This window comes from Argopecten irradians, chromosome 13, assembly GCF_041381155.1.
Source record: "Argopecten irradians isolate NY chromosome 13, Ai_NY, whole genome shotgun sequence".
Lineage (NCBI taxonomy): Eukaryota > Metazoa > Mollusca > Bivalvia > Pectinida > Pectinidae > Argopecten > Argopecten irradians.
Genome location: NC_091146.1, coordinates 22,310,219 through 22,382,307, shown reverse-complemented (window position 1 = coordinate 22,382,307; position 72,089 = coordinate 22,310,219). Strand labels below are relative to the sequence as shown.

The window sequence follows — 72,089 nt, the reverse complement described above, 5'->3', positions numbered from 1 at the left end:
GACTTTAATGCTAAATAAATATTTACCTAAAAGTGGTCTAGGTGAATAAATTATTATATATTCTAACATGTCATTTTCTGTGATCATAGATCATTTGCACGTGATTGATATTAGTTTTTTACCTTTGCTGCAGACATGACACAAAAGCCAAAGAGTTCATTTCGATTCTCCAAAATATGTAAGGATAATGAGATAAAAGTGCATTTTACAATCAAAATAAGAATGTTTATTGATAATGATACCGAGATAAACCTTATAGTGATTGAATAACATTGATGCGGATTTGTCAGTCTTAGAAATCAATAGGCGGAGTATTGCTACGGGACACAACTCCGAATTTCCCATTGCATACATGCGTTTGTCGGAAGGAGGCTCCAGATTTGTGTTTCCTTGGAATGTTTTTTTCTTGTGTTAGGTGATTAATTGTCATATTCAAGACCGTTTTCATTGTTTGCAAAATTGAAGGAGTGTAACCGGAGCTGTTTGTGAAATTCCAGGCCGCGACTAACCAAGTGTATAGCTAAATTGTACCAGACTGCCTGTCTAAGGATACCACAGGATAGGAGTTGTAGCCATTTTTTAAGTAAGTGCTTATTTTTTTTCTGAATCTTCTCTACAAACGATTGCTTTGTAAGCTGTAGCTCTGGATCATACCAGAACAAAATCCTCTCCAATTAGCATACCATTTATCACTTTATTGCATGCTTTGAACTGACTGTCTGTCACTATATCATGTCCCTACCCAAGTCCTGTAAAAAGCCGATTTTACTCCTGCCCCGTAGGATATTTTAAGTTTGTTTGTATGCAATTACTCTGCATGTTGGTTTTTTTTCAGGCTACTTTCCCCTCTCTTGTACATTCTCTTTGGTCGGGCTACGCAATAAAATTTCACATAATTTTTGAAGCCAGAGCTTCCGGAGAAATACCACCGAAATCTACCGAGCAGCCGAAGACTTCCAGTGCCAATCTACAAATACAAAAAAAAAACGTTTGTGTAATGATGGAACAATTCGTATGATTGCTTAATTTTAAAATCCAACTTGTCGATTTATTTTATTAGTGTGACGATTTGTTTGTGAATCGGTGCACACGTTTTAGGTAGGGCATTAGAATTGTACCTGCTGCCCCTATTGCATGATAGTAAAAGGCGACTAAATTTAGGATCTTATCTTTTCTCTTCTTCCTAACTGACTTTATCTTTCCTAATGCCTCCCTTGGCACCGCCTCACTTTTGGCCTTGAGTTGAGCGTTCGCCCCTGTGAGGAAGGCTCTGGGTTCTGTCCCCTGGCCGAGATACACCAAAGTCTTTAAAAGTGTTAGTTTCTACTCCTGCTTAGCGCTCAGCATACAGGGAGTGGGACGACTGGTTGGCCCGTTGTCAGTATAATGTGACCGGGTGGGGTGTGTTTGCTTGGTGTCTTCGGCGGCATGCTTCAGTGATATAGCACTATAAAAAAGGGTAACAGTTCCACTATACAAGAAGACACTACATGAATATACCGCAGTCTCCCAAAACACGCACCTCGCACAACATACACGCAACACACCGCATACATGGGAGGCCGTCCTTACATGACCATAGCTGTTAATAGGACGTTAATTAATCAAACAAACAAACACTGGGGATTAAACGTCATGACGCCTTTGTTAAGCTGCTGTAACAGTACATACAATCTTTCAACATTTGTTATATTTTAATTTTACCTTGGAATAATCGAATTGTCCAAACAGTATTTCTCTTTATCGAAGTACTTTGCATCCTCAAACTTCTGCATTCTACGTCAGTCACTGTTTTGAATCTTTTTTGTTGATTGTTTGTTGTGACTGTTTCAGCTGCGCCTGCGGGTATTTCAGGTGAAAACAAACCATCCATGTCTGATTACTTCAGTGCTCTTTCAATATCCTGGATTTCAGATTCAGAAAGTTCTGATGCAGCTATTAAGTTGCCAACATAATTTTCATCATCTTGGCTGACATGGAAATAACCGTAATCGGAGACGGCTTCTTCGTCAGATGTTGACATGTTTTTGTTCACAATTGCGTCTGGTGTAAACAAAGAACGCTGTGTACGTCGGGCGCGTGATTTTTTTTTTCCATTTTTTTTTTAAATTAAAATAAATGCTTATTGACACTCACTTCACTTTTACAGTTACTATTATGATATTTAAAATTATTTTACACTAGTTTTTATTTCTTTGGTCTATCTTCAGTAAATTCTAACACTAACGTGAACCCATTGTTTTCGTGACATCTTGAACTCTGATTGTGGTATTAATACCCATAGCCTAACTGCCAATGTTAATATTGGAAAATAACACACATTGGGCTTAGTAGCAACATGTAGACACTGTACAGTGGCAATGTAAATATCCATCTGTAGTGGCTAGGGATTTATAGATATGCCAGGCGTAAAACGTATAATGTGTGTAGTATGCCTAGCTAGGGAGGCTGCACGGTAATAAATCACATCTGTTTATAGCTAGATGGCGTCATTAAAAGTGTAACATGTATAAAGAAGGAGTAATGCATTGTATACAAAAATTTGTGACATTAGTAATTGATTTGAGTATATATCGGAATAATCCGCTTAAAATTATACCCAGCAAACATTCATCTGATGTATTCCGCGATTATTTCCATTGCCGTTAAGTCTATATCTTTTTTTCTCAGATTAAGATTTCTTCAGATTTCGTTATTACGCTCTGACACACTTACGTGTATAACAAGGTCAAATCAGTGTATTACATTTTGACATGACGGAACACAATCAACATAGCATTAGTATAATACAATCAACACAACATAAGTATAATACAGAATTTAATGGTCTTCACTGATCTAATTATTAAAAATAAATTTCTCTAATTTCTCAATAAACCTGCTAAGTTGCAAAAGAATACGTGCGTTACACAGTGAGTTTAGACCTTTCATTTTTGTTAGATTAGGGTTCGTAAAATAATATTTTGGTATATGTATTTGCCTAATTTGATGAACTGATATGTGAGTTTGTTTGAATTATTAACGTCCTATTAACAGCTATGGTCATGTAAGGACGGCCTCCCATGTAAGCAGCGTGTTGCGTGTATGTTGTGTGAGGTGCATGTTTTGGGAGACTGTGATATGTGAGTACAATTAAATAAGTATATATGTATATATAAGTAAAGGTAATTAATTAAGTCCCGACAGAATCCTAGGCAACAGAAGAGTACACGAGTTTACATTCCGCACACGGGTGACGATAAAGATATTCGTCTTAACAATGTGTTCATTGAATTTGATCGAAGTTAATGTGCTTTTTGAGTAAACATTTCTGTATATGAAAGCTTAAGGCTCGATTAAAGGCCGGTCACCACTTCTGCGTAAATACACAAAGGACTATACAAAGGACTATACCTCACCACTTCTACGTAAATACACAAAGGACTATACGTATACGTCAGCACTTTACGGTCTACTGAGCAGAGGGCAATACCCTTTAAAAGCGGAAACAGGTCGAGTTGGTTTTGCATTTGTATTCACCATTACATCTATATAGACCCATTCGACAACATGTGTAATTCAAAGCTTACCATGTTTATGCGATATATTTTGATTTAAGTTATATAATCAAATAAAATTCAAATAACAATATAGATCTTAACATTATTATTAAATACATTAGCATATTACAGATAAATCAGTGGTTGTCGAAATGGTATTTCAATGTTGTGATACGATGTACACAATGGATTTAATATAACAATGCTAAACAAATGACGAGACTTTAGTTCGGCTGAAAACTATCCGCTAACTATGTCATCCACACGATGTGATTTTGAGTGAATTTTGTCAAATTAATTTAAATCAATAACCAGGAAAATGTGCAATGTTTCGTGTCTAAGTCAACTCGACCTAACTGTTCATGTTTTTAGTAGAATTTATTGCACTTCGACTCAAATCCATTCAATTAAGTCACTGACGTGGAATGGTGTGCTTTAACGACCTTTGTCTATGATTAACTCCTGTTATTTGAAGAAAAAACAACCGCGCCCTGTTAAAAGAATTGGACCTGTGGAACGTTAAGCCACGCCATAGTGAGCTGTACATCTGCTTATTTAAACTTAAAATGTGTTCATTTTTACAATTAATTTAATTTTTCATATTTTTTAATAACAGCTGTAAGGTGATTTTCATTTAGCCTTTGTAAAGCTAATATGTGGTCATGGCACTATATATTTCTTTGTTATCGACGTGACATACGTGGCAAGGAGAGGGGAGGGGAGGTTGGGAACACGGGTTTAAAATTAAAACATGTTTCTACGATATTTAATTTTTTATTGGATATGTGAATCGAGATTGATAATTTTGTACAACCACAAAAGTTCCATAACCTCCTGAACAGTTTAAACGTGCCTTCAAAAATGAAAGGAAAACGTAGGACACGTATTTTGGCGACTTCTCAGCCGTAAGGTTGCTGACGTCTTGATATATTCAATACGGTCAAAGCTATCAAGGTTCAGTTTGATCAGAAACATATATACATACAGATTGGAAACTCTTTCGTTATCTTTGTTGACAGGCAGCAGGACCTCCGATTTTAATATAGACATTTTCCCTTGGCTAACTATTTTTAAGTGTATTCCTTTAAACATATTATTTTGCATCATGGTTTGATGTAACCAGTTTTCCCGACTGATGTTATTTAATATGATTTTTGAAAGCATGAAAAACAACAATTTGCCTGTTTTTTTCGAAAGCAGACAGAAACCTGAAGTACATTTTGCTTTATTAATATTTAAATTAAAACATTTTTCATCCATATGAGCAGCATGTACGATGTTACCGGTGCCATCATAATTTTGATGGTACTCTCCGGTGCCATTATAGATATAAGGGTACTCCCCGGTGCCATCATAATTATAATGGTACTACCAAGCATATTACATATTAAAATGGTACCTTATATCTCATTGAAACAAAAAAAAATAATTACAAAGTTTCACGAAAGTTTTATAAATGTTTTAAAATAACTGTAAAATTTCAGAAAAGTTGAAGAAAAAAAAATTACAAAGTTTCACGATTGTTTTACAAACTTATAAAATATTTATATAGATTTAGAAAAAAAGTTAAGGAAAAGAAAGTTTAAGAAACAAACAAAAAATTACAAAGTTTAAAGCCGCATGATCCGTATCTTTCAGGGTCCGTAAAACAAACAATGACAAGATATGGTGTAATAGCCCTAAAAAGTTATGAACTTTCCCCAAATTACAAGTCTAGAAAGTTAAGAGGTCCAAAGATATAAATATACAAAATTTTATTTCAGACTTATGCGCGGTCCGACAGAAAGTCAAAAGTTAACGCCTCCAAAGCTTAGAAATGCTACTTGGCGCATGTCCGGAAATAAAAGTTGTTTACCGCAATGGAGCGAGCTTTGCAGTGAAAGCTCGCCGGCTTAGAATCAAACTGCTGATTTGAAGTGAATAACGAAATTATCTAAACTAAGAAATGTTGTGAATTGCTGCGAATATTACATGGAAACGAATTCGAGCTATGACAACAACTGTGATTTGTGAATGATCTACCAAAACCACATAAACTGACTTCTCTTCGTCTCTATAAGGTGAGTGGGGCCCCGAAGGGGTAACAGTTATTAGCTCACCTGGCCCGAAGGGCCGGTGAGCTTATGTCATGGCGCGGCGTCCGTCGTCCGTCGTCCGTCCGTCCGTCCGTCCGTCCGTCAACATTTCCTATAAATCGCTACTTGTCCTAGAGTTCTGCATGGATTGTAACCAAATTTGGCCACAAACATCCTTGGGGGAGGGGGAACAGAACTTGTATAAATTTTGGCTCTGACCCCCCAGGGCAGAAGGGACGGGGCCCAATAGGGAAATAAAGGTAAATCCTTTAAATCGCTACTTGTCCTAGAGTTTGGCATGGATTGTAACCAAAATCAGCCACATACATCCTTGGGGGAAGGGGAACAGAACTTGTATAAATTTTGGCTCTGATCCCCCAGGGGCAGGAGGGGCGGGGCCCAATAGGGGAAATAGAGGTAAATCCTTTAAATCGCTACTAGTCATAGAGTTCTGCATGGATTGGAACCAAATTTGGCCACAAACATCCTTTGGGGAGGGGGAACAGAACTTGTATAAATTTTGGCTCTGACCCCCCAGGGGCAGGAGGGGCGGGGCCCAATAGGGGAAATAGAGGTAAATCCTTTAAATCGCTACTTGTCCTAGAGTTTGGCATGGATTGTAACCAAAATCAGCCACAAACATCCTTGGGGGAAGGGGAACAGAACTTGTATAAATTTTGGCTCTGATCCCCCAGGGGCAGGAGGGGCGGGGCCCAATAGGGGAAATAGAGGTAAATCCTTTAAATCGCTACTAGTCATAGAGTTCTGCATGGATTGGAACCAAATTTGGCCACAAACATCCTTGGGGGAGGGGGAACAGAACTTGTATAAATTTTGGCTCTGGCCCCCCGGGGGCAGGAGGGGCGGGGCCCAATAGGGGAAATAGAGGTAAATCCTTTAAATCGCTACTTGTCATAGAGTTCTGAATGAAATGTAACCAAATTTGGCCACAAACATCCTTGGGGGAAGGGGAACAGAACTTGTATAAATTTTGGCTCTGATCCCCCAGGGGCAGGAGGGGCGGGGCCCAATAGGGGAAGTAGAGGTAAATCCTTTAAATCGCTACTTGTCCTAGAGTTTGGCATGGAATGTAACCAAAATCAGACACAAACACCTTTGGGGAAGGGGAACAGTACTTGTATAAATTTTGGCTCTGATCACCCAGGGGCAGGAGGGGCGGGGCCCAATAGGGGAAATAGAGGTAAATCCTTTAAATCGCTACTAGTCATAGAGTTGTGAATGGAATGTACCAAAATTTGGCCACAAACATCCTTGGGGGAAGGGGAATAGAACTTGTATAAAATTTTGCTTGGCCCCCCAGGGGCTGGAGGGGCGGAGCCTAATAGGGGCAAATAGAGGTAAATCCTTTAAATCGCTACTAGTCACAGAGTTTCCGCATGGAATGTAACCAAATTTGGCCAGAAAATATCCTTGGGAGAATAAGAATCTGAGTTTGTATATATTTTGGCTCTGGTCCCGGGGGGGCAGGAGGGGCGGGGCCCAATAGGGGAAATAGAGGTAAATTCATTAAATCGCTACTAGTCATAGAGTTCTGTATGGATTGTAACCAAATTTAGGCCACCATACATCCTTGGAGCGAAGGGAAACAGAAACTTGTATAAATTATTGGCTCTGACCACCTGGGGGGCAGGAGGGGCCTGGGCCTAATAGGGGATTTATAGAGCGTTAATATTAAAATTGCCGTCAGAAAAGAAACAATGAACCTGTATTCAGAACATTACTTGGCATTACAAACCAGGTGAGCGATACAGGCCCTCTGGGCCTCTTGTATTCTATAAGTGTTTGGTCGCTTTTTGGAATTGGTACCATGCATAGTAAAATAGAGATTAGAAATCAGGAAAAGTGTTGATAAATTGGGGAACATATAACAGATTTAATCTTGGATTACAACAGAAGCATTAATAGAGTACGTATTATACGCGTTTACTTAATTTAAAAAGATGATCGCATTCTTCAGTGTTATACATGTACGATGTATACATGTAGCTACTGTTACAGGCTTACAGCGTCAGGAGTGTTATCTTTTCCGATATCTATTTGTGTATTTATGTATATCAGTGATATATATCCTTTTACTGTATGCTATTGATATTACTGTATTAAAGAAGCCACTTTCAAACTTACTTCATCAGTGCTCGTATATGTAAGATTGTATTTTTTTAGACTTACAGTCACTTAGTCACGTACTCGTTATCCTATCTGCTGGTCTTAATGATATAAAATTCACACCAATACATCATAAGTGGTGTAAGTAAAGAATAGTAATTGACTTTTTAAAATATGTATTATATATTATGTCCAATACATTTAGGCTACATAAATTCTGGCACTAATTAGTACCATTATTCTTCACATGAAAATGCCTTGACCCCTGTAATTCAAGAATTAATTTACTGAAATGACTAACTTAGTATCTAGTGAGGTTTGATTTTGATAAACGTGTTCAAAAAAATGTGTAATTGTTATAATTTTTTGTTTGACAGAAAACAATTGGAACTAGTTTGTTTTACATGTAGGCTTACACTGAAAGATTATGTACATGCATACATGTATACAGTATTTATCTATGTACATAACTGACATTTACTCCATATTTTCTTTATAGAATGTATGGGACCTTCAACCAGATGACAGAAGTGCAAGATGTGATGGCAGCTCGCCCAAAAATAAAAGGGAAAAAGCAACTACATGTATCTCCGAGATCAAAACTGACAGTAAAAAATAAAGTCTGTTTGTTATGTACCCATTATGAACCAGAAAGAAATTATTTTCAAGAAGGAAGGACAGAACAAACCTAGCATAATTCTTTACTATTATCACCAAGATATTTTCAAATTATTTATTTCTTCTTCACACAAATGAAAAAAGGAATAGTAATGATTATTGCATGTTTACATACCTAGTATGTATAACTTTTTAATAATTTATATGGGACAAGGATGTAATTCCAATTTATGAACAATAAACCAATTTAAATAATATATGTCATTTGTCTGAGTTGTTTAATTATGTAGTGTTCATTTTAGAAATGTTCAAATACAGAAAATAAATAGCAAACAAGACTGGAGCTAGATCAAAGGTTATTTGGGTCAAAAGTCAGTGTCAAATCTCAGGATTTTGGCTCTATAGATATACATATATCCCTATGTGTAATAAAAAAATCTTGTTGTGTAATACAAAGATTGCACATATATATAAGAATATCCATATATCTGTAGAGATAATAGCCTGTGATGCATGTTGTTAAATTGCATTATTCATTATTGACTATTTTAAGTTGCAAAGTTTTGATTGAATTAGAAAGGAATAGACTGACAATAACTTCTAATTAGTCCAGGTCAATCAAGGTCTACATGTACAAGCTCTTAGCAACTTCACTTAGTGTTTGGAGCAAGATCACACTAAAGGAATTAGAATTGCTTAAATATATAAAAATAAACTAACAAAATACAACTAAAAAAGTTAGATTTTCCACCAGGTTAGACTATATACATACTAAAAATGACTTTTACTGCAATTACTCTGATGACATGAGAATCACATGCTATGGTCAGCTTATTTACTACTGGATGCTATTTTGAACTCCAGTCATTTTTAGCTCACCTGGCCCGAAGGGCCGGTGAGCTTATGTCATGGCGCGGCGTCCGTCGTCCGTCCGTCCGTCCGTCCGTCCGTCCGTCAACATTTCCTTTAAATCGCTACTAGTCATAGAGTTCTGCATGGATTGTAACCAAATTTGGCCACAAACATCCTTGGGGGAGGGGGAACAGAACTTGTATAAATTTTGGCTCTGGTCCCCCAGGGGCAGGAGGGGCGGGGCCCAATAGGGGAAATAGAGGTAAATCCTATAAATCGCTACTTGTCCTAGAGTTCTGCATGGATTGTAACCAAATTTGACCACAAACATCCTTGGGGGAGGGGAAACAGAACTTGTATAAATTTTGGCTCTGGTCCCCCAGGGGCAGGAGGGGCGGGGCCCAATAGGGGTAATAGAGGTAAATCCTTTAAATCGCTACTTGTCATAGAGCTCTGAATTGAATGTAACCAAATTTGGCCACAAACATCCTTTGGGGAAGGGGAACAGAACTTGTATAAATTTTGGCTCTGGTCCCCGGGGGCAGGAGGGGCGGGGCCCAATAGGGGAAATAGAGGTAAATCCTTTAAATCGCTACTAGTCATAGAGTTCTACATGAATTGTAACCAAATTTGGCCACAAACATCCTTTGGGGAAGGGGAAAAGAACTTGTATAAATTTTGACTCTGGTCCCCTGGGGGCAGGAGGGGCGGGGCCCAATAGGGGTAATAGAGGTAAATCCTTTAAATCACTACTAGTCATAGAGTTCTGAATGGAATGTAGCCAAAAATTGGCCACAAACATCCTTGGGGTAAGGGGAACAGAACTTGTATAAATTTTGGCTCTGGTCCCCCGGGGGCAGGAGGGGCGGGGCCCAATAGGGGAAATAGAGGTAAATCCTTTAAATCGCTACTAGTCATAGAGTTCTGAATTGAATGTAACTAAATTTGGCCACAAACATCCTTGGGGGAAGGGGAACAGAACTTGTATAAATTTTGGCTCTGATCCCCCGAGTCAGGAGGGGCGGGGCCCAATAGGGGTAATAGAGGTAAATCCTTTAAATCACTACTAGTCATAGAGTTCTGAATGGAATGTAACCAAAATTGGCCACAAACATCCTTGGGGTAAGGGGAACAGAACTTGTATAAATTTTGGCTCTGGTCCCCCGGGGGCAGGAGGGGCGGGGCCCAATAGGGGAAATAGAGGTAAATCCTTTAAATTGCTACTAGTCATAGAGTTCTGAATGGAATGTAACTAAATTTGGCCACAAACATCCTTGGGGTAAGGGGAACAGAACTTGTATAAATTTTGGCTCTGATCCCCCGGGTCAGGAGGGTCGGGGCCCAATAGGTGAAATAGAGGTAAATCCTTTAAATCGCTACTTGTCGTAGAGTTCTGAATGGAATGTAACTAAATTTGGCCACAAACATCTTTGGGGGAAGGGGAACAGAACTTGTATAAATTTTGGCTCTGACCCCCCGGGGGCAGGAGGGGCGGGGCCCAATAGGGGTAATAGAGGTAAATCCTTTAAATCGCTACTTGTCGTAGAGTTGTGAATGGAATGTAACCAAATTCGGCCACAAACATCCTTTGGGGGAGGGGATTAGAATTTGTTTAAATTTTGGCTCTGGTCCCCCGGGGGCAGGAGGGGCGGGGCCCAATAGGGGAAATAGAGGTGAATCCTTTATATCGCTACTTGTAATAGAGTTCTACATGAATTGTAACCAGATTCGGCTACAAAGATCCTTGGGGGAAGGGGAACAGAACTTGTGTAAATTTTGACTCTAGTCCCCCGGGGGCAGGAGAGGCAGGGCCGAATAGGGGAAATAGAGGTAAATCCTTTAAATCGCTACTAGTCATAGAGTTCTGAATGGAATGTAACCAAATTTGGCCACAAGCATCCTTTGGGGAAGGGGAACAGAACTTGTATAAATTTTGACTCTGGCCCCCCGAGGGCAGGACGGGTGGGGCCCAATAGGGGTAATAGAGGTAAATCCTATAAATCACTTCTTGTCCCAGAGTTTTGCTTGGATTGTGACCAAATTTGGCCATAAACATCCTTGGGGGAAGGGGAACAGAACTTGTATAGATTTTGGCTCTGACCCCCTGGGGGCGGGAGGGGTGGGGCCCAATAGGGGATTTAGAGGTTAATATTGAAATTCTTTCAGAAAAGAAACAATGAACCTGTATTCAGAACATTACTTGGCATTACAAACCAGGTGAGCGATACAGGCCCTCTGGGCCTCTTGTTTTTATTGACTTAAAATTCAATGCACAATATGTGTACATGTACACTATACAATGTATATGAATGTGCTATTTGTGCATGAATATGATTGTATAAGAAACACATAGGTCTTTCATTATACATGTTTCTGATTCATTTGATTCAGAGGCAAATTCACGGCTGGACATCATATTATATGGTAGCTATATGGTTCATTGGCAAGCTATAATGTACATGTACATCACAAATTTAACCAAGGGAACTGTCTTCATTATCTTCACAGAAAGCACATACATAATTGCTTGTCAGACATTCAGAACTTTTAACACACATTAAACCGCCTTATTGCAACCTCAACCCCATTCTTTCTTTTATTTTTTTTTTTTAATTTTCTGTAATCAACCAAATGTTTATAGTTTCACCAGAAATTTATCATCATGTTTTTAACGAACATGGAGCTTTTCCAACATAAATATCAGAAATATACATACAATAACATGTATTAAGTTTTATACTCGTTTATGGCGGTACATGGTGATTTTTTTAACTAATACATGTACAGTATACACAGTACATATGACACTGAACGAAAATGCATATTATGTCAAGTTTGCTCTCCGTGCTTATTTTACTTGATTTATTATTATATTTCATTTGGACCTTTATAAAACAAGTTATATGGTTATCCAAGGCAAGTCAAATATCGTCTGAGATATTTATTTTTAAAAATATCACCAGAGATTTTCATGTAGATAACCATTTTCATCTCTATATAGTACGATGTGTCTTGTCTATTTCATTATTTATCAATACCATTATTTATATATCTGGTACATTTTTGTACAATTTATTATCTTGTCTAGTACGATGTATGGTATCGCAACACGTATTTTATACGAAGTTTAAATACCGTTCCCACAAAAATCCCTCCGGTGGCCCCCGGAAATTAGGCAAAGCATAGTCAACCGATCGCCGTATTGTAAACACTCAAAATGACCGAATGGAAGTATTGTTTACACGACGATAATGTATATATATTGTTCTGGGGGACTCTTTAACTTCATCACATAACAAAACATTCACTTGTTCATGATAAGTAACAAGTTCTTCCGTAGAAGTTCCTGCTAACATGAACGACACACTTTTGACTGGGCACGCCATTTCGTTTGGTCTGGAGAGTCACGTGATCGTCTACGATTGAAAATGCATATTCAAACACTCTGGATATCGAATTTTTAATCATTAATTTCTTTTGAACTCGGGACTTTTTGGGTGTGTAATTAGGGGAAAGTTGATAACTTTTTATAATATATGTACCCTAATTTTCTTTTGTTGATTTACGGACCCTGAAAGATACGGATTATGCGGCTTGTAAAGAAAAACAAAAAAAAGTTTTCAAAAAAGTTTAACAAAAGTTTTATAAAGTTTAAGAAACGTAATATAATCATATAATTTCCAAAAAGTTGAAAAAAGGTTTTCGAAATAAAGTTTTATAAAGTCGAGAAAAGTTTTACAAGCTTTATAATATTCATTATTCAATATCTTAACAAGTTACATGTGTATGTATGAAAGGCATCATTTAAAGATAACATGTATAAGGAGAGATCATTTAAAGCTTACGTTATCGTAAAGTATGTGAGGCATCAGGTAAAGCTATCGTTTTAAGTATGTGAGGAAACAATTTAAGTATACCATAAGTCTGATGTATTAAAGGTAGCAGTAAAAGTTTATGAAAGGTAACACTTAAAGGTTGCATATATGAAAGGTATCATTTAAAGATGACATGTATGAGAGAGACCATTTAAATGTAAAAGTCTTACTTAATATTTTTGTATTCTGATAAGCAATCTAATATTGTTTCTTCTTCATACCTCGAAAAGTTGACTTCTACTTTACAATAGTATCGATGTCTCTTTAAGATCTTCATGTGGGACCGAACTCTCCAATATTTAAACTCTACTATGCTATCTATAAAAAAACTGATTGTCGTCTTTAAATTCTGGGTAACGCCTCTTGATGGCTATAACAACATAGCGGTAAGTGACTGATCTACAAATGTCGACTTCGTGACACCCAAACAAAACACTGATATGTAAAATTACCACGTGTTATCGTAATCAAAATCTATTTCACGATATCTTACTAGTATTCTGACGCGACATCTTATACAATCCTAACAAAAATGCATACACATCAATTATGCGTATTTTCAATTTAAAAATCATATGGAGGGGAATAAACGTACTCTGTGGGGCCTAAAATTATCCTTGATTGCGAACATGCGCCATATTTTTTCTTATACTACCCAGAGCATTCTTGGAAACTCGAAATTGAAGGTAGAACATAAGTTCATTTATATAAGGGAGATAACGTACGTAATACCAATATATCCAATAAAACAGATGACTGAAAATGGGTAAAAAGTTTTCATGAGAAATAAGATCCGTGGTGGGCAGCACAATCAAATGTTGGATCAGTTTCCGGAACAGAATGGCCACCATTTTGGCCAGGATGGGGGCAGCAGGGAACTTTCTCTATAGGTTCATATCGTGTGTCAAGTTAGCTCTGAACTTCTCGGTTATATTTTATCGATGGTTTATCCACATAATCGTCCCACAAATGGACGCTAAAAACGGGAAATATGATTTGGTTAAGGAATAAAGACAATCACCACTACATACAATCACACTTTACATTGAGAGTTTACATTATATTGTACATACCAACAATTCCTCATGCGTGACCTAACTGGGGCATACAAAAATCTGCATACGACCCTGGATCTAGTGACAATGATTTCAGTTGGTTATATCTTTAGCTTTAGCGTTTCCGTCACGCTAGGACCGTCGTACCTGTCCGTTTCCCAGTTGTCACTTGAGCTCCTGGCTCTTTTGTTTCTTGAGTGAAGCATCCATGTTCCATGATTAAACTGAGTAGAAAGATCCTCATTGCCTTGCTAAATATGTCTCTCTAATCCCATGGAAAAGTTCTCTCTCAATAGAGAATTCGAAGAGGCCATTTGTCCTTGCATGAACAACTTTAGTCAACTCTACATTATGCTCATGGACTTTCGAAGCACTGTTCAGCTCTTTTGCCGTTTTCTGTCTTATAGTCCGCCATAAGGTTTATCTCGGTATCATTATCAATAAACATTCTTATTTTGATTGTAAAATGCACTTTTATCTCATTATCCTTACATATTTTGGAGAATCGAAATGAACTCTGGCTTTGATGTGTCATGTCTGCAGCAAAGGTAAAAAAACTAATATCAATCACTGTACGATCTATGATCACAGAAAATGACATGTTAATATATAATAATTATTCACCTAGACCACTTTTTAGGTAAATATTTATTTAGCATTAAAGTCGAGAACATGGAATTTTATGGGAGCCATATGAATATCTTACTATGAATTTTAACTTACTAGTCTTCTTCATTAAAAAACACTATTTCACCAAATGAGTAATAAATACTTTTCTTTATGAACAAAGCAGATATTACATAAATTATATTATTTTACCTTCATGTGTACTGTAGCACTGATTATCCATATGCACTAATCCAACGGGGAAAAAACACACTACGAAACACTACATAACCTCCAGTGAATAGACATTCATTAATTCCTCAATAGTCAATTGGATATCTCTTCTGTGATCTCCGATTTCCTGTTCATGAAAGTGGATCTTGTCCATAAGAAGTTGTTTATAATTCGCACAGACAATGCTGAAAAAGACAAAAAAGCATTGATAAAAAAGTTATTACGACAAAAAGATGATGAAAGGAAAATCAGGAATTGAATGAAAAATAACATTCATAACTTACTTTTCCGTCCAATGGACTGTTGTATCACACTGCTGGCCTTCTTCAACCATTCCAGCTGGAAAGAACATGTCACTGAAAAAAATAAAAATAGCATGTGAAAAAAACCCAAATGTAACTAAAAGGATCAATATGATAATAAACAGATGATTTTAAAAGATATGAATAAGTTTGTAAATACTCTCACTGCAGCTTCATTTTGGCGCTCCTCCTCGGTGCCCTCGTAATTTTCATCCTCGTCATCAGATATACTACAATAAAGAGTACATTGAAGAAATACAAATGATATTTTACAAAGTATGATCATAATCAGAAGATACCGTGTAATAACGGAACTCATTACATAACGAAAATGACATTGAAATACCACATAGGGACAAATATACTTACTCGGAGTAATCCATATTGTTTATATATAAAGGGGCACTCGTTCCCTCATCAGATACCATTCTGAAGTAAATACAAATGGATGCATATAAGTATACGGAAACAACAGCTGGATATTGCACACAAATTAAATAAAAAAAATCTTGTTCTCCATAGTATTTACAGATTTCTTTATAGTATGTAAATGTTGCGTGACCTGTGACATGCTTATCATATGTATACATATACTCTGTTATTTCTCCATATACAACTGACAGGGAGGCCTTTTTATTGATTTAAATGTATTGAGTGTATACATGTAGACATACTGTATATGATCCTCCTCCCTAACACCGTTATTGGTTCTTTTTCTGAGGTGAAATTAAAGTAAGTATTATAAACTTCTTAAATATAACATAATATAAAAATAAAGTCAGTAGGAATACCATCCCATGTATACTAACACATAGTCTACATATGCCTGTGCCATATTCCATTTTAACCCAATTTGAATTTATAAAACAATAACCAGTAAAGTCCTGTTCTTTTGGAAAAGATGACATACAAGTTTTTGAAGTTGCAAAAAGCATATAACGGTCCAATGTGATATGTATGATGGAATTTAGGTCTCATTACATTTAACACGTGGATTGTTAAGAATTTTTAAATGTTTTTCCAAGAAAAATCACTTTCAATGTGGACTAGTCTAGATTTACTTCACAGATTTTTAACCTATCTCGCAGAAGTGTTTTTTGCCATTCATTCTGTTTTCTTATTTTTGTAAGAAGGTTGTTACAGTTGTACAGTGACATCCTTTTAAGCAAAAAATCATTAAACGGGTTAGCCGCCATCACACTGTCTCCAGGATCACAATATATATACAAGCCAACATCTATTCAACAATTTCTACGGTCACTTGTACACCCACCGTGATGCAGTTGTAAACATAGTTTTTAACCAATCAACCTGGTATTGACTATCCAACTAGACCATCTTTATGGTGTCAATCTGTTCTTGTAGGTACCCTAAAATGTACCTTGTTGATTTTTTGAGAGCCCTTGTCTTCTTAATGGGACGCAATGCGGTGCCATCTACTATAAACCTATGGTTGTTAAAACTTGGCTGATGGAAGTCAAAGGATGGGGCAAAGTACCTCACTAAACTAAGTGCCTGCGAGAATGGCCAAAAGTATATATCCGTGGCACTGTTTATGACATAAATATGATTCCAATTATATACAATAAATTGACAATTTCACACTAGACTCAGATAATTGAGTACAATTTGGACAACTCCAAGTTTGTTGTGTAACACCTGAGCTTCTATACTTGTCATTGAAGAATTCTTTTCCTCTACAGATACAATGTCAATCTCTGTTAAAAAAATGTATATTTCAAACAAATTACAGGCAGCTTGTCCAAATGTAGACAACACAAACATAAACTTCAGGTTTAACTCTAAACCTGTGTTAGAAGTGGATGGAAAGTGTCATCTGTTTTTTGGGAATTGTTCGACAGAAACACATATGAATCATTGAAGTACCCTCCCCCGGTATGTAGTTCCTGTGTAGATTTGTCAACATGTTCATCACCTACAGAAAAGGATTTCACAGTAATCACTGTCACTCTCCCGTTCACACATACACCACCTCTTCCTGCAGGTCTATCACCATCATTAAACTTGATTAGCTCCAACTGTTTGGTACAGATTATCAATGTTGAATTCTGGTTTTTTTTCACACGCAACACCGCACTATTCCTTTCTGTTACTAGCTGACATGGAGTCTGGCTGGGTCTAAGAGAACATGCTGGTTTGGCAGCAGCTGAACTTCAGTATGGCTAACTGATTGTGACTTTCCTGTATGATAAAAAGGGTTACTATTCATCTATGCAAAACAGATGGATATACGAGTAGCATCATTTTGTTTGTTTGTTTGTTTGATTTATTAACGTCCTATATAACATCTATGTCATGTAAGAACAGCCTCCCGATGGTATGTGTGTGTGTTGCCTGTTTGTTTGCAAGGTGCGTGTTTTTGGGAGACTGGGGTATATTAATGTGTGTCTTCTTGTATAGTGGAACTGTTGCCCTTTATTATAGTACTATATCACTGGAGCATGCCGCCGAAGACACCACAGGCAACACACTCCACCCGGGTCACATTATATGCTTGACAACGGGCGAAACCAGTCATCCCACTCCCTGTATGCTGAGCGCTAAGCCTGGAGTTAGAAACCTACCACATTTATAGATGTGTCTTGAGTGTCTCGGTTCAGGGACAGAACCCAGAGCCTTCCTCACAGGGGGCGAACGCTCAACTCAAGGCCAAAAGTGAGGCAGTGCCAAGGGAGGGCATAGAAATATTACAGAGAATGATAAAAAATAATTAAGTCCAGACATGGATTGTTTATAAGATTAAGGTGATTAACGCTTAAAGATAATCAAGATATCTTACCGTGTCCGTTTTGTGGTCTTCACATAATGCATGTCAGGTGATGTTGTGATTGTTGCTCGGCCATCGGTAGCGAGTTGGCCATCTATAATACTTCCAATCCCCGTTTTCTATGCAATTAATCCCATTCTCTCGTCTTCCTGTGTGTTTCAGCAATCAATCTTCTTGGTTTAAATGACCTAAATTATTATCAAATGCCTCTACACAGCATAATAATAACACTGCACACACTCGTCTGGTCGTGGCGTCGATAGTGACCACCATAACCGGAAGTACGTACCGTTGTCGTAAAACGAAATATATTTTCTTAAATTCCCGTTTTCTGCATGTAATTTGACTAACTTATCAATAATATAGTTAACTTATTAAATCAGATAAATTATAATGTGTGTTTTGGGATTTATTTTGCGAAAAAATTATACGACACTCGTGTTGGTTTACGATGCGCGCGCGCATTCAAAATCGGCCGAGCCAACAACCTTAATATGGTATACTCACATCACCACTGCACAGTACCTATATGTTGCTACTAAGCCCAATGTATATTTTCCAGTATTTACATTGGCAGTTAGGCTCTGTAGTACTTAGAGTTCAAAAGTTCAAGAAATTACAGGGTTTAGGGTCAGTACGATAATTCAGTGAAGAATATAACATATTCTGAAAATTGATAAATATGGAAATAGTCTTATTCAAATATTTTAAATGGATTGAAATGTTGTACTTATCGTTGTATATCCCGCGCACCACTGGCTATGTTAAAACACACAACGTATGTTAAATATCAAATCATGTCAAAAATATGACAACCAATGCTTAAATAATATTTCCTTCGAGTGATATACTGTAAATGTAGATATTTTCGTGTCAAACTGGGTGTTTACATGCATAACACTCTAGTAGCGCTGTTAATTTCTTGATAGATAAACCTTCATACTTCAAGCAACACAGTTCATACATTTACGAAAAACACATGCGGGTGAATTTTCGCGCTCGAATGACTTTAGCGTAATGAACGGAATATTTTCCCCTCGCATAAATTTATATTAACACTACGATATTTTATTTTCCGATTTTATGATGGATTTAAACTTTTGAAACATATTGATGTAAAACAACTGTTCTCAAAACAACACTGCGACTAATGCCAGGGTGATTCCACTAAAACCAATGCTTCAAAAACATGGATTGAACAAAATAGTTTCATTGTCAAACAAATTGTTCATAATTGTCTTTGTCCGTGATAAGAGGAAGAACCTATGACGGAACATTCCAGGTCAAAACGCTATGTGGTCCACTTATTGACAAACTCTTTTGTTTAATTTGTGTTCATCAGAATTGATAATACTTTAAATGCAAATCATGCTAACAACCTTTAACACATAAGCGGTGTTTGCAATGCCCAAGTGCATTATAGTAACAACAACAGACGACAAAAATAACGTCTTACGACATATCTTATTCTATAATATCCTAAACATGTTATTTAGAATTAAATTTGTAATTTAATTTTAACACAGTGTCAAGCTCATGTTGATTAATACGAACATATATCTTTATATCTTGTTTGGCTTCTTTTTGCGATTTGTGTATGTCTGTATGCTTATTCCGAAATGGCTTTTAATTTGTAAAAGTGGAATGTAAAACGAGATCGATAATTTTATAGAGTCGCAAAAATTATCAACTTAAAGTTAACACTACACTTGTCATCAACTTCTGAACAATTTAATTAAGATAAATAAAATGTTAATTTTCATAACGTGGGTCGTCTTATGTTTCCCGCGGTCAACCTAAATCCCCCGCGGTAGTTGATTATCACTGCGCCGAAAGGCAAAACAGCGAAATGAAACCCAACTTATATCATACATTACGTAGGATATCTTGCATATGTTGCTTCATGTCATAACCTCATCTTAGGTTATTTGTATATATTTTCTTATGTCATTTATGATTTTAAAAGCCTTTAAATTTTGTTCCGGACAGGTAGTGGGCCCTTTAAAGGAGCTATGTTTTATCTATGTTGTATCTTCTGGTTATAGTGCACTCTTGCCCTTTTAATAGTGCTAGAAGACACCAAGTATATCACGCACAGTGATCTGAGAATTAGTTACAGTTTATATAATTATAGACCTACCAGAGTGCCCATAAACCACTTTTTAGGTATTTTAGGGGTCTAGATAACAAATCAATAAAAATCATACTCTATATTGTACTATACATGTTAAGGGTGGAAAGCTCCCCGAATCCAAAATTTTAACCCACCTTGCTATAGAGGCTAAAAATCACATTTTAGCACCGTGCATCCTCCTAAGACATAATGGGATTGCAACGGAGGTCTCGCTCATGCATAATCAATGGCAAAATGGCATAATGATTTGCACGATAGAGAGAATTTGCGAGTTATTTTTTTATGAAATGGGGCTTCTATTGTTATCAAAGTACTCAAGGTACTGAAAGGTGGAGACTTCATAAAATGTTTTGGTGAAATTAAAGGGATGTGGAACAAACTGTTTAAAACGAAAATCAAAGAAGTTTTATACCCTGGTTATAAGCAATTTATTCCATGGTACTCCACATGAACATAAATAACATAAATCCCTGTTTTTCAAGCATATACATGTAGCATGGGTTCCCCAAAATAATAAGGGACGCTGTCTTTTGGTACAAATGTTTATTAATTGGTACGAAGACCTGCAAAGCAGATAAAGTATAAAAGTATAAGTTCTCTCACACGTCATTCACACGATGATATAAATGGACAGAAATGGACATATTATATTTACATGATGAATACGGTTAATGAACACTTTCATACAGATACTTACCAGGGCTTCTTGGCTCTTTGTGACAATGGTGAATTGAATGCTGGGGTTGAGCTCGACAGGGACGTCCGTTCCTGTCGAGAGGTGAAGTGAGAGTGCGGTGGGGAGAGGCCGGTGATAGAGTGTGGACAAGTGGTCCGTGCGGCACGTGCACTTTACATACATTTAAATGACGAATGGCGCGATGATTTAAAATGATGTAAACAACACCTGGCTACACACTCCCCCGCTTTGTTAAATGACACCTGGCATTTCTCAATAGGACATTTTTAAAGATAATTTAATGATAAAAATATCACGGAGACTACCGCTCTAGAACTGGTAGTGCCCTAGAAATAGGAACTATTATAGGTATGGTTTACTATAAAGGAACCCTATTTAGGAGCAATAGCACAGGAGAGACAGGAACCATCTTTGCAGAAGGGACCTTTAAATGGGACATGCTAATGATAGAACATTTATACTGGCTTAAAGAATAAAGCAGTCTAAGTTCTGGATGACATGTGTAACGTTAACAAAAAGAAACTCACTATAATTCTTTCTGGTTTTACAACCGAAATAACACCCACCATCATACTACAACACACCACTGCTGACGGTTTGGGGGCCCCATACCTGACAACAGGTGGTGGTTGCTTGTATCTGGAAGGATACTAATACATAAAAACATGATATCAATAAAATGAGGTTGATCACAAGATAAAATATAAAATGACATATTAAAAAAACACATTCCTACTCCGGAACTTAATCTCCAACGGTTGGGGGACCCCCTACCAGTCGGTATCAACTTTCCTAGGGAGGCTACTCATAGTATTGGATAAAATTGGATATTGTGTAAGTTCTAATCACACAAAGATTTCCCCTGACTCTTTACTCACAGCTGCTAAAGAGGAAACCGTATAGCCCCAACGCTCTGGAGGTTTAGATGGCCGAGTTGACCTCCTTGGAACAGGTTGAGAAACCACGCTCTCATCAACCTCAATCTCGTCCACAACACTGATGGTATCATCAATAGGGTGTTCCGTAGACGGAGTGGCTGAGTGGAGACTCTCCGGAGGGTCGATATGGAATTCCTGTGGTGACACAGGTTCGTAAGGTCCTGTCATACCTAAATCGATAGTGGATCGACTAGGTCGGGGAATTGGACTAAGGCCTACCTCACTGGGCTTACGGTTTCTCGACTGTCTTGTACGTTTTCTTACAACAGGACAGAGCTCAGTATCTGACTCTGAATCAGATTCAGATGTGGAAGTTCGGTCTGGACTATGTCGTCGCTCAGGGATTGACTGTTTTGGTCGGTTAACCTTACGGTTAGCTACCTTAGGAGGAACGTCCACTGGAATTGAGTGGAAAGGAAGCAGCATATTTCTGTGAAGGGTTCGTTTCGATCCCTTACCACATTCGGGTGCAACCTTATAGACCGGAATATCACTATTTGGAATAGAAGTCACCAAATAGGGTTCCTGTTCCCACCTATCAGCCAATTTATTCTTTCCCTTGAGACCAGTTTTGCGTACCAAAACACGGTCACCAACCTCCAACTTTGACTCTCGAACTGACCGGTCATATCGGTCTTTGTTCTGAGCAGCTCTTTTAGATGCGGTACGACGGGCAGTCTCGTACGCAAATTCCATGCGGCCCCGTAGTTTACCAACATAGGATGACGGGTCCACAGATTCCTGTTGCTCGGCTGGGTTGAAGCCAAGAAACGCGTCTACTGACAATCGAGGATGCCAACCAAACATTAAGTAATGTGGTGGATAGCCGGTGGCATCGCTCTTTGTTGCATTATAGGCTTGAACCAGGGGCGCTATATAAGAGGTCCAGTCTGGTTTTTCATGCTCCTCGAGGGTTGCAAGCATCCCTAGGAGTGTTCTGTTGAACCTTTCGGCTGAGCCGTTTGCCTGAGGATGATAAGGAGTGGTTCTGGTCTTCCGAACCCCTGCGATTTTACACAGCTCCTTTATCACCTTACTCTCAAAGTTACGCCCTTGATCACTATGAAGCTGCTCAGGGAAGCTGTAGTAGGCAATGAACTTTTCGTACAAAGCCTTAGCTGTTGTGTGTGCTGTCTGGTTACGACATGGCACTGCCTGCGCATACCTAGTGAAGTGATCGGTTATAACCAGAATGTTTTCATAACCACTTGAGGATTTCTCAAGACTGAGGAAATCGATACAGAGTATCTGAAGTGGTCTAGAGGATTCTATTGGCACCAACTCAGCAACTGGTTTAACTGGAGTCTTACGTCTTATACAGCGGCCACAAGTGTCAACTTTAGTGTTTACATCCTTCTCCATACCAGGCCAGTAAAAGCGTTGACGTGCCAACCAAAGAGTTTTCTCCCTTCCCTGGTGTCCAACATCATCATGGACACCCTTAAGTGCTAGGGAATGATAATGCTTTGGAAGGACGAGCTGATTTACTTTCAGACCATCGAGAGAAGCGGTTCTATAGAGAACACCATCTCGCAAACACAATTTGTTCCAAGCTCTTAAAAGTTTTTGCACATATGGGGTCTCATTCTGTAATGGTTTCCCCCTGGGATGAAAACCGGTTCTCACCAGATCGGAAACCCTAGCAATGTCCTGATTCACCTGTTGTTCCTGTTTCATGTCTACTGTGCTAATAGTATCAGATTCCATCGCAAACTCACTGGCCACATGAGCTACGGCAACATCCGATACTCTGTCCGCTAACGGAGGCAAGTTAGACACCATAGACTGACATATGGCATGAACAGAATCGATTTGGACCTGTGACATTCTAGAGAGACCATCGGCATCTAGGTTTTTTTTTTCCCAGTTCGGTATCTCAGAGTGAAATCATAGTTGGCTAGCGCTGCTACCCACCTCTGACCGGTAGCATCCAGCTTGGCCTTACCCAGCACATAAGTTAAGGGGTTATTGTCTGTGACAACTTCAAACTTATTACCATAGAGATAATCATGAAGTTTCTCTGTAACCGCCCATTTCAATGCTAGAAATTCTAATTTATGTGCCGGATAATTCCGTTCACTGGGTCTAAGGCCCCGACTCGCATACGCAATTACTTTCTCCTTTCCCTCTTGTACCTGGTACAAAACTGCACCCAAGCCTAAAGAACTGGCATCTGTATGTACAAGAAAATCTTTTGAGAAGTCAGCATATGCCAGAACAGGGGGTTGCGTCAGTTTTTGTTTAACCAAATCAAAGGCCTCCTGCTGGGGTGTACCCCAAACCCATTTGGCTTTAGCCTTAGGCTTAGTCTTTCGAGACTTAGCCGTTTTGGTTTTTGTCTTCAAGTCATGGCCTTGAAGCAGACTATTAAGAGGCTGGACTACCTTGGCATAATCCTTTAAAAATCGCCGATAATAGCCACTAAATCCTAAAAACTGACGTAAATCCTTTACGTTCTTTGGCTCGGGCCAATCCTTAACAGCAGACACCTTTTCAGGGTCTGTTGCTATACCGTACTCTGAGACGACATGACCGAGATACGTCACTGAAGACTTAAAAAGCTCACACTTGGATAGTTTAAGTTTCAAGCCGTGCTGTACGAGTCTTGAGAATACGGACTCTAACCTTACGAGGTGTTCGTCAAAAGTTTTGGAGAATATCAAAATATCGTCAAGAAAGATGAGACACTCGCGCAGATGCATATCACCCATGCACTTTTCCATTAAACGCTGGAACGTAGCTGGTGCATTGGTGAGACCAAAACCCATCCGCTTGGTTTCCCAGAAACCCAAATTGCCCACGGAAAATGCGGTTTTCTCTCTATCAGCTTCGTCTACCTCGACCTGCCAATAACCCGAACGAAGGTCTAGCTTCGAAAAATATCGCGACCCGCATAAAGTATCCACGGTGTCGTCGAATCGAGGTAACATATATGCATCTCTGCGCGTACGAGAGTTCAACATACGGTAATCAATACAAAAACGTAGACTACCGTCTTTCTTGCGAACAAGTACCACATTACTAGAGAATGGACTTTTACTCTCCGTAATAACATCAGCTTCCAGCATATCACGTATATGCTGTCGCACTTCCTCATACATGCCGGGAGGTATTTTCCGGTAAGGCTGCTTAAAAGGCCTTTCCTCGATGAGGTCTATCTTGTGCTTAACAATGTTTGTACAGCCGATATCAAAAGCACTGGTGGAAAATGCATGCTTCCAATTACCTAAAACCTGACGAACCCTCAGCAGCTGCGCCTCAGAAAGATTTTGTGTGTCAACATGAAGACCCAGTTCCTCAGGTAAGGACACTGGAGAGTCAACCTGTGAATCTGAAGCCAAATTATCAACAATTTTAACCTCATTAGCAAGACAGAGGGTTGCCCTCGGGTTAATAACTATTGGCTTCGCTGTAATATTACAGATCTTCAGGTAACTTGACACTAGACACATTCTGTCTAACCCTAACAACTCTGGGGCAGACTGTATACTTAAGGTTAGTATCATAAAAGTTTTCTGTAACGAGATTTGAAGTACCCGGGTCAATACCCCGGACCATACCGTTAACAACCATGGACACCATATGTAGCCAGGTGTTGTTTACATCATACTAAATCATCGCGCCATTCGTCATTTAAATGTATGTAAAGTGCACGTCCCGCACGGACCACTTGTCCACACTCTAATCACCGGCCTCTCCCCACCGCACTCTCACTTCACCTCTCGACAGGAACGGACGTCCCTGTCGAGCTTAACCCCAGCATTCAATTCACCATTGTCACAAAGAGGCAAGAAGCCCTGGTAAGTATCTGTATGAAAGTGTTCATTAACCGTATTCATCATGTAAATATAATATGTCCATTTCTGTCCATTTATATCACCGTGTGAATGACGTGAGAGAGAAACTTATACTTTTATACTTTATCTGCTTTGCAGGTCTTCGTACCAATTAATAAACATTTGTACCAAAAGACAGCGTCCCTTATTATTTTGGGGAACCCATGCTACAAATCCGTAACTCAATATATCCTAAGTAATTTAACTTAGAACCATTGGCCACTGTTATATCTACAGCAAGTGTATTCAAATCCTGTAACTCAGGTTTATTGGACAACTTCTTATAAAATCCATATGACATAGTGGAAACCATAGAACCACTGTCTATCAAACACTTGACTTTGTGTCCCTCAATGACCACATGACATTCGTTGGATACTCCTACCAAACGATTCAAAATATCAGTGTGACCTTGACCTTGACCTTCATTGACGGTCTCTACGCGGCCACTAGCAGAGACCGCTAGTTGTTTGGGTGCTCCTTGGACTTACCCTTATCCTGACCTGATTTAGGATTGTTTCGGTTACCCCGGTAACCACGACCTCTATTTGACCTCTGTCCTTGACCCTTATTATGACCTTGGCCTGATTTGCCATGCTCCGCATTACCAAGTTTGGAGAGAATCTGATCAAATTTTTGATCGATTCTAGCCGAGAGTCTGTCCTCAACATCTTTGAGTTTATTCTGAAAGTCCTTGCTAATCTCTGAAGGATTAGTAGTTACCTGTTGCTGTTCAAGTTCACAAGTAACAGAGTGACTCTGGCTCTTAACCTTTTTCTTGTTATCAGTGGAATGTACAGTATCCTGTTTAGAAATATTGATTTCTTTTTCCACCATGCGGATTTCTCGCAATAGTTGGTCATAACTCGTTATTGAGTCATATTTGTGCCTAGTCTGACTCCGTAACTGATCCGAGTATAATGACGTCCAAAATTTGTGACGCAAGAGATCATTTTTTGCCGACCTGTGTAAGGAACCATTATCTATCGCTGTCTGTAATAGTGATTCCAATCGACACCCAAAATTGACAACACACTCATCAGGTCTTTGTTTTGAATTAAAAAAATTCTGCATGACCATACCATGAGTTGATGTATCGCCAAATAAAGAACATAATTTGGACAAAATCTGAGGTACAGTAGACCCCTTCCCTAACGTCATAATCATACGTCGCGCAGTACCACGCAACGACCGACGGATCGCCTGAATCAACAAGCTGGGAGAGACATCTGAGTCTCTGTCCAAACTCCTGATCTCAAATCTCCACTCCATATAGGATATGTCCCCTTTCATGGGAGGGTCATCCCCAGAAAATGGTGGAATCTTGGGTACAGTATGGGACCTATTACCCGAAAATGATGAAGTGCCATCATTACTTGTGCTATTTAAAAATGAAATAGAACTAGATCTCCCTCTATCCAAGGGGGGAATAGCTGATGGTTTAATACCAGTTCCATCCACAGTACCCTTAGTGGATATAACATACTTCCCTTTGGACAAGAGATGTCTAATCATGTCATCATCAGACATTGTAGGTGATTCGGGATCAATTTTGACCCCAGGTTTAACCTGTTCATTCCCTGGGCCGCCAGAAGCTACTCCAGCTCCCTTCCCATCATCCATACCTACTGTATCATGATCCATCTTTATTGGACCTGGCATAACTGCATATATATATACAGGTTATGTCAACATTCAAGCTTACAATAAGTAATAAATGCAAAATAAACAATCATACACAATCATGAAAAATTTTAGTGACAAAACGCTTCATCCATACCCGAGCCAAAACTCTGCCGGGATGAACACCGTCTTTAAATAACTCAAAATTAACCACAGGTTTCCTGCCTTTTCTCTGGTATTTCAAAAGGTCTGCTCTAAAATTTAGAGATTTTACACCTAATTGTTGGTCTACCTCCTGAATGTAATTGTTTAACAAAGTAATTCTGCCATCCAGAATCCTATCCTGATCTATAAACAAATCAGGGCACTGGTGACCCTTATAAGTATTCCAGGATACAATTGAATATGGAGGAATATCTAAAAATATAAGTTTGATTGTTGAAAAGTTCTTAACAAATGAGACAATCCTATCAATTTGAAAATGAATAAATTCCTCACACTCATTGTCGCTGTTTTGAGCGAGATCTATAAATTTGCCCTTCTTGCTGGTTAAGTCACACGTACCTATCCAGATGTATAATGTGATATCCTCATACTTTCTTTGTTTACCAGCAAGATTTGACTTTAGCCAATTATAAGTTTGATTGAAATTTGCTCCAGGCCAACAATTTATTTCTAGTTCGAACCCTAAACATTTGATTAAATCCAAATTCCTTAATAAAGAAAAACCTTTACTACTAGTTACAAGTATAGGTCTACTAGATAACCTTTGTGGGGATTCAATTGGTTTATCTAAATACTTCTCCAACTTACTCAAACTCATTAGAATTATCTGAGGTCCAAAATGACAAAAGTGGATACAAAATATATTTTGCCCCTGTTGATAACACTAGTTATAGATATCAATGACAACTATCAACAGTAAACAACAATTACAAAGTTAATATACAAGAATTACCAAGAGTAGGCAGCCAGGTGCAAATCAATGAATAAATATGACAATATGATGAAACACAGTTGAAAACAGGATCAATGCAGATATACATACATGCTTACCTTACTCTATGATGTGCATTTGGGAATCAGGGTATAGTGCAAGGGAGGTAACCTATCATGATGATGAGTCAATGATGATGATGATGATGATGGTGATGGTGCTCAGTGACAGTGATCAAATCCTTCCAGCCCTGGCAAGAAAACTAGAACAATGAATACATGAAATATCACTCACAAACCCACACAAGCATCCTGACAGTTATGCAACTTATGGTCATAATAATCATACAAAGTACATGATAAGCTGAGAAACACGAGGACAATTTAAGTTAACTAGCAAAATAGAATGTGAAATTGAAATTAGGCTACTGAAGTCAATTTTGAAATCAACAACAGTTACAAAAAAATAATGTGTAAATGTGTCAAAATTTATAATTAATTCTAATTACTATATCAATTTAAAGTTATATATGATTTACGAATAATTATTGATACATAATAGCATAATAGAAATCAAATTATTAATCACAATAAAGTATTTGAATGTCTATAACTTCACACGTTAGCAATGCCAACAACAGTCACTCGCGAATCATCAATTATCAAATGCACGTATGCGCAAGCACACGTGGCGATATCAAAGTCATCCTGTCACAAGTACAGTCTGTCTTCAGCCAAACTTGGTACGATACACGTTATACAACCAATGCAAACACTAACGAACTGCCGTATTCTTGGCGTCGAAACAGGACGATACGAAAACACACACTGACACAAAGGTCACTTCCGGGTCACCGATCCTCCCAAACGGATCGCGGATCCACCGCTATGGCGGGCACCTGCTCCGGTTTGTCGGCGCAGCCCTGGTCTTCCACAAAATACCAAACCACGTTGGGCGCCAATTTGTAGCATGGGTTCCCCAAAATAATAAGGGACGCTGTCTTTTGGTACAAATGTTTATTAATTGGTACGAAGACCTGCAAAGCAGATAAAGTATAAAAGTATAAGTTCTCTCACACGTCATTCACACGGTGATATAAATGGACAGAAATGGACATATTATATTTACATGATGAATACGTTTAATGAACACTTTCATACAGATACTTACCAGGGCTTCTTGCCTCTTTGTGACAATGGTGAATTGAATGCTGGGGTTGAGCTCGACAGGGACGTCCGTTCCTGTCGAGAGGTGAAGTGAGAGTGCGGTGGGGAGAGGCCGGTGATTAGAGTGTGGACAAGTGGTCCGTGCGGCACGTGCACTTTACATACATTTAAATGACGAATGGCGCGATGATTTAAAATGATGTAAACAACACCTGGCTACATACACATTACATCTAGTTAAATTGGATGAGATATATCTTTGGTCAGCATCGTTGTAGGAGGTAAAATTGTGGAGAAGTTTTGATTACCTAAACATATATTATGTTACCAATCTACCTATGTCTCTGGTTGACTGGTAGAAAAGAAAGGGGCATACAATATTATTTACCAGGAGCTTTAGGTGTGTTGAACCCCTGTATTAAATTCGGGTGTAATTTTAGCTTCTATCCTTTCCAAACTATCATTTGGATGTCCCTCCCCCCTGAGGAGTCATTAAAGCTATAATCCCTCCCCTTCCCGAACACTGTGTCAGGTACACATCACAGCGATAAGGTGGAGGGGCCAGCTTCAGATGTCAACGCTTGCTACAGAAGCTGAAAATGCCATTAATCACATCTACTGTAATCATTAGCAACATAACTGGTTAGTTTGCTATAGAGAGCAACCAACTAAATGATTATACATAGACCACAGTGTTAAACTTTGTTAAAGTTTTGTACTGTATTATTAAAACAAAGAAATATTAGTTAGGTATTGTGTTCTATAATTAAAGTATAGGTTCTCATATAACACTAGATAGAAAAAAAAGTTTGGGTCCTTCTGCTCAAACTCCAACCAGGGTAGCTTTATTGAAATCAGGCACATTTTGCACTAAAATATCCGGAAATTCTAATGTTTTTACCTATTCATTATCAAAATTGATATTTTGAACCTAAATCTCAATATGAATTTCCAAATTGATATTATGGTTATCTAGGAATAATTACCTGTCAGAAAACATTTTTACTTTTGAAATTCATAATTAGCCAGCCAATCAGCGGCCGGGTTAAAATTCTATCCTGGGCTCAATCTTGTATACACAGGGGCCATTTCGAAGGTCTTTTTTATTTAGTTGGTTGATCCCTATATGGATATTCTACATTAAAGATGCTCCACCGCTGGCAAATGGCATTTTTTTCACTATCAAAAACACGAGCAGACGATTTAGTATTTTTCTTCAATTACAAAAGTTACTTACTTTACACCATTACCACAATTGAAAAAGTTGAGCTTCTAATTTTACTTCAATTTAAAAATATGAAGAATGATTATTTGCGTCCGGAAAAAATTCCGTGGCACTATATCATATATAGAATGAAGTACTGATTGAGCATGCACCAAAGGCGAAATATTTTTTTATATTATTTTTTGTGTTAATTAGGCATATATATACACGATTAAACACCAATTATTGTTCACGTGATGAATATCATTTATGCTTTGTCGGGGGTGGAGCATCTTTACGGGCAGTATATATTTTGTGAATTTGTATAAATCATCCTGTTATAACTGAGGATAGATGGGTAGATCTCATTTATGTTTATTTAGTCTCTATCATTTATTTCTTGTGTAAAGCTGACAAAGTAATCAGCGCTTACAGAAACCTGGACCCCGGAACTTAGTTATTTAACCTTATAAGTTACCAAGACCATAAACAACATTACGGTATAGAGCATTGTTTATCACACTACTATGGTAACAGAAATATTCCTCGTTTCTGAAGTTAATTTCATCTCTGTGATAAGTATTCTATAAATTAATAAAACAATTTATATGTGCAAAGGCATGCCATAAACATTTCATATCTGAATAATGCAGGGATAAGGTGTAGCGGCCAGCTTCAGATGTCAGAGAAGCTGAGAAGCCATTAATCCGTTCTATTGTATTTCTAAGCAACATGATTGGTTTGGTTTCTAAATTTGTATATGATATGTTACATAAAGGGCAGTATATTTTTGTGAGTGTTAATCCTGTTATAACTAGGTATAGATCCCATTTATGTTTATATACAATTTACCTGAAATTATATTGACTGCTTAGTCTCTGTCATTTATTTCCTGTATAAAGCTGATAACGTTATTCAAACCTAACAGAAAGTTAACCCCCCTAACCTAGAAACTGTGGTAACAGAATGTATTCATACCTGCCAGAAATGTTTATGACCAATTAATTTCACAATCACAATTAATGTGTACAAAATCACGTCATAAAACCATTTTATACCTGCTTTGTATTTTGACATGTCTTGTACGGTAATTTTTTTAGCTTAAAAACATCCAGGACTACATCCTATCGAGCATACACGCATGAGTGCACAGAAATTTCGGGACAAAACGTAGATGCGATCCCAAGAGTGTCTCCACCAAAAATGCAAAATAACAACCCACAACTTGGCTTTATGGTCTCACTGTATGTGCTCATAACACTGCACCGTAGATGTAATTAAAATTATTTTTGGCAGTATTGCAAAATATCATTTTCAGGTATTTGTTTACTTGTAAACTTAAAACCAATGTATTGTAATTCTCCATATGTTCGTAATTTTTGGTGGCGAGAAACATATTGAAAGCTTATCTTGGTCAGTGAGTAAAATTACAACGCATATAATTTCAAATAATAAAAACTCCAGAAATAAGATATGAGTTAGGCGTCTTTGGAATTTTCGTATCTGTTTATGTAATGTAGGAATCCGGTCTAATTAACAGTTTGTCAGAAAGCTTTTGAGAGGTTCCAAAATAAAAAAACAAGAGGCCCAGAAGGTATGTATCGCTCACCTGGTTTGTAATGTCAAGTCATGTTCTGAATACAGGTTCATTGTTTCTTTTTAATATTTGATATTAATAATATTTTAATATTTACCTCTTATTTCCCTATTGGGCCCCGCCCCTCCTGCCCCCGGGGGGTCAGAGCCAAAATATTTATACAAGTTCTGTTCCCCTGGAGACATGCTTCAGTGATATAGCACTATAAAAAGGGCAACAGTTCCACTATACAAGAAGACACAACACGAACATACCGCAGTCTCCCAGTACACTCACCTCGCACAACATACACGCAACACACCGCATACATGGGAGGCTGTCCTTACATGACCATAGCTGTTAATAGGACGTTAATAAATCAAACAAACAAAACAATCTGTTCCCCTTCCCCCAAGGGTATTTGTGGCCAAATTTGGTTACAATCCATGCAGAACTCAAGGACAAGTAGCGATTTATAGGATTTACCTCTATTTCCCCTAATGGGCCCCGCCCCTCCTGCTCCCGGGAGGTCAGAGCCAAATTTTATACAGTTCTGTTCACCTTCCCTCAAGGATGTTTGTGGACAAATTTGGTTACAATCCATGTAGAACTCTAGGACAAGTTGCGATTTATAGGATTTACCTCTATTACCTCTATTGGGCCCCGCCCCTCCTGCCCACGGGGGGTCAGAGCCAAAATTTATACAAGTTCTGTCCCCCTTCCCCCAAGGATATTTGTGGCCAAATTTGGTTACAATCCATGTAGAACTCGAGGACAAGTAGCGATTTATAGGATTTACCTCTATTTCCCCTATTCGGCCCCGCCCCTCCTGCCTCCATGGGATCAGAGCCAAATTTTATACAGTTCTGTTCACCTTCCCTCAAGGATGTTTGTGGACAAATTTGGTTACAATCCATGTAGAACTCTAGGACAAGTAGCGATTTATAGGATTTACCTTTATTTCCCCTATTGGGCCCCGCCCCTCCTGCCCCTGGGGGAGTCAGAGCCAAAATTTATACAAGTTCTGTTCCCCTTCCCCCAAGGATGTTTGTGGACAAATTTGGTTACAATCCATGTAGAACTCTAGGACAAGTAGCGATTTATGGGATTTACCTCTATTTCCCCTATTGGGCCCCGCCCCTCCTGCCCCGGGGGTCAGAGCCAAAATTTATACAAGTTCTGTTCCCCTTCCCCCAAGGATGTTTGTGGCCAAATTTGGTTACAATCCATGCAGAACTCTAGGACAAGTAGCGATTTATAGGATTTACCCCTATTGGGCCCCGCCCCTCCTGCCCCCGGGGGGTCAGAGCCAAAATTTATACAAGTTCTGTTCCCCTTCACCCAAGGATGTTTGTGGCCAAATTTGGTCACAATCCACGCGGAACTCTATGACTAGTAGCGATTTAAATTAAATGTTGACGGACGACGGACGGAACCGACGGACGCTGCGCCATGACATAAGCTCACCGGCCCTTCGGGCCAGGTGAGCTAAAAATGGGAAATAGTTTGCGCATTCATAAGAATGGATATTGAACTGGTTCCAAAAACAAACTTTATTCCTTTGACTCATAATATTAATTGTATAAATTGCAATTGCTAAAAATTGGCCAGTTCATAAACATTGGGTCGTTTTAAAGAAATTCATCTGAGTTCGGTCTGAATTCCTTCTTTTGTTAATATGGAAGCGATAAAAAACGAATACAGATGTGTTAATTCAAAACATACCGACATCCATACACCGCGACACACGCGGGGACCGTCATTAAATGACCCTGGCTGTTGCTAGGACGTAAACCATGAAACAAACTAATTATCGATTTTTTTATTTTATTGTGAAATGTTTAAGTTCTGTACGTTTTGTTGTATGTTCTGTTGTGGTGTGGATATGTAGGACTCAAACACGAGTTTGTAGCTTCTGGTGTTTATTCGTGCTTAAGAGAGACTCCGTTAACTTTCAAAATCTTGGTTGAGATACATGGACATTCAACATCAATCATTTTTATAATAAATGTCAGAGTACATATCCTATTTAAGTAATCTGACCACTTCTTGTCACGAATACGCTTCTACTTAAGTAATAGTGTATATCGAAACCTGATGACTTGGTCATGATAGCTACAAGGCATATAACCGTCTGGTCACTGCGACCTGATGTCTAAGGCTACATATGTATAACTATATTAGACTAAGTGTATTCATTGATATCCATTATCTAAATTTAAACAAAATTAATTTTTCTAAATCTTGACATTTCCATATAATGGTACATTGTCATAGTAGACAAGGTATTCTTAATTTTAGATGCTTAAGAAAAAATGCCAATATAATATGTATTTGCTACATATGTTTGATTTTTCCAAATAAACATCAAGGACAAAGTTAACATCAGCATAATTAATCTAATCATAAGGTTGTTTTAATTCAATCATACAATAACAAAATCAATTTACATGTAAAACTTTAAGTGTCAGCAAATTGTTAAGACAAACTTTATACACCGTATGTAACTGATGTTTGTATCTGTTGATTTATTTTATGATTACATGATCCCTCAAGTGACACGACTATCTAAAGTCATTAACGCCGATAGTATCCTATAGGAACTTTGCAACATTGTTTTCGGTATATTTGCTGCACAGCCAATTGATCGATCGCCAGTCAGTATTTAGCCATGCTTCGTGCTCATAGACATAAATGTACCAAAATGAGTTTTCATACTTATTACAATATGCAATGTTACGTATAGTACCGGACTGTGTGAACGACAGCTGGCGATCTATCAAAATCAGATAAAACCTAACGATTGTACTGGAAATTCTAGCTAGTATATTCCTTCCTGTTTAGATTTGTATAGTGACATAAGCGGGCTATAGTCATAGTCATTGTTTCATATTACTGTCTTCTGATCATAAAGTCATGATAACAACGAAAATATATCGCTTTGGTTTTAACCTGTTTACATTTGATTTGGTTGAATAGGACCGCATGCACACAACCAAAACCTCTAAAGATTCAGGGCGACGATCAATAGCAAATAACATTGTGTTCAGGACACTGGGCCATACTTTTTAACAGTAGTGTCACCAAAACAAAATGTCTTTGACTTTATCGTCAAGTCCATAGTGTTATCCATGTTGGTCCAGTGAGTTTTAATACAATAAACTATACATTTCCCGCTGAAGCATTTAAATTTGAAATTGATGTAATACGTCAAATAGGCAGTTAGTTAGTTATTTCATGTAATTGCAAACAGTACATAAAGAAAAATAAAGTGGATTCTAGTACATGACTGTAAAAAACTGGACGCACAGATTTACAGTTATTAGGATGGAGATTCCTATTGTTGTTGTTGTGTTTTTTCTTGTTATTGCTTTTCATTTTTACTTTTTTCCCATAACCTCATGACGCACAATGTACATTGTCAACGTTTAGTTATTCATTAAGATCGTGACAATACACGTTTTTGGACATCTAAAACGATGGGTCATGATGACCTATAGTCATCCTGCTTCGTCTTTCATCATGCGGCGTAGGCCGTCCGTTAACTTTTCATACTTCTTCTCAATACCCAAAAGACCCAGGGTACTCATATGAAACAGATGGCACACTGGAAGAAATTACAATGACCTTCATTCCAGTTCACAGCTGTCTAATATAGCAGAAACAACTACTGGAACTATTATACATGCTTTGTTAGTTAAAAATATGGTGAACATATTCAGTCTATTTGAATCATTTTATATTGATTCAAAGTTTTGTCCTACTGTGTACTTCGACTGTGCTGTATTGTGTCAATAGTGATATGATTGCCTAGGCCCAAGGTCCTCTTGTTTCTCATTAAATGTTATAAGAGATTTTATCAACTTCAAAAGTTTGCTAGGATGTCCAATAAGGTAAAACAAAAGTTAAAACGAAATTAACGATAAAAAGTTTTGAGGGCTGCATATGAAAGAGCATGCTCTCGGGCACATACAATGACCAATTGTAAGGTAATATCATTCAATCTGGTTGAAAAATAGGACATGAAAATCGCAATTAAATGCAGCATTTTCTGACGCCATTAAAATTGAATGTACACTGTTGATTTTTCGCCCATCTATATATGGAAATATGTCTACAACGTATTCTCATTTCAAGGTTATATAAACAAATGGCAGAAACATGGCCTTGCAAATGTATCGATTCATTCCTTGTCCGTGAATTTGATCGTAACTTTGTGATGTATGATGTCCCCAATACAAATCAAGAACGTGTAACGACATCAGCATTATTAATCTAATCGTGAAGTTTTTTAATTCGATTATACAATAACAAAATCAATTTACATGTAAAATTTTAAGTATCAGCGAATGGTTAAAACAAACTTAAAAACATCGTATGTAACTGACGTTTTTTGTCAGTTTCTATTGATTCTTTTATTACTCTACATTACACGATTATGTTAAGTATTAGCAGCGTCAGTATCATGTAAGTACGGTGCACCATTGTTTTCGGTATATTTGCTGCACAGCCAATTGATCGATCGCCAAGCAGTATTTAGCCATGCTTCGTGCTCATAGACATAAATGTACCAAAATGCCTTTTCATACTTACTACAATATGCAATGTTATGTATGGTACCGGACGGTGTGAATGACAGCTGGCGATTCATCAAAATGAGATAAAATCTAAGGATTGTAATGGAAATTCTAGCTAGTATATTCCTTCCTGTTTGGATTTACATAGTGACATAAGCGGGCTATTTTTAACATTAACCAAACAATACATAGTCATAGTCATTGTTTCACATTACTGTCTTCTGATAATAAATTCATGATAACAACGAAAACATAACGCTTTGGTTTTTTATTGCGCAGCACATAATCTTGCGCACTGGTAATTTCAGCTAATTTTAATAAAGCAACAAACTTATTCAGACATATAAAGTATAGAATGACAATGTTAATTCTGATAAAGTCTCAGTTTTTAGTCTAAAGTGCAGACGTACTGTGTTACAATGAGGCGATAGTGGAAGAATGGCGAAAAGTGACGTATGATTTAAAAAGTGGCCTTTTTTTGACATTTTGAAAAAAATAGCAAACTGATTTATTTCAATTATTTTGTTTTTCATTGAAATTTGAATGGTCAGGTAAATAAATTGAATATCATAATATGATTAAATTTGGATTGACTGTACTGCGCAAAATCATTTGCCGTGTTTACTTCCAGTTCAATGTAAAAAAAAGCCATTTAGTAATGGAAGGTACTAAAAAACAAATGTTTGGTTTCTTGCTGTCACCAGGATATAAACAATAAATAAATATTTAATGAATTAGAAATCGGCTATGAAACTCTTAGGTGCCCAATATCTTGTGTCGGCATTGTACATATATTAAATTACAATCACATTGATCAAAATCGGGATTTTAATGATTTTGTTCGTTTGCTGGGGCGTTAGAATTGTACCTGCTGCACGTATGGCTTGAACGTAAGGCGACAAAATTAGGATAATATATTTTCTCTTCTTCTAAACTGACTTTAGTCTCCTTATCGTTTCCCTTGACAGCGCATCTTTTTTGACCTTCTGGTGAGCGCTCGCCCCTATGAACAAGGTTTTGAGTTCTCCTAGACAAGATACACTAAAGTCTATAAAAGTGATAGTTTATACTCCTGCTTATAGCTGATTCACCACTTGTAAGGATGATGTGGCCAGATGGCGTGTGTTTTGATTGGAGTCTTCGGTAGAATGCTCCAGGATATACCAATATGAAAAGGGGCAAGAATTTCACTATACAAGAGGATACAACATAGATATAGAGGTAATCTGATTAAAAAACAGATCCATATAACCATTACGTTCAATAGAGGATCTAACAATATCATATAAGGAGTCATATTCCGATGACCTTTTAACTACGTGTACTTCAGATCAAATGCATTTACTACACATGGTTATGTCAATTGATAACTCCATTTCTCCCAGTATATATATACATTTACCTTAATTGTGCTCTTTGGGCAAGGGGACTATATATGTGAAAGGATTGATACTGTAAATTGCATAACCGGCCGGTTATGTGTGAAAGTGGGAGTATAAATGGTTTTGTCCAATTTATCTAATAAATATTATGATGTTGTCTTGTTTATTACCGTTAGTTTCCTGTTTCCATCTGAGTATCTCAATTTGATTACTTCCTTTGCTTTCATTCTATCTTCCGTCTAAGTTTATAACATGAAATCTTATTGGCTAAATCCGTCCCATTTTGTAATTGCTATATAAACCCGCTGTAGTCCGTGTAACTTCAGTCTGCATTAGCACTGACCTGATGGTAGGCTCATTCTCCTTCTCTGTCTGTGGGGTTGAAGGTCTTTGTCCCTATATAAATTAGGCTAGTACAGTTTATAGTTCCGTAAGTTGAATCAAGCGGTAGGGTCCATGTATATACTTTGTTGTTGTTAACTTTACACATGTTATGTTGATATTTGATGTTATATGCGAGTGCAATTAAATACCCTGTACCATAGTCCTATGTTGTTTACTCTCTGACCACGCTATAGGGATCAACCAACTAAATAAAAAAGACCTTCGAAATGGCCCCTGTGTATACAAGATTGAGCCCAGGATAGAATTTTAACACGACCGCTGATTGGCTGGCTAATTATGAATTTCAAAAGTAAAAATGTGTTCTGACAGGTAATTATTCCTAGATAACCATGATATGTATTTGGAAATTCATATTGCGATTTAGGTTCAAAATATCAACTTTGAGAATGAATAGGTAAAAGCATTTGAATTTCAGGTTTTTTTAGTGCAAAATGCGCCTGATTTCAATAAAGCTACCCTGGTTGGAGTTTGAGCAGAAGGACCCAAACATTTTTTTCTATTTAGTGTTATGTGAGAACCTAGACTCTAATTATAGAACACAATAGCTAACTAATATTCCTTTGTTTTAATAATACAGTACAAAACTTTAACAAAGTTTAACACTCTGGTCTATGTAAAATTATTTAGTTGGTTGCTCTCTATATCTCTATGGAACCTCGGCCATGAACCTGGGTGCGACGTAATACAGTAGGGACAGTGTTCGTAGTGACCGACGAACGTGACTACACTCCTATTACATATACATAAAAATAATTCCGACAGCGTTTTCAAACTGTTTCACACAAACATACACACAGCACACCGCATACGTGAAAGGTCTTCCTTACATGACCCTGGTTGTTAGTAGGACATTTGGGCCGCGGTGGCTGATTGATAAAAATATATAGACATATTACAACAAGTCCTCCACCTCTAGGTGTCGAGTTCGAATCCCATGTGGGGCAGATGCCGGATGCTGACCGCTGGTGGGTGGTTTTTATCCCGGTACTCCGACTTTCCCCCAACAAACCTGGCACTTTCTTAAATGACCATGGCTTGTAATAGGACGTTAAACTAATCAAACAAACCAAAAACCTATCACAGTACGAAGCAAGCAGGAAAGGACAACATTAATGAGGATCGCGAATCCCTAACGATATTTCGGTATGAAACCTACCTACCGAGTGTGAAAATGTGTCAGCTTCAATGAAAAGGCTTTGACCACTGTAGTCAGTCATAAAAACAGTCAATTCGAAAAGGATGTGAACCCTGTGGTTCAGTAAGAAAGCAACCCTCTATGACATTATCGACCAGATCAAGGACACATTTGTTTGTTTCAGTTTTACGGCCTATTGACAATTAGGGTCATTTAGGGCCAAACTACAAATCACGTAATAGATCCAAAAAAGATATCTAATGATTGCATCTAAAAATCAGGTTAAAACATAGGCGAATATGAATTAAAACACGGATTGTAATTTTTTATTTGATAAAAAGATTGATGAGGATAAAATAGTGTTATTTAAAAACAGGAGAATCACATGGATAGCCTGTAGAAGAATCTTCCCCTCTGAACAGATAGGAATGAGTATGCTATGTGTGTGTCCAGTTTGGAGCCGAGAGAGAACAACTTCTTCTCAACGGTCTCACCGACTGGACAGTTTAGTAGTAAGTATATATAGAGAGAGATATACTGGGCTAAATACCGTCAATGGGAGTAAATGCAATAAGGAGGTGTCGGTCGCGACAGGTAATATTTAAAAACGATATTTCATAAGAGGAGTGTTGGAATATAAGAAGTTGGAGAGTCCAGAAACCAGCTTACTCTCAGGACCTTGTTCGCATCCTAAGTAAATAATATATGTTGCAGATTATATTGTGTATACATTATTTTTTTTACTGTTTCCGGTTTACATCTTATCTCAGAGATATGTTAACATCAAGGCAAGGATCGGCTGTACTATTGTACTGCTCACTGGAAACCAGGTTTAATCTTATTTTCCAACAATGATTGTAGTCTGTATAATGTTAGGTAACTTGACAATAATTCGTTTACGCGGAGGTTTCAATCACTCTGTAATCATATACAGGTATATATAATTATCTGTTATAGTTAGAATAATGCTAATTTTCTGGTCCAATTGATTAACTTCCTGTTGCTAATTCCTATAACCAATTGCACCGCAAGCATATATATATGAATATACAGTGTCAGCCTGAGTTAGAATACCAGAGGGCGACGTAAGAACACTGACCTAACATTCAAACATGTAGGTTGTGTGGATTGATGAGTGCGTAGTTGAGAATTGCTTGATTGAACATACCAATTTCTGCATTTACTGCTACTATGGATCTCAATGCCAATAAGAAATTTCGGCCTTCCAGTGGCGTTAGGGAGTTCATGAACTTACAGAGAGTGCAGTCTGATGTCTTTGATATCGCTGTTAAACCCGTGTCATCTCCGAATTGTATGAAAACTTGTTTCATCATAGGAACAGCTTTTGTGTGCGTGAGCATTCTTGTTGCTATAGCTGTTGCTGTAACAGTTAGCATAAACAGCCCGGAACATAGGTATTCATCACTACATGGAAAAGGTTTGTCAAACTACTTCATTTCTTTTATTTTCGAATTTTTCTTTAAGCATTTTAAGTGAAAAGTGTTAACATCACGTAGATTTTTCACCATCAAACAAACTTCATTATTTTTGCCTTTAAATGCTTACATATAGTGTGATGAGTTTGTTAACATGCTATATTAATTATGCCCATTTCAAATGATGAACATTTCACTGTATATTTCAGTTAAACAAATTGTGTTTGTTATACGGTAGTTTGTTTATAAGTATTTTAAAGTAACATCCCTGTGCAGACTTATGTAAAATAAACTACCGTGTATTTTGTGTGACTACAGTTCTTTGACGTAAACCGACGTGTTTACGTAACATTGCTCTTCAACAATTGGAACAATTATTAAACTGTTCTTGCATGTGCTTGAATACAGATCTTTCTCTCGACATTCAACAAATAAATGTATGTATTGTTTAAAGATGCTCCACCGCTGACAAATGGTATTTTTTTCACTATTAAAAACAGGAGCAGACGATTTAGTATTTTTCTTCAGTTACAAAAGTTACTTACTTTACACCATTACCACCATTGAAAAGTTCGAGAAAAAAATCAGCCCCACTATATCCTATATGAAATGAACTACTGAATGCGCTTGTACCAAAGGCAAAATAAATTATTTAATATCATTGTTTGTGTTAATTAGACTATTATATACACGATTAAACACGAATTATTGTTCAAATGATGAATATCAGTTTTGGTCTGTCTGCGGTGGAGCATCTTTAATATCATGTTTACCTGTTAACAGTGCATATAATTGATAAGCTTTGGTCAGTAGGTACAATGTATGACTGCCCAAAATGAATCACCTAAATATAGTTTGATTAATAAATGCCCAGACGTAATAAAACATTTATTAGTTCATTCGATTCAGCAATTGTTTTTCTTGTTTTAAAATAGATGGTATTTAAGGGTTGTCGTTTCACGAAGTTTTTCACTTTTATTATTTATTATTAGTTTTTTATTAAATAAGAAACTGTGAAAAAATGACTATGGAAATTGTCACATTTATTATTCACCACCTTTGGTTTTGCTCAGGCCCTTTTTGTCAGTTTAGACTGTAAACTGAAAATTCTGTATCACATGTAGTCATGTTTTCTTTTTTTCTGAAAAAATTGAAAATCGATTTTTTATAATTTCCATGAATATTGACTTATTTGCAATAAGAAAAATCAATAAAAACTATACCTCACCGTATTATTTTTCAAAATATGACCGATTTGCTTTCTAACATGGCCCTGCAGGTAGGGCGTTAGATTTGTACCTGCTGCCCCTATTGCATGATCGCCTTCCTTGGCACCGCCTCACTTTTGGCCTTGAGTTGAGCGTTCGCCCCTGTGAGGAAGGTTCTGGGTTCTGTCCCCTGGCCGAGACAGACCAAAGTCTTTAAAAGTGGTAGTTTCTGCTCCTGCTTGGCGCTCAGCATACAGGGAGTGGGACGACTGGTTCGCCCGTTGTCAGTATAATGTGACCGGGTGGGGTGTGTTGCTTGGCATGCTTCAGTGATATAGCACTATAAAAAGGGCAACAGTTCCACCATACAAGAAGACACAACACGAACATACCGCAGTCTCCCAAAACACGCACCTCGCACTTCACACACGCTACACATTGCATTCATGGGAGGCCGTCCTTACATGACCCTGGCTGTTAAGAGGACGTTAAAATAAGCAAATAAACAAACAAACAAAGCTTTCTAACACCCCTTAAATTTTGGCCTGAAAACCTATGAATAGGCAAATCCGTATCACTGTACAATGTTTTAAGCTATTATTGTACCCTTGTTAATTTTCTATATTTATTATTGGAGAATACAAGATAACACGATAATTACATATCTTAATGGTTTTATTTATTTATTATATAAAATATAACACACCAGTTTGCAAGCTACATGTAGGCCTGACCTCAAACTTCCAAAAAGAGTCTCAGCAGAAAATACATCAATTTTGGGTTTTTTCTGAGACTAATATTTGCCCTGTGTGATACCGTACTAAAATAGACTATTTCCCGTTATAGCATCTTTCAAATCATAAGTAAATATTCATATGATAAAATAAAAACATTTTCCAACAATTTTATTTCCGCATTTTGTTTGTCCGTTTCCGGACGAATATTAGTATACCGGTATCTTACGAAGAGTGCCTATTGAAGCTCGAAACTCTAATGTTTTCATTCAAAACACTACTATTTTCCTTAGGCATCCATCCACTATGTAAATTTGTTTCTATTCTGAAAAAAGATAGGTATACAGTTATAAAGATAACGGTCATTCACTTGTTACTATTGAGGTGAAGTTTTTCATTTTGTGTCCCTGTAAAATCTGTGAATTCCATCTGACTGTTTAGCGACTATTGTGATTCTTGAATTTTACTTCATGCAAGAATCTTCAAAATTATAGTATATTTACCGATTGCCACACATTTAAGTTGATACACTTCAAGTAAACACCCAGAAAGGTTCCAGACGAAGTATTTGCTCGAATGCCGATGTCAGAAGCGAGTTATAATAGATGGGTACTGAGAATTAAAATACGTTTGTCGGGATCCGGACAGCGACGTTACAAACGTATGACGTAAGAAGGGACGATCTACGTTAATAGGTCACCAAGTACATGTACATTGTAGACCTTCAGGATGTGTACACTGTACAAAGTACTTCCATCAAAATGTTATAACAAAGTAACATATAGATCAGCAATTCGATGTCATTCTTTACAACCGTTCTTTCATGTCAACGCCGAAAGTAGTTATCCACGTATACAGAGGCCAAATATCAAATAAAACCATGCAGGCATGAAGCTATGTTTAGATTGAGAACCATGTTATTGTATAGTGTTTCCATTTCAGTTTGGTTTATGGCCTGTGTAGGGTCAATTTTCCCGAGCGCTTTCCTCTTTTAATTGAAGCTGAAGATGGTTGGAATTGCAGACGATCTTCTACTTCCAGTTACGGGCGGCGACAACAAGAGATTATTTGCCCCGTATTTCCATTCTAATATCCCAATTTCTTAACAATGTCACGTGATCAAGTTATATCCAATCAGAACATTCTTAATAAAAGTATAGTAATATTTGTAATGCATTGGATAAAAGCGTTTTGAGTGTTGGAAAATACCTGATTTGTTCCTCACTCATCTGTGTTTATCCTGAATTTTTCGTATACGTTCGTAGATGTTTATATTTCTGTATACTGCAAAATAGTTACCAAATCTACTGCTAGTACTATGACGTTGGGGTATATATATCACACACAGAATGCAATTTCAAAGAGTTATACACGCTGCAAGCCACATTCATGGGAGACCGTCCTTACATGACCCTGGCTGTTAATTTAATCAAACAAACAAATTTTAAAGAGACTTGCGCAAGACTACGTCGATGGCATTATTAATATGTCCTGCTCCTACTTATGGGCAGGTTCTTATGTTTAGATTACATAGTATTCCGGATATCAAGATTTTACAGCTGGATCTCCCATCGATATGACTTATTTTTTACCTATAAAAGGGGAAATAGTGTAACTGAGGATACACCTGGATTTATCAAATGGATGAAGCTAAATTGAACTCTTTATGAATGAAAATAAATATACGTCGCTAGATAATACTTCCAAGTTTTGGTGTGATAGAAGTGTAGCCATCTACAACACACACACACACACACACACAACATATCTCATACATGGGAGGCCGTCTTTAAATGACCCTGGATATTGTTAAAAAGACAATAAGCCTAGTCAACCAACCAATCAAACTGGCTGTATACGTAACGTGCATACAACGATACGTTATGCTAACAATATGATAGCAAACCATTGAGGTAAAAACGTCAACTTTTCCTACTACATGTCACAGCATGGCTTTTTGCAATACTGCCAAATTAATTTTTCGCTTATGTATCCATGGGGATATTTATGTAAACAGTCAATAATAATTTTTGGCTTTTTAACATTTTGATATATAAAAAGGCAATGTAAAACAACATCTGAAAATTAATTCAATAAAGATTGTTACAATATACATTTATGGGTCTATTATTTGCAATCTGATTAAAATAAAGATCCTTTTTAGCACTACGTTAAATTTGCTGAAGACTTTTATTTTTGAGTGCACATAAATACCGTAAGTAAGAGGTTATGATAGAAATTACATGTGTTATTTATCGGCATTAAAAGTAAAGTGTCTCTCTTTATTACAATTGATAATAATGGATAATATACATAAATATGACATTTGTACAATATATAAATAAAAAATATCAACTTGATATTTCTTATTTAAAATAAATTATCCACAGTCAGCATAAACAAGTGGTTTTAAAACTTCTGGCTAAAGTAACCTTATTTTTTTCTGTTTTAGAAAAATCAACTACCTCCTATACCACCACCATCACCACGACTGCGATGCCAACAACTTTGACAACACCAGGTTGAGTCATAATCTTCTTTTTACAAATACATGTCAATAGCAGATGTGTTCAATTATATTATTAATATGTTCCTGTGTTTATATAAGAAACTTATTATTATAAATACAATTATTTCAAATAAGCAATTATATATTATGTGATATAGTTAACGAGGTATATATTTCATATCATAACAGGCTCATTTTCTGTTGGGTAGTTATATCATCTCTAATATTTACTCAGGGCTTACCCTACAGTTGATAACTACTACATTCATCAGATTTTTATAATCGCATAACTAACATCAACATTACAACATTTTACAGGTAGCAGTTCGGCAGACACAACCGTACAGACGACACCCGAAATAGTGACAACCACACAAGCCCCAAATAGTATGTATTCCTTTATTTCATATATTTTACCTGATCAAAAAATTATATCAAGCCCATACCTTTTTAAGTTATATACTATTTAGAGATGTTGTTATTGGTCCAGGAGAGGACTATATTGTCTGTCTTTTGTCTGTATGTCTGTCTGTCCGTCCGTCCGTCCGTCCTATCTGTCTATCTGTTTGTTGCATGTGTGTCCGTCTGGATTTGGTTTCCAGATGATAACTTGAGAACGAATTAATGGATTTAAATAAACAAATTTCACACAATGGTAGCATATGAAACAATACAGAATATGAGCATACGTCGATTGGGATTGAATTTGGGGACAAAGAGATAACTAAAAGGTCACTGTTATTAAAACAGATTGTTTTAACAAGTCAAGCTTCCCAACGATAATTTGAGATTTGAAAACATATCAGCCCTGCCCAGGTAGGGCGTTAGCATTGTACATGCTGCCCCTATGGCATGATCGTAAAATTATACTAAATTTAGGATCTTATATTTTCTTTTCTTTTTAACCGACTTTATCTTTCCTAATGCCTCCCTTGCCACCGTCTATTTGTTTGGCCTTGAGTTAAGCGTTCGCCCTGGTGAGGAAGGCTCTGGGTTCTGTTCCCTGGCCGAGTCACACCAAAGTCAATAAAATTGGTAGTTTCTACTCCTGCTTAGCGCTCAGCATACAGGGAGTGGGACGACTGGTTCGCTCGTTGTCATTGACCGGGTGGGTTGTGTTGTCTGGTGTCTTCGGACGCACTTCACATACGCTACACACTGCATACATGGGAGGCCGTCCTAACATGACCCTGGCTGTTAATAGGACGATAAAATAAACAAACAATTGAAAACATATCAACAAAATTTATTCAACCTTACTATGATAGCATAAATAAGCAATAGTAACTTGCCGTAAATTAGAAACTGTAATTTACGACAGGGCACGTGTGTTGCTTGCAACTGTCAGCTTGTTTAATTATCTTTTAATCAGCTAAACGGAAAACAATTTCAACTCAGTATATTTTACCTACATTTTGTTTAAGATTTACACATATTACTTAAAAATTCAGCGGGAATAACCTTCTACTAGTCAAAGTTATTAACCCAATATTTCATGAATCGGAGTATAAACTAATATCTGACTTTAACATTTTTGACTTGTCTCACAAAATGAATTGCAGATGGAACCTGGAATAACTGGGGAGCCTGGACTTCCTGTCGTGCCACATGTGGAACCGGATCCCACACCAGATACAGAACATACCTCCGTGCTTCCCCAGTGGCCACATATTTGTACAGGAGAATATGTACAGACGACAACATGTTCATTAGCAGCATGTCCAGGTATTTTAGGGGGCTTTTCAGAGATATGATATACACGTCAACTTTAACAAGCCTTTGTTGCATAATTCGTAAATTTCCGTTAACCGATCAGAACTTGACGCTATAGAAACATGAGCTTTTACCGTATTTACGATCAGAATAAAATACCACTCAATGACATCGATACAAATTTTATATGAAAAAATGAACACTCCTTTATTGCTAATGTTCATCCATTTCCATAACAGCCGCTGTTCTCTGTATTACGGAAAACGACCCATTTCATATTCTTCATTTGTTTTTAAGTATATGGAGTATGGACCACATGGTCAGGTTGGGCAGTCTGTGACGTCACGTGTGGAGGTGATACACAGTTAAGGACCGAGGGTTTGTCAGAAAGCTGCATCGACTGATTTAGACTGTGTAGGATTCTCCTCACAGTCTCAGACATGTAACACATGGCATTGCCCTGGTACGTAAATGCAATTTCCACTGTCACATCTGGACTATGACATTTGGAATTCGTATTTCGCATTTGCGGAATATTCATCGATCCAAAGTATGTAAGCGTAAAATCGATTTTAGAATATATATCGATAATGACTAGTTAATAGATGCAATATATTCTCTCATTTTTTCTGTTTTCAGATTGTTCACAGACCTGTACCACCGGTACTCTGAACGCAGACTGTACGGCCTGTGAATGTACATCAAATACTGTACAGGGCATTGTACGCAACCATGTCAACGTCCCTTTAGGCGAGGTTTCAATAGTACACGCGAGCGTTCCATACAAGACGTTAGCGACAACCAATGAAACTGGAGGATTTACATTGGATACGACATGTGACGCAGTGGAAATCATCATCACTAGGACGGGATATGCTGACGTCACAGTGGTCGTCACGGGAACAACGGTTTCTGTCCAGATGTCACTTATAGGTGATATGTTTTTAATTTTTTTGTACGATACACATATAACCGTTCCCACAGAGGAAATTTCCCTACCTATAGGGCTTTATATGCGACTTTATTTGTATAAAATAAATTTATTTCCATAGAATACCCAGCCATCGCCTCAAATCCACGGTCACGTGTCCGAGTCCAGGGAGAAAATGTCACCTTTTGTTGCGAGGCTTTCGGAAACCCTGCTATATCATATTACGAATGGTAAGTTATAATGAATTAAATACTAATAATGAGAGTCTTAAATCCCTTTTACAATTTAATCGTTTAAGAGACCGCAGAACCAAATGATTTCGCTATATACGATATATTAACGTTTGCCGCTGTCAAGGTTAAATGGAGTTTTCAAGTCTGGTCACCTGTCACTAATTTTGAAGAATGGCATCTCGCATACCTGTAAATAAAAAGAAATAAAGATCTACCATCTTGCTAAACTTTTATGTGGGGGGTGCCATCTTATGTTGAATTCCGCACCAAAAATTGACCAAAATATTCATGAAATTCCAATATTGATTACCTCCCCCTGTCAGACACACACTTGACAGAATTTTAAAATTTCTTTATATATTTTACATCTACATGTATTGCCCAACCCACACATTAAACATTTGAAACTGATGCACCCTGGATACCCAATCAGCAGGCTCCGAAACATTCACCTCTCTATGAAATCTTGTGCCCAAAAGGGGATTTCCAGGAATCTATTTTTGGTTTGATTCTGCGGTCTCTATAGCATTTTACATATTTTTCAAATTCACCATTTTTGGAAAGCTACATGTCCATAAGGTCTGATTCCAAAATGGGTGTTTGCTCGCTGCATGGGTTGGTCTGGTACTGCAAGCTGTGTACTCGTATCGACGATGAAGATTCCTGTAAGAAAAATTATGAGAATTGAAACAGTTTTGAAATAAAAATTTAAAAATTTCAATGAAATTTGAACCTAGACTTTTGACTTTTACTTATAACTATAGTATAGTTAGTGTACTACAGGGAATTATGACCAATTGAATTAAACTTGGAGGTCAGGGGGAGATAACTCATATTCTTTACCCCCACCCCCCATTTTTGTAATTTCTAGAAAAAAATATCCAGAACTGAACAATTAAGCAAATCAAAGTTCCAGAACTGGCTCAATACTATAGATATATAACTTAGTAAACAATAGAATATCATAAAGAAATGATTATAACATATTATGTCATAATATATCTGATATAACACAGAGAAATTACGGTGCAGCTAATAAAATATGGATACAAAATAGCCCCAAAAATTTCAAATTTGCCCTGATTTTCTGAATCAGATGATTCTAAAATTACAAATGTATACCAATTGATGTAAAAAAAGGGAATTATTAACCTCTGAAGGATTCCAAGGACAGATAAAATCAAATCTAGAGCAACATTTGAACCCGAAAAACTGGACAGAACTAAAGAATCGTGGCTATTAGAAAGAAAATGATTTTGAAAAATAGAATTAAACTTATCCTTCACTCACATATTGATGTATACTAGTCAGTTACAAGATCTGGAAGTGAAAGAATTACACAATTCACCTCTAAATTTGCACCATCTCACTGCTAAAAAAACCCGTTTACCAGAGACCTACAAATGTACAGACAATGGAAGGGAAATAACTCGAATTTCACTCGACTATCCATCTCGAAGAAATTAATAACACTGATAATTGAACCAAAGAGGTATATGAGAGAAATATACAGAGAAAAAAAAACAAATTATACTCACAATTAAATACTCAGGTCAATTATGGAAAGGTAACTCTGTCTAGTATTTTCATGAAATGAGTTAACTCCCCTTGGCGCTGTCTTCATGTCAGGAAAAAGCTGTTAAACTGGTCGGCCCAAAAGGTACCATGGTCAAAGCTCGGCTGAAACAGAAGAAATGTATAAATTAATAAATAAATGACTAAAATGAAAGAGTTAAAGTAGCTGATTAATGAACACAAAAACAGAAAGTGTTTTATATAGATCGATTAGGGTTCATGGCCATTTAAGGATGTGTCAATACTTGGAGGAACCCAGAGTATCAAAATAAAAACCACCGTCCTACAGCCTGAATCTATTACCTATTCCTGACCAGTCTTAAACATTTAATTTTGAAAAAGAAGACTATACTGTTTATTTTACAGAACCAAACAACACTATATCCATTTGATGAATTTATATATAAAATATATTTGACTTACATATACAGATAAATAGAATAGTGATTATGATAAATAGATAAATACAGGGAAAGAGATTATTAGGCTTGAATAACTCCTAATCACAGAGTATCACGCAAATTCAGATAAGTTTACTAAATATCATTGAAATACACATCATATTCTAAATATTCTAAGTCACCAGACTTCTTACATGTACCCCCCCCGGGCCAGGACCCTAGCCCCTGTGTCATACTGCCCCAAGCCCCTGTGTCATAATCGTGACAAAACATCTTCTGTATAATCATTTTCTAAGATATTGGTTCATGTGCTAAGCTATATTAACAACATATGTGTAATGTGATTTTTTTTCAACAAAATCCACCAATTTACAGTGTCGTTATCAAGACAGAAAGGCCTCCGTACTAAAAATAGCTACCAAATATTTATAAAATACAAGCAAAATACCTTCAACACTCGATTTCCAGTCAAATACATGCAGATTGGGTTCAGTCAAATGGTGTCCAGGGACGCTGAATGACGGAAACGTCATATCCGGTTGTCATCCTATAGAGACCGCAGAACCAAATGATTTCGCTATATACGATATATTAACGTTTGCCGCTGTCAAGGTTAAATGGAGTTTTCAAGTCTGGTCACCTGTCACTAATTTTGAAGAATGGCATCTCGCATACCTGTGAATAAAAAGAAATAAAGATCTACCATCTTGCTAAACTTTTATGTGGGGGGTGCCATCTTATGTTGAATTCCGCACCAAAAATTGACCAAAATATTAATGAAATTCTAATATTGATTACCTCCCCCTGTCAGACACACACTTGACAGAATTTTAAAATTTCTTTATATATTTTTACATCTACATGTATTGCCCAACCCACACATTAAACATTTGAAACTGATGCACCCTGGATACCCAATCAGCAGGCTCCGAAACATTCACCTCTCTATGAAATCTTGTGCCCAAAAGGGGATTTCCAGGAATCTATTTTTGGTTTGATTCTGCGGTCCCATTAAGATGTGTTTTAGTGAAGACTTTCGTCGTCCGTCAAAATTTTCGGCCAGATACATCCATCTCAAATAAAGCATAGTAGGAGGTGTGGTGTCCAATAAAGATAAAAAGTGGTCATCGTTTTAAATAGTTGATCGCCATGGATTTTGACAAACTTTGGCCAGAAATATCCTTAGAGGAAGACTAATAGAGTTTGTATCAATCTGGTTTATCTCGCCAGGATTGGCGGTGCTACATGAGTGATAAATAAGATCTGATTTGATGGGATATTGTCATATTCCTTGTTGAACGGAGTGGTAATAAGGGTCTGTATTTTAACTATATTGGAGTTTTAAGTGGATTACACTCGTATTTGGCCTAGCACATCTATGGGTTTGCCCGTTGTAGTATATTGTCAGTATCCTCTGACACACAAACACGTCATACACGATATACGTCTTATAGATAGAAGGCCGTCATTACGTGATCCTGGCTATTCATATGACGTTAATCTAATCGAACAAACAAACTTAACGTCATATAAACAGCCAGAGTCATGTAAGGTTGTATGTATGCGTTGTGTAGTGTATATGAAGTGCGTGCATTGGAAGACTGCGGTATATTCATGTTGTGTCTTCTTATAAATCGATACTCTTGCCCTTTTTATGGTGCTATACCAAGCAACACACCCAGCAGGTTACATTATACTGACAACGGGCGAACCAGTCATCCCACTTCCGGTATGCTGAGCGCTAAGCAGGGGCAGAGACTAATACTTGTATAGACTTTGGTGTGTCTCGCCCAGGGGACAGAACCCAGAGCCTCCTCACAGGGACGAGGGCTCAACAGAAGGCCAAATGTGAGGCGGTGTCAGTGGAGAACAATTATAGTTAGAAAAAAGAATATGGATATACTTTGTAGAAATCTTTCTTTGACCCCCATATTACACATGGAGTTGAACAAATCAGGGATATTAGACATAGATATTTGAAATATTTGAGGAAAAAAAACATATGAGCTTGTACTCAAAACATTTTGTGGCATATCAAACCCTCTCGTTTATATTTCGATTTTTTTTGTTTAGGATGAAGGATGGCGCTTTGCTTGACGAATCAAAATACCCAGAAGGTTTCAATCTGACACTCACTAACGTCACTACAAGTGACAGTGGCCAGTACAAATGTCGCGCCAACAGTCCTGTCGGGGCTGTTTATTCTTCACCGGCATTACTCACTGTGAAAGGTAAGATTAAAATGGTTTTCAATACAACAGCAATATACATTTATGACCGTAATAACTTGACAATGCTATTAAAATACAGATACTTATAAACCAATGTTCGATACGTAGTGATAATAAGGATCTGTATTTTGATCAGAGTGAAGATTGGGTATACCGGAACCATCCTGTCTCTCTGTTGTCTGCAAATTTTAACAGACAACTCCTTCGAAACTACTGACTAATTTCGAAGACACTTCATATTGATGTGGTGAACCGAAGATGACGTTTCTTTATAACTATTGATGACCCTGGTAAAGATAATAAGTTTTGTAAAATAGCCAATAACTCATTAGTCATTTGATCAATTTTATGATAAATTGGCCAAATGATGTAACATGAATGTGTAATACGGTTGCCATAGTCCTAGATGCGTGGTAACGGGGTTTTTCGTTAGCACTGGCCTACATGTCCCAGATTGATTTACAATATTGTACTTTATGCCATACCGTGGCGTCCTACGTCCGTCCGTCAACAATCGACTTCTCCTACATAACCGCTGGTTGGAATTTAACAAAATTTGACTGTTATCATCCTTATGGGTACTGACTGAAAGTTATACAAATGACGGGTCTGAAGGGCGGGGTCAAAAGGGGTCAATTTGGCTATTCCCATATAAACGTCTTCTCTGAAACTAAGTATGGAATAATGCAATGGTAGCTTTCTTATATGTCGGGCGTTCAAAATTGTAAAAATGATGGGACTGACCCCCGGGGCCTGAAACGCAGGACCGAAAGGGTCAATTAGGCTACTATTTTGACAGAAATTATTTCCTCTAAGTAAGTAAACTAAGTATTGGATAACATACATAGTCGTATGGTATATATATAGCATCATTAAATGGTTGGGATTCAAAATTAAACGTATTGTTGGGTCAATTTTGCTTTTTTTTCTAAATGTAAAAAGTCTGTGATAATTATTAAAAAAACAGGTGAGCGATACAGGCCCTCTAGGCCTCTTGTGTGGTAAACGCAATGAGCAAATTGATTTACATGCATTTTCCACAATTCGCAGGAGAACTCACACCTGTTTGACATACGGCCATCTTACATTACGTATAATGCATATATAGTTACAATGAGTTGCTTATATTCTAAGGTTTAAATAGGCGTGAGAGAAAGTAGTTAAATTTTTGGCAAAATTTTATGCCGTATTACTTTCAAAGATGTTTCGTTCTGTAATTTTAGAACACTATACTAAGACGTGCGTTCTCCCTCTTGTGGATTTTAAATGTCATTTGCAAATAAAAAGAATATATATTCTGTTGGAAGTGAAAGTAAAAATGGAGTTACCCAGCCAGCTCAATTTGTATAATTTCATCGTTCTATTAGTTGAAAGTAAAAAAAATAATTGGGGACAAACAATTAAATATGCACCACCGCCGACATCTTAAATGATAACCATCATTTGAACGATAAATAGTATCTAATCGTGTATACGTAATGCATATGTCAAATTAACACAAAACATAACATACAATAATAGAATTAACTTTTAATTTACTTTCAGTTCTTAATTCATATAGGACATAGTGCCACGGAATTGTTGCGGATTGCAATATTTTTTTTAATTTTTCTCTTAAAGTAAACAGAAACTAAATAAAACAGGGTTTTTCCCTTGCCGGATACCGCCTTTAAAAACAGCGATTTCTAACGTTATTACTCATTTTTTACACAGCAAATCATTCTGAGTTTTGCGAGGATGCTTACGAGGAAAAAAAAATAAGCCTTCCATCTGATTGTGTTCAGGACGACGGTACAACGCTGTACGAAGTCGGGGGATGTGCGGAAAAGACATGCCGAGGTACCTCCAGTGAAAACGGCTTATGTGGTCCTAGTAAAACATTCTGTTGCCTACCATCATCTCAGGAAGAACGAACTGTTCAGTGTGATGATTATACCTTGCAAGTTCTCGTCACGACTGGCTGTTCCTGTGGCCAGTGCTCGTCTGGTGACATCACAATTCAAGGACAGGTCAACGGCCTAAATACTGGCATCGCTTTACGTATTGGCACAGTTTACGTGAATGGATCATCAGTTGGCAGGACGACTTATACCGGACTCTTTTCGTTCACTGTACCTAAAGGTACACGTAGTGTCGCGATAACCTTAGAAGACACCATTTTTAATACCCTGTTGACAACAACTAAGCTAATAACTTTAGACGAGTCAACACAAGGTAGGTTGTACCAGAAGATAGCATTAATGGAAGCCGCACCGCCAATAACTATTTCGTCTGATGTTGAGAATACTATTTCGATGGGAAACAACAGTGACATGCCGGCCGTGGTAGAGGTAGTCATACCCCCAGATTCGTTTATAGACTCATCTGGTAACCGATATACTGGCATTGTGAAAGCAAGCGTCAACTTGTTTGATCCCAGAGACATAAGGAGTATTTCAGTTGCGCCCGGATCGTTTGAATTTACAGATGAAGAAGGCATGGTTCAAAATCTCCAAACATTCGGCGTCATAGTGATAGATTTGATAGACGAATCAGGAAACAAACTTAATGTTGCTGGAAACGTGACAATCAAAGTGGATGCTGGACTAGTTGAAACAGAAAATCCTGCAGATGTGAAATTATGGGGATTAAATGACGTGACTGGTTTATGGGAAGAGGTAGGAGCTATGGTCATGGACAGAGCAACACGTAAGAAACGGGAATTGAGGAATTTTATTGTAGGAAGTGTTAGCATTAGCGCATTCACTGCTATAAACATAGACTATAAATTTGGGGTATTACGGATGTTGTTTTGCTTCATCAGTTGTAGATAGGAATGGCAATATGTTAGAGTATTTCAGGTTAAGAATAATATACATGAAATATCCTGGAGCATTGTACCCAAATACATCAACCGAATATGTAACAGCGGTTGAAGAAGTCTGGTTTAGGAATAACTATCCTCGAATTATGTGGTGCCGTAATGATTCTTGGGGTTATATTCAAGCGTACAACAGATATGGGGATTTTTATACCCCAGGTGAATTAGATTCAAGTGGGTTATCGCCAACAGCTCGTTCCAGTTTGGAATATGAAACTATCAATGATCCGATTGGAATAAAATCCAAGTTTGTTGCATCCAGTAACGGACCATTTTTTGATAATTGGTCCACGTGTTACATGCAAAAAGAAAACAAATTTAAATTTTATGAAAACACTACACTGACCGTAGGTCATACGTATATCGAACGTATTGATCCCTTAGTTGCATGGGAAGTTGCCATTACAACTGGGAATGACCTTGGACCAAAGTTATGGTACCCATATACGAATACTCACAAAATGAAAAATTATAGAATATGTATGATGAAAATTGTTGTAGATGGACCTACAGACGGACTTAACTTTTCAGTGAAAAGCATAGCAGGACCTAACAGTGGAATCGAAAACATGATATTAGGTGTACGAGAAGTCACAGTGGAAAATGGTGCAGCTTGTGTAGAGTATAAATGTAGTAGCGAATTTCCGTCTTTTCAAAATATGATAGATGATAGTACCCAGACTAGTCCTATTATACTGAGAGATGATACAAAAGTTACGATTACTCCAAAAGGAAGATTCTGTACAGTGGCTTGGGAAAGCGATATTAAATCACATAGCAGTAATTCTGATAACATTGGCAATGTGAATCTCGAGTGGCTGATTCCAGACAAAGAGGACGAAGGTATTTATATTTATGAGCAAACGTATTTCTATCCCGAAGTAGACTGGGAAAGCTTCCTTCTGTCGACAACAAACATGTGTAAGGAAGGCAAAACAGACCCTTCGTCTGAAAACCCGATTATGAACACAGACAACCCAGCTGTCAAGTTTACGTGTATTTAAGTGGAATTATGGAGAAAGGACCGCAAACTTTTCCTATGTTAATAACTCAAAATTCCAACTGAAATAATCAGTTAAAAGTCAGTTTAATACTGATATAAATAGTTAGATATGGAATGATCTAATGGTACAACTGTTTTATTTTTTGCGTTTTGTTTTGGTGTTAATAGCTTGGTAGGCATTGTCTGTTAATGTAGCAATTTTATGTTCGTAGTGGTATCGAATATAGAAATCTGTATGATTTTATTTTGCGAAAAAATCACTTAAATGTAGATGTTGATGAAACACCTGTTTTGATTTAATTATTTCCATGGTATTATCCTCATAACATTCATAAAAAATATGACATTGTCTTCACGAATCTACTGCAGATTAGATTATAAATTTTAGTTGTAACACGATAAAAACTTACAATGTTGATATCTCCGATCTTATCGTATCATAATTAAATTAAAAACTTCATTATTTACCCTAAATCTTTAGGGTATCTATTGCGTTTTATTGTTATCATCTGTGGTAATCATTCTTTAAGATTAGTGTTGCATTTTCAAAGAAATCTTTCAAATAACTCATTAAAATATTTCCAGTGTATGATTTATATTTTTAATATCAGTAATGACGCAATTGCTAATGTTCGTTATCAAAATGTAAATAGTCTTCAATGATATGGATATCTTTATTTATACAAAATAGCTTATATTTTACATTTTGATTTAGATCGTTTCACATGTCGTGTATCTTAATTCAAAACACTAACACATGAGATTAAATATATATAGATACTAGAGGAAAGTCGTGAAGTTTTATGTTTATATGTAAATGTATACAATAAAGTATCATATTTGAAGAAAAGGTGAGATTATTATATGTCGGTGCGATTACATAATATGATATGGACAGTAATATTTTTGTTGTCCCATATTACTGTTCGTATCATATGTAATCGTGTTTGTTCTGTGTGTCATGATGATGGAGCAAATCGCCTCGAAAATTTGACATTTCTTTTGTACACACGGTTATAATCGGTTTTCTTTGTCCGATATTTACCTTTGAAGTATTTCGTATCCTACATAACTACGTTTGATGGGATCCCGTGTCATCTGGAAAATAATGTTGATATTATTTCATTGACACCTAATGTATATATATAAATATATACAATGAAGTATCATATTTGTAGAATAGGTGAGCGTATTCTATGGTGCGGCGTCCGTTGTCTGTCCGTCCGTCAGTCAACATTTTCATTCTGCAAGGAATCTCACCAAAATTGGCAAGAAACATCCTTGGGGCAAGGGAAACAAAGATTGTATCAATCTTTTCTCAGACCCTTGAGGGAGAAGGAGAGATGGACATAAATGATTAGATATTAAAACAAGAACAATAATCCTGTATTCAGAAAATTACTTGACATAACATACAAAGTGATACAGTTTTCCACTATTCAGTAAGGGTCTATAAGAACTTTTATAAACATTTTAGGTCACCAGAGACGAAGTCTCAGGTGAACTATTCTAATCGTCCTTTGTCTGTCGTCGTGCGTCGTCCGTTGTGCGTCGTATGTCCATAAACAATTTACATTTTCGACTTCTTTTCCAAAACTGCTGAAGCATTTGCGAAAAACTTCTATGGCACAAGGCCAATCAAAATTGTGAATTTTATAGTCCCCATCCCCATGGGGCTGTTTGAAGGGCCAAAATTAAAAAGAAAAACTTCTCCACTCACAGTTGTGGTAGAATCAAATACTCTTCATAGATAGAAAGGTCTTAAGGTCCTTTACAAAATTTCACAATTATATGACTCCGGGGTCTCTCGTTTCCTCCTGGGGAGGGGGTTAAGTTTATCATAGTTTATATAGGAAAAACAATTTTTTGAGCATCATATGGTCATTTATAATAGTAAATGAGTAAACTATTGTCAGAATTATGAGTATGAGATGGCCATTGAATCATATTAACAAATTTTCCATGACTGACCCCCAGGGGCCTAAAGGGGTCTAAAGGTGTCAAATAACACTTCAAAAATCTTCTTCTGAAACTCTGGTAAAGGTGGTAAAGGTAGAATGACATACTCTTCATAGATTGGAAGGTCTTAAGGTCCCTGGGTCTCACGATTCCCCCTGGGGAAGGGGTCAAGTTTACTGTATTTCATATGTGGAAAACACAATTCTGAGCATTTTTTTGCCCAATTTTCTTAGGAAAAGATTTAAACTTGGTAAGAATTATTAGCCTAAGATAGCATTTTAATATCATATCCATATTAGTCGTGGCCGACCCCTGGGGCTAGAGGGGTGGGACCGAAAGAGGTCAAGTCAATTAAACTTTACTAACCGTTTTCTAAAATTCTGGAAATATGAAGTAATTCTAAGTCTGTGTGTCTTCTTTAAAGTCGGTGTTGTCTGTATTGTTGATGATGAAGTGTAGAGTTGTTGATGTAGAGTCAAACACTGAGTTGTGGTTTCAGAACTTTATTCTGGATGATAAAATATGTCCAAGTGCTCAATATGAGAGCACTGGCGGGAATGCCTACTATTAACTGGTTTCGATGGCGTTTATATCAGCCATAATGTTCGTGTTGAGTAATATCTATAAATCAATGTTAATCACAGTCATTCTTAGTTACATCAAAATGCTGACCATTAGCAGAAATGATAAATCACAGTCATGTGTATATGTTGGGTTAAATACAAAAATAAACTGTAGCTTTCATCGATGTCTGGACAACAGGAACGACACGCGACAGGTTCCTAAGGGAAAAACACATTTAAACATGACCAATATGATACACATAGCCATGTATTACAAGGGTACAAATATTATTTCTGAATTTTAACTTTTCCATATTATATCACATATAGTAGATCAAATAATCTTCATGGAATAAACTGTTTTAACGTGTTTTATGAAAATTGTGAATTATATGACCCTGGGGTCTCATGTTTTCCCCCTGGGGAGGAAGTCAAGTTTATTTTAGTTTATATATGAAAAACACAAGTTGACCGCCTTGGGGACCAGATAGGCATAGCCAAACAGGGTCAAAATGACTTAAAATTTCAAAAACTGTTCTGAGTTCACAGGTTTGATGTAAACAAATTATCTTCATAGATTAAGAAGCCAAGGGCCAATATATTAGTGTTTATATTCTATGTTTCATTCTTAACGAACTCAAGTGACCATTAAGGCTCATGGGCCTCTTGTATATTTTATTTTTGTAATTGATTTTTCCGTTTTCAAAATGTTAAAAAAAAATCAAATTTACATTACCTTGATCATATTTACTCGTATAGTCCACGGAAGAGAAGTTGCCATTAAATTAGCGTAATCACAATGTCGTTTGAAGTATGAATACAAACCCAGTGTCAAACGGGACTACTTCCACTTCACGATTCGATAACATGCTGCGTCGTATGATAATCTAAATAAGTTACTTACTTACTTAGTGTACAATTTTAATATTAAACTAAAAGACGTTTTCGGGGTCTGAAGACTGATCCACTATTAGACTACACAGACAGAATCATTCTCGTAAGTAGAAAAAAAAATGTACATTTCTTGTATATGAAATTTTGTAACGAATTGTCAAAAAGTGTTCTCGTCACTGGTTGACTGATTAAAAAATGGTATATTTTTCTCAGTAATAAAAAAACTAAAGCAGACGAATTAGTCTTTTATTCACTTACAAAATTAATTACTTCATTTCCACCATTGAAAAGTTTGGGCTCTTAATTTTACTGAAAGATAAAACTTTGAAGAATAACTAATTGCGTCCCGACAAAAATATGTGGCACTACATGTATGAAGCAAAATAAATTAATGTATATTATTTTTTCTGGTAACTAGACATACATTACATATACATACACGATAAACCATCAGCTATTGTTCAAATGATGAGTATTGCCTATGTTCTGTCGTCGGTGGAGCATCTTTAAATGTGTATTTTGACTTTAAAATAGAGTATGTCATCAAGCATTGATATGATAATAAGCAACAAAATAAATCTCTGGTCAGTACTGGTACCTATATACGAGACATTTATAATGCACTACATTGAATATGCCTGTGTCCAATTGTGCTCATACGACATTTAACGAAATAAAAACAAACACTATTCAAGCCATATTTATTGCTTGTCTATCTTACGTCGCTATGTCTTTACTGGGTTTTTTTTTGAATTTTTTCATACTAATGCATGTTTTATCTAAACATTATAGCAGGGCTACCATCACGGCCTTTACGCCTTCGAATTTTAATAAGACATACTTGCATACATGTTATTTTGCTAACAAGACATTCAATTAGGTAGGGTCTGCTTTTGGATAATTTGACACAAAATCTATTTCAAAAAGTTAAAAATAGAATACACATAATTCAAATATCCTAAAGCGATCATGTGTTTTTGTATTACATACAAGGAATGTTCGAAAACAATTGTCGATTGTTTCTTTACAATGCACATGGGGTTTCTTATTTATAGAATCACATGGTGACGTTTTAATCACCGTTCTAATTATAGTGTTATACAAAGAGTTTTCATTTGGCAGTGACATAATATATCCGATTTAGTAGTGCTGAATATCATGCGCCGGAGCCAAAATTTAAATTAATATGTTCCCATATGTATTGCATTCCATACATAAGATTTATATTAATACGGTATATTTACATTACCACTGCACGGCAAATATATGTAACTCCTAAGCCCAATGTCAGTAAAGGCTCTTGCGTACTAGTACGATAATCAGAGTTCAAGAGGTCACGGAAACACTGGTCTGGGAATTCAATGAAAAATGATGTAATATACTTAAAATTAATCAGTTTGAGAATATATTCTTATTTAGATATGTGAAATGGATTAAAGTGTTGCATTTATCTTAAGTATTTGTCGTCGTATTTTTGACATGCATTGGTGTGTAACATATATTGGGTGTTCTAGCATATTCAAATGATAGATATTCTAGAAAAAAAACTAGTGTATGTTTCACACCAATGCATGTCAAAAATATGACAACCAATACATTAGTATTTACATTGGCAGTTCGGCTCTGGCTTACTAATACCACAACCAGAGATCAAAAGTTAATGAAATGACTCGGTTTCATATTAGTATGACAATTCACTGAAGAATATAACATTTTCTGAAAATTGATCGATATGGAAATATTTATGGAATGTTTTTTTTTTTTAATTTTTTGTTGTTTTCTGGTGTGTAAACTGCATTTGTCGGACATATATTTTAAATGACGCGCGTCAGCGCAAACATGCGTCATGTTGAAATATTTACATTACAATCAAGTATTTTTGTTTAATGTTCCAATATTATAAATTTTCTTTTTCAACTTTTTTCAACGTTATTTATTGATGTAACAGCCGGTCAATTGATGGAATCCCGGAATATCTGGCTTCAATTTGGCTGGAAATGTTAAGAAAATACACAAGGCATAATTCCACAATAACACTCTCTTTTTTCATTTCATTGATGCAATTATTCTCAAATATTTATTTTCTGAAATATAATTTAAGATATTTAACACATTCAAATTGTTTAATTTAAGAACTGAAAACACAAAAACAAAATAGGTTAAATCTAATGCGCATTATCACTACTTGCGGAAGTCAGTGTATATATCATTGCGCGATATCCGACTGCATTCACACATGTGTAATCGAATTCACAGTTGATGAGGTTATACAGCAAAGAAAAAACGCAGATGTAGAAATTTTGTTAGTATCTAATTTGGTATAAATATGCATAAAAAATTCTTGAAAGATAAGCCTAATACTTTAAACATCATTGTTCATACATTTACAAAAAATACATGCGGGGAACTTTTGCGACCAGACGACCTTAGTATAATGTCGGGAATGTTTTTTCCTCGCGTAAATTTATGTTTACAGTACGATATTTTATTTTCCGATCTGATGATGGTTTAAACTTTTAAAAAAATCTCAAAAACAAAACTGCGATTCATGATGCCATGGCGATTCCACTAAAACCACTGCTCCAAAAATGGATTGAACAAAATAGTTACTGAAAAAGAATTTAAGATTGATGAATGATTTTCAATCTTAAATAATGTCAAAATAAATACACCTGTTCCTTCTGTAAAAAGAGTAAAAACGATCAGGCTTTAACTATTCCATGAAGCCAATGATATCTTATACGTGATCTCTATTATCGTCATTAAACTCGCATAGCCAATATGCTGTAATATATATGTATACCGCGACCTGAGTTCAAATAAACACCGTTGCGTGAATCCTTTGTGTGTGAATGATGTCAAAGTGCATATTATAGTTGACTGTGAGAGGGATATAGATGCATTGAATCTTAATTATGTATTGTTTCGTCACATTTGGAAGTGTGCCAATATCCAACATAAAGCTGTTTTGTAACTAGTGAAGTCAATTCACGTTATAAAATTCCATATTTTCCTACCATATACGGACATTTAAACAAAGTGGAATCTAGTTGTCTCGTCAAACTAATTGTTCATTAATTGTCTTTCTTTGTCGTGTTCAGAGGAAACACCGATGACGGCACATTCCAGGTAAAAACGCTACGTGGCTCACCTATTGACCACATATATTTTTTTAATTCATATTCATCAGAATTGATAATACTTAACATGCAAACAATACACATAAATTATAATAGTATGCGTTGTTCGTTATGCCCAAGTGCATCATAGTATAAAAACAGTTTTCCCTTTGCGTAAAGTTCTATGGTTATTCGTCGATCTTATGATGGATTTAAAATTTTCAAACACATTGATATAAATATGACTTCTCAAAACCAACAGCTGATGCCATGGTAAATACATGAGCCCTTTGCCCTAGGGCTCTTTGAAAACCGACCAATTATATAATAATGTGGGACAAATGTATCGAGTAATTGTGCTATTGATAAATACATATTTTCAAAACTGATATAAACGTAGTAAGATTTCATTGCAATATTGATAATACAATCAATGAAATATAGCGACATCAAAGACATTATGAACATAAAGTAACCAAACCAACGCTTCAAATACAGGGATCTGATGAAATAACTGCTTAATTTAAGAGTTAAAAAGATATGGATTAATGATTTTCAATATTGACTTATGACAAAATATATACACCATTCTGAAATATTATTATAAACGATCGGGTCACAGCTTTAACATAAAGTCAAAGCTATCTTATACAGGTTATCTATTGCAATCAGCAAATATTTTGTGATATTTACCGCGATCTGGTATATAGGAGAGTTCAAATGTACACCTTAGCGTGAATCCTTTGTGTGTAAATGATGTCAAAGCGTCAAAGTTCATATTACGGTTGACAGTGAGTAGGATATCGATGCACTGATTTTAATTACGATTTGTTTAGTCACATTAAGAAGTATGCCAATATAGGACATATGTACAATGGAACGGTGTCTTGTTACTGTTGCAGTCAGTGAACATTGAATAATTCCATATTTTGCTACCGTGTATGGACATTTAACAAAGTCGAGTTCCAGTTTTCTCGTCAAACTAGTTGCTGATTGATTGTCTTTTGTTTTGTCGCGATTGGAAAACCATATAACGGGGCATTCCAGATAAAAACACTATGTGGTCCACCTATTGACTATATATTATTTTAATTTGTATTCATCAGAATACTTTAAATGCAAACAATACACACCTCTTACGACATATTGTACTCTCAAATATCGTTATAATGAAATCCTGAATTTATATACAAGTTATATGTGTCTGTGCAAAAAATGACGTTTTCTTCGGTAACCTATTTGATATAATATATTTTGCGGAAATAATTCAAATGCAGTGACAAACATGTATGATGCATTATAAGCATTGGCCATGGTTATACCACAGAGTTCATGCACTGTAAAAGTATTTTTGTCTGTTTAAATGGAAACTTATCTGCAGAAGTCACTCTACAATTACGGATAACACTGTATCAATGTTAAATGAAATTGAAGACCACAGCTTGGCTTCATAAATTGACCGTTATGTACTTCTTTCATCGAACTATATGCGTAAATATAATGATTTTGGCAGTATTACGAAAATTCATTTTCAGCTATTATTTGTACAAATAACCCGTGCATTGGTAGTAAATAACATATCAACAAGAGGCCCATGGGCCTTAACGGTCATCTGACTCATCTCACAAAACAGTCACAGTAAAAAATAGTGGATAACAATTAATATAAGCAATACAAAGAACATCTTAGTTTAATATGTAAGTTTCTGAAATAGGTACAGGTCATTTGTTTAGGCATGCCCCTTTGTCCCTAAGAGCCAAATCTGGTTCATTTATATGAAATATGATTGTCTTCCCCATTGATATTTCTGTCAAATTACCCCTTCTGAGTCCCGCCTCCTGTCCCCAGTCGTTAGACTTAACTCGTTTATATAAAATATGATTGACCTTTCCCCAATGGTGTTTTTCACCAAATATGGACGTAATCCACTCAAGTGTTAAAGTGAATAGTCGGGCAAAGAAAACCAGTTTAAATGCGTTCATTGGCCTTCCAAAAGTTCTCACATATTAATACGACGGCCAAGTTCTGCTTACGTTTCCCAGTTCTGCCCATTAAAGTAAAGAAAAGTTGAAAGCATTGAAAGCGAGGCTGCGTGTAAATGTAACCACGGTCATAGTCAGCCGGGAGGACGTTTAAGGATTACTATACTTTAAATTAATTTCTTCGTACGCGGATAGATTTTGGCTAGAGATTTTATTTTTCTATTTCATAAGAAATTATACTGGATACATTCACACCATTTTTACCGACTTTAGCCATCCTTGCCCGACTGTTCACTTTAAGAAGGAGTATGATTTTAAAACCAAATTTTATCAACATATCCCTATGAGCCCCTCCCCTCAACTCGTTTATATGAAATATAATTGTCCTTCCTCGATGATGTTTTACACCAAATATGGATGAAACCCACTCAAGCATTCAGGAGTAGTAGGAATTTTAAAGCCAAATTTCCCCCTTTTGAGCCCCGCTCCTTTGTCCCCAGTGGTAAGATCTAATTAGTAAATAACATATGATTGTTTTTTTATACAAAATATGATTGTCCTTCCCCAATGATGCTTTAAAACAAATATGGATGTAATCCACTTATGGGTTAAGGAGGAGTAGGATTTTAAAGCCATATGTCATCAAAGTTCCCCATTCTGAGCCTCGCTCCTCTGTCGCCAGGGGTCGGTACTAATTCGTTTTTATGAAATATTATTGCCACTTCAAATATTGATTAAATCCACTCAAGGATTAAGGTAGGAGTAGGATGTTAAGGCTTAAACTGAGAAAATTTCCGCTTTTGGACCCCGCTCCTCAGCCCCTAGGAGTCAGACCTTATTTATTTATATGAAATATGGATGTAATCCACTCAAGGGTAAGGGAGGTGTAGGCTTTTGGACCCCGCTCCTCAGCCCCTAGGAGTCAGACCTTATTTATTTATATGGAATATGGATGTAATCCACTCAAGGGTAAGGGAGGAGTAGGCTTTTGTTAGTTTGTTTGTTTGTTAAATTAACGTCCTATTAACAGCTTTTTGTATAAATAGTCTTACGCAAGGCGCAGGGCGCACGACGACAAACGAAACATGATGACAATAGGTCATCTGACCGAAGGTCATCCTGACCTGTTGATTTGAGAAAATGAAAAAGGTATAACTGCCTATTAACAGTCCAGTCATGTTAGGACGGTCTTGCGATGTGTGTATGTCACGTTTTAAGAAGCTAAAGCATATCTATGTTTTATCTCCTTGTATAGTGGAACTCTTGTCCTTTTTTACACCCCACTTGGTCACATTATACTGACAACGGATAATAATTTCCAATGGCAATAATTCACGTACAATGTGTTACACGATATCCTTTGGGCAGGACTGTTGTTTCTATTGGTAATGGAAAAAAGTATATATCCCGCGCTAACTTAATTTCGGCAGGAAGATTACAAAGACTCACGAAGGTACGTTCAGTCACCACTGGAGATACTAGTATCACACAAACGTTGTCGGATATCACGTGGTACGTGAATTAGTTCTATTGGATATGGTTGATATGCCCGTTTTATTATAAAATATATAACATAACGGTAACATGTTATTTGAAAATTTTATTTGCTAGGAAATATAGGTTAAGTTATGTAACCATTCTGATTATTGTTTTGAACTTAATATATTTCAATCTATTGTTCAGACATTGTCTACGTGAAACAAACTTTGAAGATTCTAATTAAAAACGTAATATATGTAAATATATCTTAAATATCCTCGACACAATTATGGTTGTAACATAGGGATGTGACTAAACGTAAACTAGTCTAACCGTATATTTAATGTTATGAAATGGTTCCTTGTGTCATTTTTAAAGTGTACATAATTTGCAGATTCATTACTTTAATGTATTTTAATAACATTACTTTATCGTTGTGCTCATTATAGGAACATTGAGGAGAAAACAGCAGCGATACACTCTCGCCGCAATGTCAAAACGTGAAACTTTTAAAAGAGGAAACCATATCAAATGTTAACTATGTGAGAAAAACATGGTTTAAGACAAAAGGTACATTTTTGTATTTTGATAAATATATTTTGCCTAAATTAAAAGTATCTTACTATAGACACCTATACATCACAGCAGGTCCAACTGTGGTCATATCTGGGTTGGCTGAGCCTGGACTCTTCACGCCCTCTTTACACATGTTTCTTGTCGTCTTACGGAGTTCGGTCCAATCAATATCGCTGTAATCAAGGGTTTGTTCATAGATATAGACCCCATGTTCTTCTGTGTCAGGAATAACCCACGCATGAGTCACGTCACCGATGTTACTTTTTCTAGCATTAATACCGTGTGACACTATATCGGTCTTCATCGATACTGTACAAAATTACATCATTAATACTGTAAGGCATTGCTAGGGCTGGTTCGTCTATGTGTTTTGAAATGAAATAAAAAAAAAGGTGCTATATTTGTATTCCACACAAGCTCCACCATCTGCCATGGCGACTTGACGTACACCGTTTTTTTATTATTGACTGGTCTTTTATTCCGCTGTTTACTCCCGCCATGCTTTTAACTGAAAAAGAAAACACATCTGTTGATCCATACTCCATATACTGAAATATAAATCATAATCATAAAACAGATGTAGTTTTCATTTCAAATGACATGTTCGTTATTATGAATAGTTTACTTAAATATTGGCTAAAACGATATAATGTATTGTTGATTTCGAGTTTGATATTGGAGACCTTATTATGGAAGGTACGTGTACCTGGGCAGGTTGCAGTTATATCCGGTTCCACATGTGGCTCCACAGGAAGTCCAAACTCCCCAGTACATGAATGTTTTTTATTCTTCAGGTGCATGCAAATACCAACATTGTCAATTATACATCTATTACTATCATATTATGAATTGAGAACAACTGCTATTATAGACTGTTTAGTAAGGCAAATTACGACGTTGACTATATTGTAACTAAACAGCAAATCAGTTGGAATTAAGTCTTTTGGTAATGAGTAGAATAGAAAAAGTAAAAAATAAGATCTACGTACACTCTGGAGATTGGTACTTGTGGCTATTCCTGGTGCAGTATGGGTAGCCGTTGTTAATGATCTGTAGATCGTAATACTATTGTAGGATATACAGTAGCATTTATCACGCATGTTGATAATACATTGTATTGCTAAAGCAGCACATGTCCCCTGTCGGTCCCCACAAGCTATTACTTTAACCTAAGCATATCTGTAGTAACTGGTTGACTAAATTAATCTGGTACCGCATAAGCTGTCTGTGTATAAGTTTCATAGCAATTCAGTTATTGTATGGTTACCAACTTCCCCATAGGAAATAGGGGAGTAATAAAGGGAAAACATAAACAAATGTTTATTTGAGTATGATGTCTGTGATAATTTTGCATATTTACTCATGTTTTAATGGCTTTGAACTCTGTCCACAAACCAGGACACATAAAGTTTCTGCTCCTGATTAGGGTTAGCACAATGAAAGGGATTGCTAACGGGTAGATATGTACATGTATCAAAGCAATCTGATTAAAATACAGATCCATATTCTCAATCTGCTCCATAGAGGATTGAACAACATTTTATTAGGGATCAATACATCGATAGGACTTTAAAATGTGAAAATCAATAACTCGGATATAAAGTATGTATTATCTGAAGTTGTTGTAGAACTTTTTGTTGGTCTTAATGTGCTTGAAGTTCTTTCTTTGAGGACAATAACGATTTTGTAGCTGGTAATATCAATAAAGCGATGCAGTGATTTCGAAAACATGTTACCAAAAGAGATTGCTTTAGATATGTATTTTACAGTTCATATATTTATTATTATTAAAAATTATTCATTAATTAATGAGTTACAATATGATATGAAGAGTGGAAACGATACATCAAACTTAAAAGATGTAATACAACTATAATTCATTCTAATTTAAAATCAAACCAAAATTCATAGATACATGAATAATGCAGCGGATCTTTGGATCCTGATCAAGACCAATATATATATAAAATAAGAAACTGACATAAGTATATGACGCAGACTACTGTATTAATGCACAATTACAGATACAAAAATGTATATTTTGTAATCGCACTATGATTTGCATTCAACCACTTGTAGAACACATATATCCATACTTCATTAACAATGACATTATATTGTTTCTAATCATAAGATCATATTTAGGAAGTTCCAATTTGAGGGTGTACTATTTATGCATGCGAGAATTGTAATGATAAAATGACGCCTACAGACAAAGCACAAGGAAAATAGGTTACCCTGACCTTACGGGTCAGATGACAATACACCACTGTTAGAGTACGCTCAAAATCAGTCAAGGATGAAATTGATTGATGTAGCTTGGTTATTAGAATAACGTCGTATTAACGGCCGGGGTATAATTATTTAGTAATATTTATAGTTTGGACTGACATGGACACAATAACCATGCTTTCTAGTATTACCATAATGAGAGTACAACATGGGCGACGATTCTTTTGTTACGGGAATAGTCGCTGGCTTGGGTAAAAAAACCAGTCGACCAAAGGCAGGTAACTCGATATGAAAATAAGGAAACTTCGGAAATAAAAAAATAAAACAATTTGCATATATCTTTTTGCATCAAAAAATAAATAATAAAGTAAATATTGAAAAGGTCTTACCATAACAACAGAAAATAAATAGAACAGAGTATCGTGTTGTGAACTGGCGTATTATATCATTCGATTTTCAATGAAAATGAACATCAACGTCTGAATTTACTGATGACTAAAATCAACAGAATATCCAAGAGGCACTGCGACGTCCAGCATGGGATATTCCACCACCCGAGACGCTGTATCAGCCGAAATATACTTCAAAACGAGAAACTGAAACTTTGGAAACTCAACAGATACTAAAAATATTTAAAAGCAAAGGCGACGAAGAATTGAAAAATAATGACAAAATTGTGCAGTCGGAAGCTACAAAAAAAAAAAAAAAAAAAAACACGAAATGGGGAATGAAAATATTCCTGCAAAATATATGTAACATCTCATTGTTGTGCATGATCTAGAGTTAATTGATGTTTGTATTTTGTTGTTATCAGAGTTACCTTTCTTGATTGATGTTGAGAATGTCCTTCATGGAATTGATTTTTAATGGAAATGTTACCTTGTCAGAACAATCGTGTGATAAACCATCAATCAAAAGAAACAATGACAATATATAATATCGAACATCTTTGTTATGCATGCAGACAATTGAAGGAGTGAAGAATGAAAGTGTTCACTAATTTTTACTTTTAATTTTTCAAAATCTTTTCGTACATTGTAGTGGGTTGTTGATAAGATTTCAAAACGTTCATTACCTTTCCTTTTGATTTGTATTCACCTTGGTTATAAATACTTTAAAAGTCATATCAGGATTTAGACAGTACACATACTCCGTCTAGAGTACAGTCAATCAAAGCAGGAGAAGAGATAGACGATATGAACTACTTATGTGAATAATATATTGCAGTCCACATGTCATTTTGTTGTCATAATTATGTCTTAAAGCTATAAACAGAATTCCCTCTTCAAACTTGATCTAATATCTGATTTAAATAAAAGGTTAGAATATGGATAAAACATATATCAAGATCAGATAAAATTCAGCATAGCTTCCTTATGAACAATGAATATGAAGTTTTTTCTCCTTTACTAGAATATATCGCTCTTAATGTGTGGGAATGTGTTTTGACGTGTTATTTTTGATATTTTTATTTAATCATCGGTCAAATACTTTTATCCATCCTTTTGTTACCAATAGTAATTAGCAATCTTCCAATTAATCTGATTGATTTTCCCTTCTCCCAAAATGGGATTTATTACTAAATGTCTTTCAGATTGCATTTGTAATAGTACTTGAGTTCTCTTATTGTTATCTTTTACTATGACACATCTGTGTCGTTTTGTGTAATGTTACATTTAGGTTTATATAAAAAGATTGTAGTTTTGTGGTTTTTTGTTGTACCATATCACAATTTGGAGAAGTCATTAGATACACGGATAGTTTAATTTCTTTCATTTGTTCTACCCACCCAAAACATTAGTAAACTCGCTATCGCCCAAGTAGGCTTTTAAATTTAGAATCAATCACCTAGGTAAATATCGTCTATACTATTAAATACCGACACATATAGCCAGATAAATGACGACCCAACCTTTAAATAGCTTTTAAGAGAGAGATGCCCATCTACTCTTATACAACCCACTCGACAGTGTACTCTGCCTAGAACACAATGATAATGTCTTTACCATCGGTCAGATTATGCTAAAATACAAAGTACCCAGTAGTGAGGCTAAACGTTACCATTAATCTAACAATAGGATCAGATTACTGGTTAGCAACGAGATATTGAGAAAGAATGGTTAGGATGACTCGTTTATCTAAAGTAATGCGATTTATATCATATAAATAAAATAAAAAATGGTGTATATAGATATATGTCTTCATCTACAACATATAAAATACAGGAAACGTTTTGTTCGGTCACGAAACTATTTAAATAATTTGCTACTTGAGAATAATAGAATCTTACATGCGTCTATCAAGTGGACAGGGATTTAACTCATACCTACACGTGTAATACTGGCTGGTCCAGGGCAATACACCCCTGTCGCCTGAAGCTGTATTGCATGGCTACTCATGCAATAAAGCCTCATAACGTCACAGCGTCAACAAAATTACTTTTTTTCTAGCCACAATTATGATAATTTCTTTTGAAATTAAGCAAGATTTAAGATACAAACAACGGGATCTGCGTTGAATATATCACGAATTTGTTTATGTATGAAGATTTTACTTGCAGTCACGTTTTTTCGATTTTATTTTAAAATGGTGGAAATTAATAGAAGTAAAATTGCAAGAAAACGTCGAGGTATGAGAGAAAAATTTTCTTTGATGTGTGATTATGAAGGAAAAGAATATTTCTACCCTCGGGATTAAAAAATGTGAAACCTTCGGCAAGCCTCGGGTTTTACAACATTTTGTGACCCTCGGGTAGAATATCCCTATCCTT

General features: G+C 36.5%; 3 protein-coding genes and 1 long non-coding RNA gene across 4 annotated transcripts; 2 read left to right on the top strand and 2 right to left on the bottom strand.

The window, feature by feature from the left end:
• Positions 1 to 25,869: 25,869 nt before the first annotated feature.
• On the bottom strand, positions 25,870 to 27,353 carry LOC138306068 (uncharacterized). The gene has a single exon (XM_069246414.1). The coding sequence runs from the start codon at positions 27,336 to 27,338 to the stop codon at positions 26,139 to 26,141; it is 1,200 nt and encodes a 399-aa protein (XP_069102515.1). The 5' UTR covers positions 27,339 to 27,353; the 3' UTR covers positions 25,870 to 26,138.
• Positions 27,354 to 40,721: 13,368 nt separating this feature from the next.
• LOC138305706 (uncharacterized) lies at positions 40,722 to 47,975 on the top strand. Its single transcript, XM_069245988.1, has 5 exons — positions 40,722 to 41,119; positions 45,512 to 45,580; positions 45,887 to 45,955; positions 47,131 to 47,293; positions 47,921 to 47,975. Exons 1-5 carry the CDS (start codon positions 40,873 to 40,875, stop codon positions 47,973 to 47,975), a joined length of 603 nt encoding a protein of 200 aa, XP_069102089.1. The 5' UTR covers positions 40,722 to 40,872.
• LOC138306148 (cartilage intermediate layer protein 1-like) lies at positions 47,236 to 57,089 on the top strand. The gene is made up of 6 exons (XM_069246533.1): positions 47,236 to 47,293; positions 47,579 to 47,744; positions 47,921 to 48,214; positions 48,334 to 48,442; positions 52,495 to 52,652; positions 54,366 to 57,089. Exons 3-6 carry the CDS (start codon positions 48,202 to 48,204, stop codon positions 55,463 to 55,465), a joined length of 1,380 nt encoding a protein of 459 aa, XP_069102634.1. The 5' UTR covers positions 47,236 to 47,293; positions 47,579 to 47,744; positions 47,921 to 48,201; the 3' UTR covers positions 55,466 to 57,089.
• Positions 48,510 to 51,198, bottom strand: LOC138306204 (uncharacterized). The gene is made up of 4 exons (XR_011205803.1): positions 50,870 to 51,198; positions 49,984 to 50,125; positions 48,997 to 49,108; positions 48,510 to 48,632 (listed from the first exon to the last, which is right to left on the bottom strand). It is a non-coding gene; the product is annotated as an uncharacterized lncRNA (long non-coding RNA).
• Positions 57,090 to 72,089: the final 15,000 nt, after the last annotated feature.

Excerpts from the sequence above, each read along its gene's own strand:
- LOC138306068 (XM_069246414.1), bottom strand. The coding sequence starts at position 27,338 with ATGCCAGGTCCAATAAAGATGGATCATGATACAGTAGGTATGGATGAT.
- LOC138305706 (XM_069245988.1), top strand. The coding sequence starts at position 40,873 with ATGGATCTCAATGCCAATAAGAAATTTCGGCCTTCCAGTGGCGTTAGG. Across the intron at positions 45,581-45,886 it reads AACAACTTTGACAACACCAG|GTAGCAGTTCGGCAGACACA; the intron begins GTTGAGTCATAA and ends AACATTTTACAG. Across the intron at positions 45,956-47,130 it reads AACCACACAAGCCCCAAATA|ATGGAACCTGGAATAACTGG; the intron begins GTATGTATTCCT and ends AATGAATTGCAG.
- LOC138306148 (XM_069246533.1), top strand. Across the intron at positions 48,443-52,494 it reads GCTATATCATATTACGAATG|GATGAAGGATGGCGCTTTGC; the intron begins GTAAGTTATAAT and ends TTTTTTGTTTAG. Across the intron at positions 52,653-54,365 it reads GGCATTACTCACTGTGAAAG|CAAATCATTCTGAGTTTTGC; the intron begins GTAAGATTAAAA and ends TTTTTTACACAG.